Here is a 72,089-nt window from a genome sequence, read left to right as displayed (position 1 = left end):
CTTCCTCATTTGGTAGCGGAGGCGGACAGAGAGAGGGGACAGCTTAGGACATATTCATTATTTCTTTTATGTATTTCTCGGAGAGATCAAAGACTTTAATACTTTCACTAATTCTGCTACTGCTATCTAGAAGGTGGAGCCAGGTGTACAGGGCGGAACATGAAAGTGGACCAGGAGCGTGACCGCTGAAGCACAGCATCACAGGGAGAGGTTTAGGCCGCTGGATGGCTGTGGGCGGGCCTGACTCATGTCAGGCCTTCCACAAGAAGTGGTGGAGGAGAGTCTTCCCCAACTCTCCCAGGGAAACGGAGACTCCCTTTCCTGGTCTGCTAAGTAACCGGTGCCTTCCCAGGCACTGGCGTTACCGCTAGACCAAGGAGCCCTCTAGTGGCCATGTCTGGGCATAACTGAGGGCTCACACTCGTCTGGTCACTTCTCACTGTGTCCCTTCAGCTCCTATCTCTGTATGGCCTGGTTTTTCCTAGGTTATAATTGTAGAACGGACATTATTATAATATTGGAATAAAGAGTAACGCTAAAAACTAATAATTAATAATATTCATACATAATCATATCTATATTCTATTTCTAGTATGACTATTCTTATTCTATATATTTTCTTTATTATACTGGAACAGCTTGTGCCTTCTATCACTTGCCTCGGCACCTGGGTGGCTTGCCGCCCACAAGAATAGCCCATCCTAATTTTTTGTTTTACATCTACTATAAATCAAATAGATTTTGTTCCATATTTTATCGTGGACTTTAAGATGAAACCCACATTGTTAAGTATGTGAGACTGATTATAAGCTCATCAAGGAGGTTTTTACTCGGTGAGGGAATTCAGAGAACATAAAGTTGCAGAGTAGCAAATGTTTGGATGAATTTTGAGAGACAATACTAACAGGAGTGCTTCCCACTTTTATGACTCATATGACTCATATGATCTTTCTGTAGGAAAAACTGCCTCTAATTGTAGACACTGGTTCATAGCAGATGCTAAATGAACCAGCACTGAGTTTATATCCAGGAGAACTGCTCAAGAGGATTTTGTCTCCTGGCTGATGACATGATACTGTGTTTCATAGGCTACTCCAAATATTCTATGATGAAGGTAGAGTTCAGTGAAGTGGAGCCCCAGGCCTGCCATCCCCATGCTCCTGGCAAGCAAGAGCATCTCTCCTCAGCACAGTGACATAGGGCATGCTGTTGTCACCCACCTTGCTGCTGTTTACCTCCACATACTAAGTTGCTGTGCACTTTGCAGTGGAACTCCACCTTGCTGGGTCTGGTTGGCCAGAAGCCCTGTGGGTAGAAACGGATGGTCAGGAGAGCACATTGAGAGAATGAATGAGGCCTCAGAGGCTGCCCACCTTCCTGCCCCCTGCCCGTGAGTCACAGCCCTCACCCAGATGCCCAGCATGCATGTCTACTGAGGGCTGCTGAATTTGTTCTCCATCACAGAGGTGAGTGACAGCAGTCTGAGGGTGCCACACTTCATGACCAGGCTCTATTGCTGGTGCCACAGCTCCAGGTGGAAGGGTGGATAAATGGAAGACAGGTCCCACCTTCCACATAAAGGCCACACTCTCACCAACTTCCAGGGCCACCTTGATGTCCTGATGTGATGCTCTCCTTAGAACTGTTGTGGTTCTTCAGCCAGGAGATGGAGAGAGTGGGGTTGCCAGTAGCCAGGCAGTGAAAGTTGGTTAGGGTGGCCAGCATGGTTGGCAGTTTCCTGTCCATCCACTGGGGCCAAGTCCAGTTAGGGGCCTCTGCTGGTGGAAGTGCATGTGAAGGCCATAGCTGAGGTGAGGAGCAGAGGCCCTTCTGACCAGACCCCCAATTCAAGGCCGCCCCAGCCCACCCCAAGCTTCAGTTTTCCCTCCTGTATAGAGAGAGTGTTGGCCTTTCAAGGGCCTCTTCCTGGGCTGCATGAGGCTCCCAGGAACTTCAACATGATGTCCCTGCCCAGTCATGCTCAGAGCTGGGCCATGTGTCCCCTCCCATTTCCTCTGCTTCCCCCAAGTGGCCGCTCTTGCTGAGAGGTCGGGGTGCTTCATCCTGGCCTGATAGCCTCAGGGAATAATGGAGTCTCCTGGGGAGTCCTCACCTGCCCAGGGTGGCATATTCAGAAGGCTCACCAGGGAAGAGGCCAAGCAGGTAGCCCAGCTAAGTGAATGAGCCTGGACAGGCATTGGGAGCGGTTTACCAGGAGGGAAATCCAGCCCATTGCAGGACTGGGAGCCTCAGAAGCAGCTGAGAAGCATTGGCCCACAAGCCTCTGTGCCCCTATGCCACCCCCGCAGAGCTTCAGGGCCTGGCGTGCACAGGTGAGAACGGCCTCCTGGAGGCATCAGCTCTTTTTTGCCCTAGTGTCCAGGGCTGTCACCGTTCCCTCCCTTACACCTCAATGAGTTTTCTTCTTTCTGGGGGCTGGGGTTGGGCTGCCTTCCTGCCTGGACTCATGGGTAGGCTGGATTGCCTTACCCCCAAGGAGAGAGGCACCAGGGGCCCAGGAAGGAGAAAGGAGGGAGCCCCTTTCCCACAGTGACCTCCTCACCATTCATGTGCAGCAATAGGCCTACTTCTTGGAGAAGGATGCTTAGGCACAGGCACGAGCAGTGTAGAGAGATACTGGGAAGAGGCATCCCTCACAGCTCTGAGCTGCCCTCCAGGCCTCCAGGGGTGGTGAAAGGAAGCCCCTGGGTTATGAAGACAGCTCATCGGGCTGTGGCAGAGGCTGTTCCCATGACTAGGAGATGACTGACAACGCTTCCCACTTCTAGACTGTGCCTTCTGAAAGTGGCCCTTCAGTTACCCCCACAGCTCAAGCCCACACTTACCTGGAATGGCCAGGCAGGCAGAGGCAAGCAGAGACCCAGGGTGAGGGTCCTCGGGTATGTGGGCAAAGGCAGAGGCCAATGGGGCAGGTGAGCGGAAATTTTCATCCTCTTCCTGGGTCTGCTCCTCTCCTGGGGTCTACTTTCCTCTGCCTCTGTCTCACTGGCTGATTCTTCCTCACTTTCTTGCCTACTCACCCCAGAGGTCCCAAGGGCTCAGCCCACCACCGTTGGTCCCCAGTTTGTAGCTGCCCCTTCCATGACCATCCCATGAGGACCCTCATCTGTATGAGCACATCTCTGGGCTCCTCTGAAACCAGAAGCCCCACCTCCCTGACAGACCCCTCCACCCTCCACTGTCCCAAGTCAGAATGTCTGGGCATTGTCCCCCTGACTGCTCTCTCACACCCACATCTCATTCCCCAAAAATGCTGTTGGCACACCTTTTACAGCCCCCGGAGCCACCTTCCTCTCTTGCTGGGCTGTAGCTTTCAACTCCTGATGCCTTAACACCTCTGTCCATCTGTCCTACAGTAGCCACCTGAATCCCTGCCAACTGCTGTGCTCACACCTGCAGTAGCCACCTCACCCAGAGCCAACATGAAAGTCCCCACAGGCCAGTCCTGACCTCCTCACTGCTCCTTGAACCCCAGTAGCCTGTGCCTTAATCTCCCCCTCTGCAGCATGGGTGTCTCCTCCCACCCTCAGCTGGCCACCCAGAGCCTAGGACAAAGCATCCAGGGCCATCTGGATGGCCCAGCCACACCTCCATCCTGAGGGGATGCCAACCATTGAGTGACCCCAGTGAGGTCATCCCCAGGCCTCAGTCCCTCCCCTGCCACTCGAGGACAGGGCTAGTTGGGAGAGAAGCAGGTCCCACTCCTGGTCAATCAGTGTGCCTGGAATCTGCTCTTGCCAGTGTCTTAGCTTGGTCCTCCCATCTTCCTTACCTCCTGAAGATGGAGCATCTGCAGTGCAGGAGAGGGTGAGAGTGGGCAGTGGCCCCGGGACGGCCCACATCCAGATGCCTGCTGCTTCTCAGCTGGGGGCAGCGGGTTTCTGTCTGGAACTCAGTCTTTGATCTGCCCCAGGAGAACCCCAGGTGCCCCTCCCAGGTGGGGCTGGAATCCCTTTTTCAGGCATTATGTCTTGGGGTGATCTCCTATTTACCAATGATCAGGGAGACCCTCAGAGGAGGGGTGCTGGAGACACAGCTCCTGAGAACCCCAGCAGCTCCTGGCTATGCACCCACTCAGGGAACTCAGTGTCCCTGGTCCCTTCCATCCAGCCTCATGCAGCCCCAAGGCACTCACGGCCAGGCACGTGGCTCACACCTGCAATCTCAGCACTTTGGGAAGATGAAGCGGTGGCTTGCTTTAGCCCAAGAGTTCAAGACCAGCCTGGGTAACATGACAAAACCCTATCTCTGCAAAAAATTTATTAAAAATTAGCTGGCCATGGCCAGGCGTGGTGGCTCATGCCTGTAATCCAGCACTTTGGGAGGCCAAGGAAGGCAGATCACAAGATCAGGAGATTGAGACCATCCTGGCTAACACAGTGAAACCCCATCTCTATTAAAAATACAAAAAAATCAGCCGGGCATGGTGGTGGGCACCTGTAGTTCCAGCTACTCAGGAGGCTGAGGCAGGAGAATGGCGTGAACTGGGGAGGCGGAGCTTGCAGAGATCCGAGATCATACCACTGCACTCCAGCCAGGGCGACAGAGTGAGACTCCGTCACAAAAAAAAAAAAAAAAAAAAAAAAAAAATTAGCTGTCCATGGTGGTATAAGCCTGTAGTCCCAGCTAGAAGGCTGAGGTGGAAGGATCACTTGAGCCCAGTAGGTCAAGGCTGCAGTGAGCCATGACTTTGCCACTGCACTCCAGCCTGAGTGAGAGTGAGACTATGTCTCAAAAGAAAAAAAAGCACTCATCTGTCACATAGACAATGAAAGGGCACTGCATGCATGGGGTGAGCCCTGACAGCTATAGGCTCCAGTGTCCTGCTCGGAGGCATCCAGGACTCACAGCTGCTGGGGCTCCACAAAGATGTGATCCAGGAAACCAGTCCTGTGCCATTGTTGAACAAGAGAGTGGCTTCATCAAACCAAGTGCTGAAGATGACCAACTGCTCTTGCTGGTTGGACTCAGGCCTGCACTTCTGCAAGTCAGATGGGTGACTGGGAGGCAGGTACCCCAAAACCTAGCACAATGAAGCTCAAAACCCCCATGGGAGGCAAAGTGACATTCCTGCTTTACTGACACACCAGCATGCATCTGACACTTAGTAGGTGCTCAATAAACAGTAGTAGATGAATGAATGGTCATTAGTTTGGGCAGTACAGTTTTGTCTATGGTACTCCAAGAGAACACTGATACGGTAGTCCCCCACTATCTGCTGTTTTGCTTTCTGTGGTCTCAGTTACCTGCCGTCTGAAAATACTATAGAACTTTCAAGAAGTAAACAACTCAAATTTTAAATTGCTCATCAATTCTGAGTAGCTTGATGAAGGCTCCCACCCTCCCAGGATGTGAATCATCTCTTTGTCCAGTATTTTCACACTGTACCCACTACCTGCTGATTAGTCACTTTAGTAGCTGTCTCAGTTATCAGATTGACTGCTGTGTTATCATAGTGCATGGGTTCAATGAATGCTTATTTTGCTTCATGATGATTCCAAAGCACAGAGTAATTCAGATATGCCAGAGAAAAGCTGTAAAGTGCTTTTATTAAAATGAAAACCCAAAACTTCTCAACTTAATGAGTAAAGAAAAACAATCTTGTAGGTTGAGGTTGGTATCATAGTGCATGGGTTCAATGAATGCTTATTTTGCTTCATGATGATTCCAAAGCACAGAGTAATTCAGATATGCCAGAGAAAAGCTGTAAAGTGCTTTTATTAAAATGAAAACCCAAAACTTCTCAACTTAATGAGTAAAGAAAAACAATCTTGTAGGTTGAGGTTGGTAACATCTATTGTAAGAACAAATCTTGTAAGAACAAGATTGTAAGAACAAAATATTGTAAGAACAAATCATGAAATTATGAAGAAGCAAAAAGAAATTTGTCCATAGTATATGTAAGGTGTGGTACTATCCTTGGTTTCAGCCATTCGGAGGGGTCTTGGAACATACATAGTCCCCGCAGACAGGAGGGAATACTGTACTGGACTTTCTTAGTTTCATCTGTTGTCAACAGTAGAAAAATACAGCTATGGACAAAATGTTTATTGTCTCACTTGGAAGCAAAGTTTATGAGACTGAGTGGGCTTCTATTTGTTGAGCAAGCAAAAAGAAGCAGCCTTGCATGTGGGGGACAACCTGCTTGTGCCACTGTCTCCGTGGGTCTACAGCTGCCACCTCCTCCCTGCCGCTCATCCTGTCAAGGGCCTGGGGTTGACAGAACACAACCCACACACTGCTCAGAGCCTTTGCGACATACCTAGAGCCACTAGTTTAACATAAAAACCCAATAAGGCTGAAGTCAGAGTCAGTTAGCTACTAAATTGGAGAAATGTATGGAAGAGTGAAGACTGTCTCAGGGCCTTTGTATATCTCTGAAGGTTTTGTTGGAGTGGCTCAACTGATGTCCCATCAGTATTGAGGATATTAATAATAACACCAAAGATATTAATAATAATGCCAATAGTAATTCATGCCAGCTACCCAGCGTGTGCCAGGACTTGCATTCATTTCACGAGTGTGACTCTGTAGAATCATCAAGACAGATCTGTGAGGTGGGTGCCCTTATCCCCACTGCACTGAGGACTGACCTCACCCAGACCAGATGCAGCAGGTTTCCATCTAGGTCACACAGGTGCTATGCTCCAAAGCCCTACCAACCTCATCACCACACTTGCATTTCTACAGCATCATGCCTCTTCCCATTTGGGAATTTCCGCACCCTAGGTCTTGGTGTCAGTGCTAAAATGACCCAGTTGGAGGAGTGTGTCAGTACTTCTGAGAATGGCCAGGCACCACCAAGTTTCCTGACCCATGCTCTTAGGAAAATGCTAGATCACTTGAATGTTCTCTGAAAGCCTGTTCTCCAACTCTTTTCTATCTCAGTAAGGAGCCCCACCTTATCTCTGGAAATTCTCCTGACTTGAGTAACTTGTAGCAGTAGTCTTGAAGACCCTTTTCCCTTTCATGCAACAAATCAACAGGTTCTATAGTCTCATGCTCAAACATATCCCCAATCCACCTGCTTCATTCTGATTCCACACCACCCAGTCTAAGCCACCATCACTTTCACCTGACCTGTGACAAAAGCCTTCTTGTTTTCATATTTGTCCTCTTTAGAATGCATTCTCCACGAAGCAACTGAAAAAAACTTTTGAACATCTGAATCTGATCATGTCTCTTGCTTAAAACCCTCCAATGACTTCTCACCACATAGGGAATAAAATCACAGTCAGGTTTACATGTCTCACCAAGACTCTGTGAGTTCGGCTCCTCCCCTTGCTTTCTGCGCCCTCTCCCCCATGCCACTGGTCTGTGGTTTCTCAAACTCAAACTGTTGACTCCCATTTCAGAACCCTTGCTCAATAGAATTCTCTGCCTGGAATTTTATTCCCAGAATCTTTGTCATTTTTATTCCCAGAATCTTTGTCATTCCCTCTGTTGCTAGGTTACCAAAATCTCAATGTGAATGTTACGTCATGACAGAGGCTTCTGTGAGAGCTGAATTGTGTGCTTTCCGAAATTTGTATGTTGACACTGTCACCCCAGTACCAAAGAATGTGACTACATTAGGAGATAGCTTCATCAAAGAGGTAATTACATTAAAATGAGGTCTTTGGGGGTGGAGTTGAGGTGGTGGGGATATGGTCACATTATACAAAATTTCAGTTAGACAAGAGGAATAAATGCAACAGATTTATTGCATTTGGTGACTACATTTAATGTACTCTGTTCTTGAACATTGATAAGACAGTAGATTTTGAGTGTTCTCACAGCAAAAAAATGATAGGTATGTGAGGTAACGCATACGCCAATTAGCTTGGGTTAACGATTCCACGGTGTGTGCATGTTTCAAAACAGTACCATAAATGTAGACAATTTTTATCAGTTACAATAAAAAAGTTTTAAAATGAAGGCCTTAGGGTGGGCCCGAATCCAATGTAACTGATGTCTCCATGAAAGAGGATATAAGGATACAAATGTGTACACACAGAGAAACGGCCACGTGAAGACACAAAGAGAAGGTGGCCACTTACAAGCCCAGGAGAGAGGCCTCGGGGAAACTCTCCCTGCTCTTGTTTTGACCTTTGACATCATTCTCCAGATAAAGTCCTTCATCCTTCTTCATCAGATGGTAGCTTCTGATCCTGAATACTCTCCAAATGCTGGAAGGTATGAATGTGAGGGGACAGCACAGACCTCAGGGTGAAAAGTTTAAAAGAATAACATCTTCCCATTGCCCTGTCCTCTCCCCAACACACACCTGTGCCAGCCTTTATTGGTCTTTTGTATTCCCCTGTCCTGGGGATAGTGTAACTTGCTAATCTGTGTTTATGTAGAGGATAACATAAAACAAAGGTAAACAATAAAATAAAACAAAGAGCAAAACCCAACAAATAGTGTTTGGGAAGGGTGACAGTAAAAGCAGGCAGATCACATAACAATGGAGGTGGAGCTCTTGGAGCTCAGTCAATGTCCTGTTGTGTTTCTACATCAGAATCTGTAGTAGCAATTTTCAGGTTTGATGTTTTTGTCCTTGCCTGCCCCATAAGTGCCAGAGGGGATTATTCTAAACTGGGTGAGGAACAGGTAGAAAAGTGTAAGTGAGACAATTTTCCCTGCCATTTGCCACAGTAGCAGGGCAGAATTTATCATGAGTGCCTTTACTCTCTGATGTCCAAAATGTTGAACTCTCTAGGTGAGGTTCTGTTGGCTGCCAATTTAGAAGCATCTGCCTTCATGCTCCTGTCTAGAATGGTAACATCTCTCTGCCAGTAGCTGATAAAATCCCCAACATCCCATAGTCATGTTTTCCAGTTAAAATTCACTGGAATTTTGTGGGCAGATTTACATAGCTCAGTTCTTTCAGCAGCCAAGGAATCTTTGATATTTTTTTCATTTGAAGCCTCTGAGAGAGGGAGTCAGCCTCCACTTAGAGGTGGCCCTTAGAGTTTTTGACACATAACCTCTCTGACTCTACTACTTATACTTATTTGAAAGTCAATGACAAGCTTGCTCCAAAGCTCCTGTCAAATTCAGTCCTGACAGATGAAGGGCTTGGTGCTTCCCAGCTCGATATGCCAATTTTGAAGTGAGTAAATTTGAGTTCTATGAGACATCAAAAGGTCACTTAGAATATAACATATTCTAAAAGAAAATTGGAATACCACAGGAACATTAGCTGTAAAAGAAAAATTATGTTCTTTGGTGAAAATTTTATGCCCCTTGATATGGTTTGGCTGTGTCCCCACCCAAATCTCATATTGAATTTTAGCTCCCATAATTCCCAAGTGTGGTAGGAGGGACCTGGTAGGAGATAATTGAATCATGTGGGCAATTTTTTCCATACTGTCCTTGTGGTAATGAATAAGTCTCAAGAGATCTGATGGTTTTATAAGGAGAAACCCCTTTCACTTTACTTTCATTCTCTCTTCTCTTGTCTGCTGCCATGTGAGACATGCCTTTCACCTTTTGCCACAATTGTGAGGCCTCCCTAGCCGTGTGGAACTGTGAGTCCATTAAACCTCTTTCTTTTGTAAATTGCCTAGTCCTAGGTATATCTTTTTCAGCAGGGTGAAAACAAACTAATACACTACCCTCCACTGTTTGAAGCAAAACTGCTGGCTCTATGGGGTCTTCAATTCAGTAAATATTTCCTAAATGCCTGGCTTATTTCACTGACAAGTCAAGGAAGTTGCCACCTTTTGGTGCTCACTGGGCTGCTGTGGATGTCTAACCTCATTGCCAGCCACACAGAACCTGAAGCAGGGATCGTTGCATCACTTAATGGTAAGAACTCAGGGTTTTGGGGTTATTGCCAATGTTCTAACTGTTCGGTCTTTCACATTGAAACTAAAGGCTATTTGATTGAAGACATCCTTTTTTTGGCTTCAAATCAGAATGAATTTCAGCTGCTGATCTCTCAGGTCATTCATTTAGGAGTTCACAGTAAGGATCTGTTCTCTGAAAATACTAACCACAATTAAGCCAAAAACCAAGTCTGAATCCATGTGTAATGCAGAGGTCATCACTGCATGCCAGATTTCTGCTTCTTGGTGAAAGTTGACCTATTTGTCTCGTGGTTTAGAAGGCCCCAGACCATTCCTGGCATGAAAATTGCATTGGCCTTTGGCCCACTTCCTGAGGTATGGATCATGTCTCACCACTATTGACATCTTTAGCATAATAGTCAGCTGACTCTTGCCACACGATGTGTCCCTTGAAGCTCATTCCTGTAACTTTTTAGGCTTTTGAGACCACTTCCATTTTAATCACATTGTAGTTTTTATCACTAATTTTATTAACATGGCCAAACTGTTAGATTTTACTTTCCTTTTTTATCTGGGTCCACAAATGTTGGCTAGGTAATTTGTTGATTGAGTATGACTTTCCCCTCAGAACCCAAAAATCTCTTCTTGACTGACTCCAAGATGAAGAGAACATCATTGAGGTCTATAGGCAACCGTTTTCAAACTTTGAGATTTCTCATTGACCATTCATGGAAAGGATGTGTCTTTCTTTTCCTTAACTGCAACCCCAGACAAATTCGGTTTGCACATTCTCTGAATGGCAGTCTAGCCCAAAGAGGGGTTGTGTTACTGAACTCAGTTATGTTGAACTTTTATATAGAAGTTCTTGTGTACATATCATCTGGCTCCACTAGAAAAAAAATTACTAGAAGACAGTATGGGTGACTAGTCTAGAAAAATGACTGCTGAAATTTATAGGTACTGGAATAGCACACAAATTTTGTGGATGTAGAGGGAGGACAAATATCCAAAACCTAAAAATGAACGAATTAGACCTCCAAAACTACAGAAATGGAGGGACATTGATAACATTTTATCTTTCTGAACTATCCCTAGTGAGACACAGAGAAGAGTTGGGGAATCCTGTTGGACCAGGAGGAGGAATAATATTAGTTGGACCAAATGGTAGAACAGGACCTGTGTGCGCAACCTTTCTTAGGAATTCCATTCCTCTTTGATGTGGGCATGGAATCCCAGTGAAAATCCTGCACTCTCAGTGTCCAGCTGTCTGAGGCAACAGTTGTTTCTGATGATAGAGAACAATTGCTTTTTTTTTTTTCTGAGAAGACTTCCATGGCTGAGGTAAGCTGGATTCTATAGAACATTGATTCCATTTTCTCCTTCCTCTGTGAACTGAGGTTGCTTCTTTGATTTTTCATCTAGAGATAAAATTACATTTGTCAATATTTGTGTAAAATAGAGATATAAATCTGGCAAGTAGACCCTTAGATGCAGCCCTCAGCAGAAATTTTTGCCTGTTTCTATTCTCAGTTTTATTAAATTATTGGCACAGAAATTTACCCTGACATGTGGTCCCTCAGGGGTAATTAGATTATTGTACTTCTAGAGAAGCTGATGGGACAGGCCAGGGCTTAGAGTGAGGATCGAAGCTTCTGTCCAAATCTCCTAGTCTATCTGTGTGTGGTAGGTGGACTCTGGATCAATGAGAAGTCCTGTATCTGACAGAACATGGTGTTTCTCTGAGTGTGAGATTCAGTGCCCTTCCTCAGCAGAGCACCACTGAGTGAATAATTGTTTTAGCATCAAGCATATGGAGGCCAATTTTATTTTGAATTTCTCAAAGACAGATTTTTTTCCACACTGAAATTGATTAAGAGTGTCAGAAACTTCAATAAAAATGTCACAGGAGGAAACTCTGGGGTCTTATGAACCCCAGAAACCACAAAAATCCTGATATAAGCTGTGAGAATTTCCCTTGTAAAAACTTGATTTTTTCACAGTACAGATTTATCTTTCATTTGACATTTATTTTATTTCAGGTTATAATTGGTACTTTTTTTTTTACCTTTATGAGAGAAACATCAGATTCCTAAACCCAAAGCCTTAATGATGCCTACCCAACTGTAGTTTTTATTTCCAATTGACTTTCTGCTATGGTCTGAATTTATGTCTCCTTCTAAAATCACATTTGTAAAAATTTAATCCCTAAAGTGATAGTTTTAAAACATGGAGCCTTTAGGGAAGTGAATAACTCAGGAGGGATTCATCCTCATAAATGTAATTAATACCCTGTAACAGAGGTTGAAGGGAGCACCCTTGTCCCTTCTGTCATGGAGGACACAGCAAGAAGGCACCATGCATGAGAAACAGGACCCTCCCCAGACACTGAATTTGCTGGTGCTTTTATCTTGAGTTTTCCAGCTTCCAGAACTGTGGCCAATACATTTCTGTTATTTATACATGACCCAGTCTAATGTATTTTGTTTTAGCATCCTGAACAAAGACACTTTCTCATGCATTGTGGTTTACTTTGAATTTATACTTCAACTGAGCTATCCATATATTCATAAATCAACATGTCTCATAGGGTTGGATAACCACTCTGGTTATGTTTTCAGAGTTTTCTCAGCTGTTCTTATTTATGTTTTCATCTATAGGAACTTTGTAATAAAATGCCTGCTTCCAATACCAGATGGCATCACTATTAGACAAAATTAAATTTATGAATTACTTCTAATAAAATAATGATTGAGTAATATTGTGTTTTTCTACCTTAGAACATGATGTGATTTTCCATTCTTTTATGCTGATTTTCCTATATTTCAAGGACTTTTTATCATACTTCTCATATGCTTTACAAGTTTTTGTTAGATTTATGTATGGCTATTTTATTTTATTTTGTCCTGTTAAAAAGTAAACTGTAGCACAACACAAATTTTATAAGTTTTCTTGGCTGGGAATGGTGGCTCATATCTGTGATTCCAGCACTTTGAGATGCCAAGGTGAGAGGATTACTTGAGGCCAGGAGTTTGAGGCCATACTGGGAAACATAGTAAGACCCTGTCTCTACAAAATATAAGAAATTAGCCAGGTGTGGTGCATACCTGTAGTTGCAGCTACTCATGGGGCTAAGGTGGGAGGATGGCTTGAGCTCAGGATGTAAGACTGCAGAGAGCTTCAATTCTCCATGACCTCCAGCATGGGCAACAGAGCAGGAACCTGCTTCAAAAAACATTTTCTTGAGTAAAAAGCAACTAATGAATTGTGGAACATGAGACCACAAGAGGTTTAGCATTTAAATGGCAAAGTGTCAGAGGTAAGAGGGTATTGAAATAATGCAGGAACAAAATATTAAAATTATTTGATTGGCTGCAGTTATAAAATTGTCTTTTTTGGTTTACCTTATAGACCTATATTACTATAAGCGTCTTGGATACTTCTGATAACTAAAGCTTAAGTTCTGTTGTTGTTGTTGTTTTTCAATACAAGCATTCACAAAAAATACCTCACATTATGTTTTGCTTGTTTGCAAATCAACAAGATGAGGTCACTGAGGAGGTCTGATTCTGTCTCCTCAGGAATGTTCTGGGCTTTGTCCCCCTTTAAATTTACTTTATAAATCATTTTGTAATTCTTATCTCTCACCCATTCTGTAACTTGTTAATTACTTTTATACCTATGTAAATATCTTTTATGTATGATTTCTGAGTATATCACTAGTGAAGAGTTTGTTACACAGGCATGCCATGTCTTATTGCACTTTATTGTGCTTCATAGATATTGAATTTCTTACAAATTGAAGGTTTTTTGCAACCCTACATTGAGCGACTCTATTAACACTATTTTTCCAACATCATGTGACCTTTGTGTGTGTGTATATCTGTGTCAGCATTTTTAACAGTAAAGTACATTTTTCATCAAGGCATATACATTGTTATTATAAACATAGGCTGTTTCAGTCTTATTCTACAGTATAGTGTAAACATCACTTTTATATGTACTGGGAAACAAGAAAAGCTGTGTGACTCACATTATTGTGATATTTGTTTCATCGCCCTGCTCTAGAGCAAAAGCCAGATATCTCCAAGATATATCTGTATATTTTCATTGAATTGGCTTTATTTACTGTAATGATAAGTCACTATTCTTTGACTGAAAACAAGAGCTGCAGAGTGTGGAGAGGTCAGCATAAAAATATAGAAAAACTGAAGATAAAAAGTCCTCTAAGTCACACATGGAGTAATACAAATTCAGTATGGATGAAATGTAAAATTATTTAAAATTGAGAATTCTCAGAAACATTAATGTTTATATCATTATATATATATAAATTATGAGGCAAAGAGTAAAACAAAAATACATTTAGATGAAAGATTTCATAATCTCATTGTAAAATGCAAGAAGAAAAACTATAAAATATAGCAATATGTAAAATAAATGATAATATATATTACATTTAATATTCTGATCAACAGAATATAAATATGAATATATATATTACATTTAATATTATGATCAACAGAAATGTGTAAAATGGAAGTCTAAATTTAGAAAATTTAAAATGAGGCAAATATGAGTCAGGTGAAGAATAAGTAAGTATGATCAATTACATTTAACATATCTTGACTTCACTTTTATGTAAAAATACATATTAATAGTGAACACTTGTGTAGCAATTTCACCATAATTTTATTGCACTGTAAAAATATATTTACATTTTTCCGTAGGGAGTACTGTTAAAGGTTTGTGGATATTAGACCTCCATGGGTTCATCGTGGTGGAGGGAGAGGCTACAACCTCTTCAGAATTAAAAGAGAAGCATATAATTTCATATTTATTTTGCTACAATTTAAAATACACAAAGGCATATGAATGATTACCTTCTAATATTTGTTTGATTATATAGAAATGCGTGACAGTTATCAGACATCTAAAATACATCAAATATCTAACAAGAAATATAAAATTTGTTTAGAATCTTAGCCCTCTACAAAATTCAGGTTCACCATTTTGAGTATACTGTTCAAGTTTCTTTCCTACGACTGCTTCAGTTTCTGTTATTTACTAACACAGTACATCTAAAATTGTCACTGCTGGTCATCTGGAAGAACCTGAGAAGTAGCAGGTTCTTGGTCTCATTCCAAGAGCTGCATTCTCTGCTAAATATGGTGAGAGTGCAGCCAGCTCAAGCCTCATCTGATCTACTAACAGGCTCAGTTAACTCCTGCTCGTGCAAGAGGTGGGGTTCTTTCTACAGGGCTGGATCCACAGGGCCAGGCAGTGTGGCTGAAACAAGCTAGTTCTTAGCAGGGAAGACATAACCCGCTTGGGTGGCCATAATATGGAACGTCTGCACCTGGGCACACAGAGGTCCCCAGAGCTGGCCAAGCTGAGTGACCTACTCCCAGGTCAGTGGAGAATAAGCCTGCTGCACCAACACCTGGGATAGGTCTAGATAAATGGCCTTTGACACAGCTTGCAAGGCCACCAAGCTTTCTCTAGTGATGACTATTGAACTCCTGGGTCCCGAGACCTATGTCACTTGCCACACTCAGTGTGAGCCATGAAAGGCCCTCTGTTGTGGGCGTCACAGGTCTCCTGGATTTCACTGCTGTGCACAGCAGTGGAGGATTTTAGTTTCTTTTTTTCAACATCAAGCTGCGCTCCTCTCCTCGACATGCCCCTGCAGAGGAAGAATGTGAGTGAGAGACTCACCAGAACAGTGCCCACAGACCCTCATTTCCACAACCTCCCATGCACTTTCAGGTGAACCTCGTTTGTCTCTTCTTCTCCATCCTCACCATCTCAGCACTTTATTGAAGTGAAGCTTAACCCCATTTGAGTCCCCACATATCCTCTGAGTGCCAGGATCTCAAAAACTTTCCAAGTCACTAAAAAGCTCCCCTGCTGATCAAACTGTGTATAAAATTTTCCTATTTGTTTGCCCTTTGGGGCAAAAAAAAAAAAAAAAAAAAAAGCAAGATTCTACCTGCTCTGTCTTGGCAGCTGTCCTTGGAACTGATTTTCCTTTTCTTGGAGTTTCCCTCAGTGAGCTTGATTCTGGCTCTGTTGATAAAATGAGTGTTTGAGTTAAGTGCCTCCAACCAAACACCCTAGAAGCTTTAGTACATCCTGGACTGAAGTACATCCAGTACAACACTGGAGCTGAAGTTGCCACCAAAACCCAGCTCACCTCTGTTCTGCAGCATCCAGGATCTGCAAGGCCCTAGCTGCCAAACAGCTCCCAGTTTTCTTCCCAGGGAAGACTGTGTTGCTACTCTGTCTCTTTTTACCTTGAAAGAGTCAAATCTTACCCTAACAGTGCTGTTTCTTTGAGCTTGGTTTCCTCAGAATTCCTCTCATTTAGATTGGGCTCTGATCATAGTGCAACATGGAGTTTAAGTGACTCACCTCTCCCAGGCACAGAGTCCCATAGTCTATCACTGACAAATATTTGTGGATCAGTCTTTCAAATGAAGCTCTTCTGCCAGCGTCATGAGTGAACACATTTCTCAATCTCTCCTCAGGGCTCTAAGCCATTTCCCATCCCCAATCTCAAAATAAAATCCTACCAAAGACGCATAGCTCAGTATACCTGATTCCAACACTCCTTCCAGCCTCCATGGTAACAGCCCAAGGCTTTATCTTGCCTTTGCATGTGATTCTCACTGGAATGGAAGGAAGGGGTCTTGCCTTTTTCTTTGAATGGCTTCTTCTCATCTGAGCCCTTTTCTGTAAAGGAGATCTGTTGGAAAGGAGGCTGGTCAGTGGGGCATTGAAAGGAAGAGCAGTGGGGTCTTCATTTCCTTTTCCCATGTTCAAGCTCAAGTGAAAGGTGCCCTTATATGTCCAGATTCAGAGTGTGATTCTGGTGGACCTGCCTTTTGTAAGTCCCTTGGCTGGGAGTGGCTTACTCTTACTGGTGGAACAGTTTTCTTTTTTCTGCCACTCATTAGGGCCTCAATAAGAAAAGTTTCTTGCTGTCGTTTTACTAGGGACCTAAACACAGTTAAGGGGAGACATTTACTGAGTCTTGACATAGCGTCAAAAATAAAAAGAAGAATAAATAAAGCCGGGGGCACAGGAATCATAAGATAGGGGAATCATTTTTTTCTAATTTCTCTCCCAATTCCTACATGAAAGTATTTATTGATACTGCTTATCTTTCAAGATTCAGAATTAAACATACCTATATTGAAATGTGTCTACATTTTGCAAAGAAAGATAATTATATATAGTGGTAAAATCATGTACATAAATACTGTGATTTCTCAAATGCTTGGAAATGTCAAATTAAAATTATGGTCCGTTGTATTAGATACATACATATATGATAAAATAAAAATGTGGAGAGAAAGTAAAAACCAAATAAAAAGGCCCTTTCTACCTTAACAATGGAGACGATAATTAGATCAAACACAAATGAATTGAATTGACTAGGTTAGAGCTGGTGGTAACTTAATCAGCCTGTGATTCCTTAACTAGCAAAAACTCTAGGTAGAGAGAGAAACTTCCACCATTTCTCATGCTCCGTCAGTCATCCTGGGAATTCTACCTTGTTCTGTAGAATTTATTTGGCTCCCTAGTAAAAAAGGACTTGGTCCTACACAGGTAACCCAACTGACCACAAGAAAAACAGCCTGGATCCTGAGCATTCAGCTTCTGTCTTTATACAACAGACACCGCCTGAATCCCATGAAAGCCTGTGTTGTTTCCCGAAATCCACCATCAAGATAAATTCCAGAGCAGCCTCTCAAAATTGCCTAAACGAGATGAGACAAGGTATGGTGGAGCTCCATGTTTAGGACAGCTGCCTTATCCATTCCTACTGAGAAGTCTGTATCTGCTGGTTAGAGCCCTCAAACTGTAGAAGGCTTAGTGTATGTCCCAGCTAGTGTCCCCTAAAAACACCTTCTTGTTTCCCCGCCTTCTGAGAAAAGCATGCAGGAATGAGACCTTTTGTGTTAGGGAGTACTTGGTCTCTACTCTCAAATGACTTGGTTGACTGAGGAAGTGATGCCCTGAGGAGGAGAAAGATTCAGGGAAGAGCCTGTGTTGGGTGAGTCTGTGTTTTCCCAGGTGTGCTGGCTGTGCAAATAGTGGAACCCCCAAAAATATAGGGTGGTAGACAGACACTGCCTAATAAAATTGTGTGAATTTAAATAGGATTTAAATGTAACTTATAATATCATTATATATTGATAACATAATATCACATAAAATTTATTTGACATATAAACAAATTTTGACATGTTTGTAAGAATTAAAGAGGAAAGAGACACAAAAGTTGGCTTGCCAGTCAAGATAGGTTTATTTTAGAGAAAACAGACTTGAGAGCAGCATCTGGCAGAGTTAGGTCAGAGGCACACTTTCCTACAGACAGAGTCTTTAAGGATTCAGAATGGGAGAGTTTATCAGAGCCTTGGACTGCTTCCATGTTTCTTTATTGTGCATTATGTGGGAGAGCGAGTTGTGTGTCTTTTCCCATGCATCTTTTTGCAGCTGCAGACATACCTCCCGAGTCTGCTTTTAGCTTCCCTATCTTAGTGCACCTGAAGGGACAGAAATGTGCTTATTAAGGCCCACTGTTTTCCTGGGGCCCATTGTGTGAGGCTGAAGTTTGGCAGTTACCCGAAAGACTTTTCCCCCACCTCCCTCTGTGCCTAAGCTGTCTTATCTGTGTTTTACTCTTTGCTCTTTCTGGCTGCTTGTAGTTAGAAAAGAAGTGATTTTTTTGAAATGTATGAGGCTGGAAAGGGAGCTGGAACTTAAAGTGGCAGTGTTTGTCCGAGGTGACGGTGCATCTGCTCTGTCAATGTTATAATATTATAAAGCAGTCGTTTATACAAAAGCAGGCAATATTCTTAGGTTTTATTAAGTTTATAGATCAATGTTGTTACAAAATTTAAATCAATTTTCTTATAAAATTACCTAACAAAATTTTATATGTTATTATGATATAATTACATGAATTATAATATATTGTGATGTCATAGTAATCATATGAATTATGATATCATAATATATTGTGATATCATAATGTACATTATGATATCATAACATATTGTGATATAATAAACATCATATGAGTTATGATGTCATAATATATTATGCTGTCAAAATACATGTCAATTATGATGTCATACTACATGGTGATGTCATCATACATGTGAATTATATCATGATAAATTGTGATGTCATAATACAAATGATGTAATATATTGTAATGTCATAATATATTTATTTATCATATTTATGAAACACATAACATTTTGTCAGGTAATTTATAAGGAAGTTAAGTTAAATTTGTAGCAACATTAACATCTAAAGAAGCTTACAATGATAGTGAAATATTAAAGAGAAGCAGGCGTCTCCCATGGTACAAGCGGGAACAAGAAAAATGGGGGAGGGATATGCCTCACATGTAAACCACCAGATCTTGTGAGTACTCGCCATGACAAGAACAGCACAGAACCATGAGGAATCCATCCCCATGATTCAACCACTTCCCACCAGGCCCCACCTGTAACATTAGGGATTGCAATTTAATATGTGATTTGGTGGGGACTTTTAAACTCCATCATATGACTATTAGAAAAACAGATGAAACATTCATGGTTTCTACTGTTCAGATACTTTCATTCCCAAGCAAATGGTTAAATGATTTAATTCAACATTCTGTGGTCAGAAGAGAGAAGGGTGGTGTATAGGGGACTTTGACTGCATTTATTCCACTTCCCTTATGCTGTTGTTGTGAGTTCTGATGTCACCACCTGAAGAGCTATTCATGACAGAAGAATTATTGCTATTGTTGTGATTATTCCTATTTCTTTTATCTCCGTAAAAATAAATTTTTTTAGCTTCTCATATAATTTTCTTAAAAAACTCTAAGAGTTTTTATTAAATTCCTTGTTATTGTGTGTCATAAAAATTGACAGGGAAATGGCTAAAATAGATTAAAAGTACACAGACTCTAAGAGTCAAGTTTCTACTGGGCAGGCTTAGGAAAGACAGAACTGGAAATACTCCACCAGCATAGACATCAGCCACTTTCTGTCTCAGCCCTGCCCAGATCCACCCTCTTCTAAGGCCTCACCCTGGTCTGGCCTCACCCTAGAATCTCCTTTCACAGAACTAATTAAAAGAGACCATAAATTTGAGAGGTGGCTCCTGCTGTCTCTCCTGAGCTGGTGCCCACAATTACCTGAAAATAAAAAACAGATAAATGGGAGCAAATAATTATCTATTTGTGGGCCACAATTGCTTTTTCACTGAAGCCAGTGCATCTAGAGACATCTCACCTAGCAACCTGTTTTTTATTTCTGCAGATCCAGTAGTTGCTCTACAAGGCACAAGAAAGTCGATATAAATACCAAAAAAAAAAAAACCTCTGAACAGTTCACTCTTTATTTCTGTATTCCTGTCATCTGTCTACACAGATTTTATTCTTCACATTTTCTTTATAGGTAAATAAGTTTTAAAATGTAAGAAAAAATAGAAATGTTGGGCTCTTCACTTAAGTCCTGAGAGTTACAGACACCTAACACCCAACTCCCAGTGAGCGACAGGGACTAAATCACATCATGTGATGTTTCCAGCACAGTGCTGTGTAACAGACTTCTGAACACATAGTACATGCTCAATAAACATTGTATTAACTCATGTGTACATGTTTTTCAAATGCAGACTTACTTTAACATTGAAGCCTTCTCTAGCCTCTGTAAACTTTAAAGAGCCAGCTGACATTAACATGTTTCTGAATGGTATTGGTGGTTTCCACTTTGGGCCAAAAATATTTATGTTGTGGTAAGAGTGTTGGGTGTCAGAAACTCTGTGTGCTGTGCCTCCTTTCTCTAGCTGAATGATACTACAGTGGATGTACTGGGAGAAAGATCAGCATTAAGAGAAAACTTTTTAAATAAGCCAATTCATGGACCCCCTTCCCAACTTGCAGAATCACATTACTAAGAGAGAGGCCTGAAATCATAAATGATTTATATGTACCTTGAAACTTGAGGGGCAATGCTTAGCTAAGTGTTTCTCAGCCTAGGCTTCCAACCATAATCACATGACCATGTTAGAGAAATACCATCATCTGTGCCCTCCCACAAATTCTGTCTGTTGATCTTGGTGGGAGCATCCATATGGTTTAAATTTGGAAGTCAAATTGTTCGTCTTTGATGATTACATAATATTATACCTAAAAAAATCTAAAGACCACCAAAAAAACTTTTAGATTTGATAAATGAATTTAATAATGTTTCAGGATACAAAACTCAATGTTCAAAAATTAGCATTTTTATATACTAATAACAATCAACCTGAGTGCTGAATTAAAATGTCAATTCCTTTTACAATAGCTACAAAAAAGGTATTATACCTAGAAATATAATTAATCAAACTGGTGAAACATCTCTACGAGGAAAACTACAGACCATTGAGGAAATAAATTGTACATAACACAAACAAATGAGAAAAACATCCCATGCTTATGGATTGAAAGAATTATTATCATTAAAATCACCATACTACCCCAAACAATCTACATGTTAAATGCAATTCCTACCAAAATGCCAATGTTATTTTTCATAGAATTAGAAATTTTTAAAAAATTCATATGGAACCATAGAAAAGCCTGAACAGCCAAAGCAAATTTAAACAAAAAGAACAAAGTTGGAGATATTACTATTACATTACCTGATTTAAAAATTGTACTACAAAGCTTTAATAACCAAAACAGTATGGTACTGATATAAATAGATGCATAGATCAATGGAACAGAATAGAGAACCTAGAAATAAAGCCACATACCGACAGACAACTGATCTTTTACAAAGTGAAAACAAATATACACTGGGGAAATGACATTGTATTCAACATATTATGCTGGAAAAATTATATTGCCATATGCAGAAGTATGAAATGGTACCCCTAACTCTCACCATACACAAAAATTAACTCAATATAGATTAAAATACTAAAATGTAAGATGTGAAATGATGAAAGTTCTAGAAGAAACCCTATGATAAACTCTTTTGGTTATTTGTCTAGGCAAGGATTTCTTAACTAAGATCATTTCAAAAGTAGATACGACAATAACAAAAATAGGCAAATGGAACTTAATTAAACTGAAAAGCTCCTGAAAAAAAGCTTTTAATTGACAGGTGAGCAGACAACCTATGGAATAAGAAAAATGTTTGTGAACTATGCATGTGACAAAGAACATATGTCCAGAATATACAAGGAAATCAAACATCAACAGGAATAAAATAAGTAACCTCATTAAAAAGCAGGCACATAACAGGAACAGATATTTTTCAAAAAGAAGACAATGATGGCCAACAAGCATGTAAAAAATGCTCAACATTGCCAATGGTCAGAGAAATGCCAATTAAAATCCACAGTGAAATACCATTTTACACCATTCCTAATGGCTAATTATTAAAAAGCAGAAAAATGACAGATATTGGCAAGGATACAGGGAAAAGAGAATACTCATACATTGTGGAAACGTAAATTTCTACAATCTCTACGAAAAACAGTATAGAGATTTCTCGAAAAACTAAAAATAGAACTTCCATTTGATCCAGCACTCCCACTACTGGGTATCTACTGAAATGAAAATAATTCATTACATAAAGAAGATACCCACACTTATATGTTTATTGCAGCACTATTCACAATGGCAGATATAGAGTCAATTTAAATTTAGCAATTAATGATTGAAAAAAGAAAATTTGCAGCACATTTATACCATGAAATATTGCTCAGCAATAAAGAAGAATAAAATAATGTCTTTTGCAGCAACATGAATGGAACTGGAGTGCATTATTGTAAGTAAAATAACTCAGAAATAGAAAATAAAATATTACACTTTCTCACTTTGTAAGTGGGAGCTCAAAAACGCACACACTTGGATACAGACTGGAAAAATAGACATTGGAGGCTCAGAAAGATGGGAGGTTGGTAGAGGGGTTAGAAATGAGAAAATATCTAATTGGGACAATAAGCACCATTCAGATGATGGTTACACCAAAAGTTCATACTTAATCACTATGTGACATGTCCCTGTAATGAAAGTGCATTTGCATCCTCTAGCATATTAATAAAGAGGACAAAAACTGACCTTTATCAAGAGTGTAGACTGAATAGACCTCATAATTTTCATAAATATTTAGAATAGGCAGAAAAATAACTTTAATAAAAATAAATATAAAATAACATTGTATTTTAAGAATGGTATAAAAAGATAATTTGATGAATTAGAATAGTTAGTACTTAGCACAGACAATATGCAAGGCAAGATTCTAAGCCATTAGACATTTGTAGACAGAATATCCCACATCGTAAAATAACACAAAGATTCATTGGCAATCACAAATTGACATATTTTCAAGCATATTACGTGCTATTAAAACCATTATCAAATTTAACATTTTGTTTCATAATAAAAGATCATAACGTTAAATAACTTCATTAAAAAGTTTGACTAATTAGGCATATAGATAAATGGGCATTATGTTGACCAGTAAACGGAGCATGCACATTATTTTCAAAGACCAGATGAAATTTTCTTAATCAATTTTTATTTATTTATTTTTGGTTGGGGGAGCAGCTTTATTAGCTGGGGGTATAGTGGGGTTTTCTCCCTGGGAGGTGGGGTCTTCCACTGGTCACCTCCGGCAGTGGTCCAGGAGGCACCCTGCAATTCAGCGCTGGGCTCAGCTGGGGGCCGGGCCTTGGAGAAGGTGAACTGTGCAGGGAAGCAGTAGCTGTGGGGTCCTCACCGTCCGCTCGGCCTTGCTTCACGGGGTCGCTGGTGCTCCTCAGGGTCCCGCAGAGCCTGCGTCTCTATAGGGCAGTGACCATCCAGCCTGGAACCTTATCCTCGGAGCCCAGTTTGATGCAGGCCAGGCATTTCTGCTTACTCCCCTTGGGTTGGACTTTGCACTCGGGTTTCTTCCAGTTCTTCTCCCAGCACGTTGTTTTCAAGAGTTTAAATTCCAGCCTTACAAATGTTCCAGCTGGGAAGGGCGTCTCTACGGCGCAATCCACACTGGTCTCCTGGAAGGCCCACTGCAAGTGTGAGTGGATTCCTCCAGGGCCACCTGCAGGTCCCAGCTCTGGGCCACAAGTGCTCGGCCCCGCCCCCGACCCGGCCCCGTCCACCCACGGGGCCAGCGGGATCCACAGTTATCTCTTGTTTCTGCTGTCACCCTGGCCCTGCGAAACGACTGTGCTCCCCTCAGCTCTCCGAGCACCGCGGGAACCGCCTCCCTGGGGGGCCATGTCCGCAGAACGCTGGGCCGAGGTGAAGGAACCAGGAAATGTCTCTCTCCACGTTGAACTTGGGGTCCACCTGGTCCTCTCCACTCCCTCCCACCCTGCCTGCACTGTTCCCTGGGGCCTGCAGTTTTAGCAAACTTCCCTGCCATCTGCCCGGGTCAGGAAGCAGTCCTGTTGCCCGCTCCCACGCTTCACCCCTTTTCTGGCCCGTTCTCTCTTCCCACTGGGTCTCCAACACGACCCCCTCTCCTCCCTACTGTCCCCGGAGACCCTCTCTGGTTCCCCCGCACAACTTCTCCTTCCCCATCCTGAATTTTCTGGCTCCCATGAGGTGACCCTCATTCACGGGCCCAGGCAAAACTGACAAAATTATTTTATATGGGAACATTTGAATTTCACTGAATTTATAACAGCAGAAACTCATCTGGTCATATTTTAAAGAACTATGAAATGATAATAGCAACTATCAATTTGAAGTGTAACTAGGGTTAAGAATACCTGCCATTTTACTGACAGCAACAACAAAAACACTACCCTGTTGAAGCTAAGAAAGTAATTCAGTAAAGTTGCAGGATGTGATATTAACATGAAAATCAGTTGCAGTTTTTTTACAGTAACAAAAAAGTCCGAAAAAGGAATAAAGAAAACAATTCCATTTACAATATTATCAAATGGAATGAAATAATTCATTAAATAGAATGAGTTTAACCAAGAATATGAAAGATATGCCTACTGAAAGCTATGAAATGTTGAGGAAAGAAATTGAAGAATACAAAATGTGAAATATACTCTGTTTTAATGGATTCTAAAAATCAATATTGTTAAAATATACTACAAAAAGTAATTTACAGAGCTAAATAAATTTCTATCAAAATTTTAATGCCATTAAAAAATGTAGAACAAACATTTGTAAAATTAGTAAGGAGCCACCAAAGACACCTAATAGATAAATACTTAGAACAAAAAGTCTGAAAGCCAGAAACCTCCTGATTTCAAACTATATTTCAAAAGTATGGTCATCAAAATAGTATATTGCCTACATAAAAATCAATGGAACAGAATAGAGGACCCAGAAATAAACACACATATATAGTCAACTGATCCCACAGAATTAGGAAAAGATAGACACATCAAAAAATGGTGTAGAAAAAAACTAGATATGCACACAGAAAAAGTGAACATTTGTCTTATATCCTCCCAAAAGTGAGTTTAAAATAAAGACTTAAACATTATTATTTTTTTAATTTCACTTTAAGTTCTGGGGTACATGTGCTGAATGTGCAGATTTGTTATATACATGTGCCGTGGTGGTTTGCTGCACCTATCAACCTATCATCTAGGTTTTAAGCCCTGCATGCATTTGGTATTTGCCCTAATGCTCTCCCTTCCCTTGCCCCCTACCCCCCCCACCAACAGGCCCTAGTTTGTGATGGTCCCCTCCCTGTGTCCATGTGTCCTCATTGTTCGACTCCCACTTGTGAGTGAGAACAGGAAACGTTTGGTTTTCTGTTCCTGTGTTAATTTGCTGAGGATGATGGTTTACAGCTTCATCCAAGTCCCTGTAAAGGAAACGAACTCATTCTTTTTTATAGCTGCATAGTATTCCATGGTGTCTGTGTGCCACATTTTCTTTATCCATTCTATCATTGATGGACATTTGGATTTGGGTTGGTTCCAAGTCTTTGCTATTGTAAATAGTGCTGCAATAAACATACATGTGTATGTCTCTTTATAGTAGAATGATTTATAATCCTTCGGGTATATACCCAGTAATGGTATTGCTGGGTCAAATGGTATTTCTGGTTCTAGATTCTTGAGGAATCACCACACTGTCTTCTACAATGGTTGAACTAATTTACACTCCCATCAACAGTGTAAAAGCATTCCTATTTATCTGCATCCTTGCTAGCATCTGTTGTTTCCAGGCTTTTTAATGATTGCCATTCTAACTGGCATGAAATGGTATTTCATTGTGGTTTTGATTTGCAGTTCTCTAATGGTCAGTGATGATAAGCTTTTTTTCATGTTTCCTGGCTGCATAAATGTCCTCTTTTGAGAAGTGTCTGTTCATATCCTTTGCCCAATTTTTGATTTTTTTTTGTAAATTTGTTTAAGTTCCTTTTAGATTCTGGATATTAGACCTTTGTCAGATGGAGACATTGCAAAAATGTTCTCCCATTCTGTAGGTTGTCTGTTCACTCTGATGACAGTTTCTTTTGCTGAGCAGAAGCTCTTCAGTTTAATTAGATCCCATTTGTCAAGTTTGGCTTTTGTTGCAATTGCTTTTGCAGTTTTAGTCATGAAGTCTTTGCCCATGCCTATGTCCTGAATGGTATTGCCTAGGTTTTCTTCTAGGGTTTTTATGGTTTTAGGTTTTACATTTAAATCTTTAATTCATTTTGAGTTAATTTTTGTATAAGGTGTAAGAAAGGGGTCCAGTTTCTGTTTTCTGCATATGGCTAGCCAGTTTTCCCAGCACCATTTGTTTAATAGGGAATTCATTCCCCATTGTTTGTTTTTGTCAAGTTTGTCTAAAATCAGATGGCTGTAGATATGTGGTGTTATTTTGGAGGTGTCTGTCCTGTTCCATTGGTCTATATATCTGTTTTGGCACCAGTACAATGCTGTTTTGATTACTGTAGCCTTGTAGTATAGTTTGAAGTCAGATAGCGTGATGCCCCCAGCTTTGTTCTTTTTGCTTAGGATTGTCTTGGCTCTTTTCTGTTCCATATGAAATTTAAAGTAGTTTCTTCTAGTTCTTTGAAGAAAGTCAGTGGTGTCCTCTCTTATTTCCTTGAGCAGTGGTTTGTAGTTCTCATTAAAGAGGTCTTTAACAGAATACAAGTCTGTTGGGGAAATGGAATTCAAATATAATTCCAAGGAAGAAACGGAATTATATCAAAATTACTTATTTTAAAATACTGTTTTTAGTCTGATGGGCTTCCCTTTGTGGGTAACCCGACCTTTCTCTCTGGCTGCCCTTAACATTTTTTCCTTCATTTCAACTTTGGTGAATCTGACAATTATGTGTCTTGGAGTTGCTCTTCTCGAGGAGTATCTTTGTGGCATTCTCTGTATTTCCTGAATCTGAATGTTGGCCTGCCTTGCTAGCTTGGGGAAGTTCTCCTGGATAATAAGACTAACAGCGGATCTCTTGGCAGAAACTCTACAAGCCAGAAGAGAGTGGGGGCCAATTCAACATTCAACATTCTTAAAGAAAAGGATTTTCAACCCAGAAGTTCATATCCAGCCAAACTAAGCTTCATAAGTGAAGGAGAAATAGGATACTTTACAGAGAAGCAAATGCTGAGAGATTTTGTCACCACCAGGCCTACCCTAAAAGAGCTCCTGAAGGAAGCACTAAACATGGAAAGGAACAACTGGTACCAGCCGCTGCAAAATCATGCCAAAATGTAAAGACCATCGAGACTAGGAAGAAACTGCATCAACTAATGAGCAAAATAACCAGCTAACATCATAATGAGAAGATCAAATTCACACATAACAATATTAACTTTAAATGTAAATGGACTAAATGCTCCAATTAAAAGACACAGACTGGCAAATTGGATAAAGAGTCAAGACCCATCAGTGTGCTGTATTCAGGAAACCCATCTCACGTGCAGAGACACACATAGGCTCAAAATAAAGGGATGGAGGAAGATCTACCAAGCAAATGGAAAACATAAAAAGGCAGGGGTTGCAATCCTAGTCTCTGATAAAACAGACTTTAAACCAACAAAGATCAGAAGAGACAAAGAAGACCATTACATAATGGTAAAGGGATCAATTCAACAAGAAGAGCTAACCATCCTAAATATATATGCACCCAATACAGGAGCACCCAGATTCATAAAGCAAGTCCTAAGTGACCTACAAAGAGACTTAGACTCCCACACATTAATAATGGGAGACTTTAACACCCCACTGTCAACATTAGACAGATCAACGAGACGGAAAGTTAACAAGGATACCCAGGAATTGAACTCAGCTCTGCACCAAGCAGACCTAATAGACATCTACAGAACTCTCCACCCCAAATCAACAGAATATACATTTTTTTCAGCACCACACCACACCTATTCCAAAATTGACCACATACTTGGAAGTAAAGCTCTCCTCAGCAAATGTAAAAGAACAGAAATTATAACAAACTATCTCTCAGATCACAGTGCAATCAAGCTACAACTCAGGATTAAGAATCTCACTCAAAACCACTCAACTACATGGAAACTGAACAACCTGCTCCTGAATGACTACTGGGTACATAACGAAATGAAGGCAGAAATAAAGATGTTCTTTGAAACCAATGAGAACCAAGACACAACATACCAGAATCTCTGGGACACATTCAAAGCAGTGTGTAGAGGGAAATTTATAGCACTAAATGCCCACAAGAGAAAGCAGGAAAGATCCAAAATTGACACTCTAACATCACAATTAAAAGAACTAGAAAACCAAGAGCAAACACATTCAAAAGCTAGCAGAAGGCAAGAAATAACTAACATCAGAGCAGAACTGAAGGAAATAGAGACACAAAAAACCCTTCAAAAAGTTAATGAATCCAGGAGCTGGTTTTTTGAAAGGATCGACAAAATTTATAGACCACTAGCAAGACTAATAAAGAAAAAAAGAGAGAAGAATCAAATAGACACAATAAAAAATGATAAAGGGGATATCACCACTGATCCCACAGAAATACAAACTACTGTCAGAGAATACTACAAACACCTCTACAGAAATAAACTAGAAAATCTAGAAGAAATGGATAAATTCCTTGACACATACACTCTCCCAAGACTAAACCAAGAAGAAGTTGAATCTCTGAATAGACCAATAACAGGATCTGAAATTGTGGCACTAATCCATAGCTTACCAACCAAAAAGAGTCCAGGACCAGATGGATTCACAGCCGAATTCTACCAGAGGTACAAGGAGGAACTGGTACCATTTCTTCTGAAACGATTCCAATCAATAGAAAAAGAGGGAATCCTCCCTAACTCATTTTATGAGGCCAACATCATCCTGATACCAAAGCCTGGCAGAGACACAACAAAAAAAGAGAATTTTAGACCAATATCCTTGATGAACATTGATGCAAAAATCCTCAATAAAATACTGCCAAACCAAATCCAGCAGCACATCAAAAAGCTTATCCACCATGATCAAGTGGGCTTCATCCCTGGGATGCAAGTCTGGTTCAATATATGCAAATCAATAAATGTAATCCAGCATATAAACAGAACCAAAGACAAAAACCACATGATTATCTCAATAGATGCAGAAAAGGCCTTTGACAAAATTCAACAACCCTTCATGCTAAAAACTCTCAATAAATTAGGTATTGATGGGACGTATCTCAAAATAATAAGAGCTATCTATGACAAACCCACAGCCAATATCATACTGAATGAGCAAAAACTGGAAGCATTCCCTTTGAAAACTGTCACAAGACAGGGATGCCCTCTCTCACCACTCCTATTCAACATAGTGTTGGAAGTTCAGGCCAGGGCAATTAGGCAGGAGAAGGAAATAAAAGGTATTCAATTAGGAAAAGAGGAAGTCAAATTGTCCCTGTTTGCAGACGACATGATTGTATATCTAGAAAACCCCATTGTCTCAGCCCAAAACCTCCTTAAGCTGATAAGCAACTTCAGCAAAGTCTCAGGATACAAAATCAATGTACAAAAATCACAAGCATTCTTATACACCAACAACAGACAAACAGAGAGCCAAATCATGAGTGAACTCCTTTTAACAATTGCTTCAAAGAGAATACCTAGGAATCCAACTTACGAGGGATGTGAAGGACCTCTTCAAGGAGAACTACAAACCACTGCTCAAGGAAATAAAAAAGGATACAAACCAATGGAAGAACATTCCATGCTCATGGGTAGGAAGAATCAATATCGTGAAAATGGCCATACTGCCGAAGGTAATTTACAGATTCAATGCCATCCCCATCAAGCTACCAATGACTTTCTTCACAGAATTGGAAAAAAATACTTTAAAGTTCATATGGAACCAAAAAAGAGCCCGCATTGCCAAGTCATCCTAAGCCAAAAGAACAAAGCTGGAGGCATCACGCTACCTGACCTCAGACTATACTACAAGGCTACAGTAACCAAAACAGCATGCTACTGGTACCAAAACAGAGATATAGATCAATGGAACAGAACAGAGCCCTCAGAAATAACGCTGCATATCTACAACTATCTGATCTTTGACAAACCTGAGAAAAACAAGCAATGGGGAAAGGATTCCCTGAGAAAAACAAGCAATGGGGAAAGGATTCCCTACTTAATAAATGGTGCTGGGAAAACTGGCTAGCCATATGTAGAAAGCTGAAACTGGATCCCTTCGTTACACCTTATACAAAAATCAATTCAAGATGGATTAAAGACTTAAACGTTAGACCTAAAACCATAAAAACTCTAGAAGAAAACCTAGGCATTACCATTCAGGACATAGGCATGGGCAAGGACTTCATGTCTAGCACACCAAAAGTAATGGCAAGAAAAGGCAAAATTGACAAATGGCATCTAATTAAACTCAAGAGCTTCTGCACAGCAAAAGAAACTACCATCAGAGTGAACAGGCAACCTACAAAATGGGAGAAAATTTTCGCAACCGACTCATCTGACAAAGGGCTAATATCCAGAATCTACAATGAACTCCAACAAATTTACAAGAAACAAACAAACAACCCCATCAAAAAGTGGGCGAAGGACATGAACAGACACTTCTCAAAAGAAGACATTTATGCAGCCAAAAAACACATGAAAAAATGCTCACCATCACTGGCCATCAGAGAAATGCAAATCAAAACCACAGTGAGATACCATCTCACACCAGTTAGAATGGCAATCATTAAAAAGTCAGGAAACAACAGGTGCTGGAGAGGATGTGGAGAAATAGGAAAACTTTTACACTGTTGGTGGGACTGTAAACTAGTTCAACCATTGTGGAAGTCAGTGTGGGGATTCCTCAGGGATCTAGAACTAGAAATACCGTTTGACCCACCCATCCCATTACTGGGTATATACCCAAAGGACTATAAATCATGCTGCTATAAAGACACATGCACATGTATGTTTATTGTGGCACTATTCACAATAGCAAAGACTTGGAACCAAACCAAATGTCCAACAATGATAGACTGGATTAAGAAAATGTGGCACATATACACCATGGAATACTATGCAGCCATAAAAAATGATGAGTTCATGTCTTTGTAGGGACATGGATGAAATTGGAAATCATCATTCTCAGTAAACTATCGCAAGAACAAAAAACCAAACACCGCATATTCTCACTCATAGGTGGGAATTGAACAACGAGAACACATGGACACAGGAAGGGGAACATCACACTCTGGGGACTGTTGTGGGGTGGGGGGAGGGGGGAGGGATAGCATTGGGAGATATACCTAATGCTGGATGAGGAGTTGGTGGGTGCAGCGCACCAGCATGGCACATGTATACATATGTAACTAGCTTGCATATTGTGCACATGTACCCTAGAACTTAAAGTATAATAATAATAAAAATAAAACACAAAGCCCAGAAGACGCATATTCTATATACAGAATGCTTTTCTTCAGTGATTAAACTTCTATTAATAGACATGTTAATTCTGTGAAGTACTGTATTTCTACACAGTTACAATGTACTAGTGGAGAAAATAAAAAGGGATCATGAAGTGCTGTTAATTCCTGTAGTAAGTCGGGTCCTGATCAGCTGTCTATTCAAATATTATTTCATTTACATTTCTATAGACTTATGGACATGTGAACAGGAAATTAATTTTAGAAGTAGGTTCAGCTGGGTTTTAAGTTCAGCAAATGAGATCACCATATCTTGGCTCATAGTCTGACTGTCCCCTTAACAGGAGAACATCAAGCATTTGTTGACTTAGCCAGTGGGTAAAATATTAAAGCTTTCAAACCAAGAAACCAAATACATTGTTCAGATACTGATCATTTTTAAGCAATTAACTCATTACAGAGGTTACTCTGAAAGCACCCAGATTTACCCTGTGTACCTATTAATTTAGCCTTGGTGAGGATGGCTGGATGACCTTGTGGCAGAGGATGGGTCCCAGCCCTTTCCTTTCCCACTGCATTCAACTCCCCCACATCCTGTTCTGGCCAGGGGTGACAGATACTGAGCACTTCAGGGTTGCATTCCCAACTCAGGAGCAACACTGCATGTATAAGGCCAGGGCCCTACTAGAAATCACATCATAAAATGGGTTTAGTCTAGCCAAAATGTCTCTCCTTGATTTTTCTGCCTTTCAAACTTTAAAGAATATCCTTGCCCTGTCATAGTGGCAGTTTCAACTCTTCATAATACTAAGGTGAGCAGAAACTTGCTTTATGCCCCCTTGACATAGCCTTGTGGGCTGGAGCATAGGGAAGCGGATTCTTTTTGCCATGGAATGTAGCTTGCTTATGTATTTATTTGGGATGAATCCTTCTTGTAGCCTTAGAGTTTTTCCTCCTCTGAGATAATAGGATGGCTCTCCATGGGTCCATTTGTTGCCTTGGTGATGTGCCCAGTCCTCCTGTTGGTGCTTCTCTACTTCAGTAAGCCCCTTCCTGTTATTGTCCTGGTAAAAATGTCTGGAGATTCTTCTGAGCTAATAAATGGCACCCAACATTCTTGTCATGTGATTGCTATTGCGGGGCTCGTGAGTGAGCATGGAGTCTGAGTTGTGCAGCTGCCCTAAGGGAACTCTCAAGAATGAGCCCTGAGTCCGCAGCAGGAGTGCAGAAGAGGCTACCACCTTTCCCTCATCCCAAACTTGGGGTGCTGGGATGCAGAAGAGACCCAAAGCAACTGTGTCTTTCTTGGACATCAGTGTAGGAACCCGACCAGGCAGCCTTTATTTGTTTCAAAACAGAATTTAGAGCATCCTAGCAGCTCAGAATGATATTTTTTAAGTTAACCCACTTGCCTAGAACTGTCCTATTATTGGTTTAATTGTGTTTCTTCTACCCCAGGAGCAAGATGGAGAAGTGTTTCTTGGAGCTACTTGAGTTTAATATTCATGTGTCTGCCAGTGTTTATGCAAAATATTACTTTGACCTGCATCATTTGATCTTGGCAAATGACCATGGTGTGTATTTTCTGTTTCATCTTCTTCACAAAGATAAAGCACAGAAACTGAAGGTAAGTATGTGAAGTCACTTAGTGGAGTTTTCCATTGGCCACAGAAGCCAGCATCTGTGACAAAATCATGTTAAGTAGTGATTAGGAAAATGAAAGCCTTAAAATTAACAGACCAAAAAACTTCTATTTCTTTGGCAACATATTTCTTTTCTTGTATGGTTTATACAAGGATCCATAGTCATTTATTTATTTATTTATTTATTTATTTATTTATTTATTTATGAGACAGAGATTCACTCTTGTTGCCCAAGCTGGAGTGCAATGGTGCAATCTCAGCTCACTGCAACCTCTGCCTCCCGGGTTCAAGCGATTCTCCTGCCTCAGCCTCCTGAGTAGCTGGGATTACAGGCATGTGCCACCACTGGCTAATTTTGTATTTTCAGTAGAGACAGGGTTTCTCCATGTTGGTCAGGCTGGTCTCTAACTCCTGACCTCAGGTGATCCACCCGCCTCAGTCTCCCAACGTGCTGGGATTACAGGCGTGAGCTACCGTGCCCAGTCAAGGATCCATATTCTTAAAAATGTATTGATATCCTTTCTGCTGTGACCATAATTCAGAATGTTGTTAATTAAATTTAGTCTGTTCTTAATGGGTTTTATTTTTAACCTCTACCCATTCACATAACAATACACATTATATCTACATTATATCTACATTCACATAATGATACGTGAATAAATGCAATAGTATTCCTAATTATATCTACATACACAGTACACTTACTGCTCTTAACTGTCTTTTACTTATGCAGTTTGCAAATTCGTGTTATCATCTACTGTATATATCATGGTGCAGTCCCATGAGTTTATTAGACAAAGCAGTAGTAGCTGAAAGACTTGTACTTAGACTGTATAAGGTGCCAGTGTTTCAAGTACTGGGTAGGAAGGACATGGGTTTTTAATGAAAATGGTAACTTTCCTGGGGTAACGTATGATTTATGGCGTATGACTCTTGGTGAGTATACAGGAAAATTACCACTGAAATACAGATGTTTAAAATTGCCACTTTCTCTGGTATCTTGGTGGTACTTTAGAATAATACATTTTTCTACCACAATGTGCATGTAAAGTAGCACCTTTTGGTGTTTCAGTCATGAGACTTCTTGGGTGTTCCAAGACAGTCCAGCACACACCTGCCTCATTAAAATTTGCTTTGAGTATATAGTAACTAACAAGGATTGGGGAGAATTTGAATCGCTGAGTAAACTGATTTTTTGGCACAAGTGTATGTTTATTATGTTGAAGGAACATATACACAGGTAAGATGTGCACAGGTAACAAATGATATTTTTCTTATGTGCTTGTCACAATACTCTTGAAATCTTTAGGAGTCCTATTTTATTTTTTATGTGACAGTATCATCAAGCAACGAGCCCAATTTTAAAATAACTTAATAAAATAAATTCCTCTTGGCTCTGGCAATCTATTCATAGCCCTTAAAGGAGATCACCTTAGTGAATGGGCAGGGAGTAGCATCCTCAGAACCTGACCCTGTAAACCTCAGCCAAAGCAGGTGCAAAGGAACCATCTAAAGGAATCTGTATGTGTGGCTTCTCATCAGCGATGCCTTTTAAAAAATGTTGGAGCCCTTTTTAAAATTGTACTTGTTTTCTCTTTGATTGAATTTTCTAGGCTATGTCATGGCCGTGTGAATACAAAGACTTGCATCAAGATGCCGCTGCTACGAAAAGGGCTATCAGCATGAATTTCATTGGTATTCGGTGCACTAATGCCATCTTATCTTAAAGAGAGAAATTAGCCTTATAAGATCCTGAACTTCTCAACAATAAAGAAAAGAAAATATCACTTGTCCTGCTGAAAAAAAAAATTAGGATTTTCTTTTTTTCTTTTCTTTTCTTTTTTTTTTTTTTGTTGTTGTTGTTAGTGTTTAGGATTTTCATCAAGAGGAAACATCTTCCAGTTAGCCACATTGTGGAACTGGGTGATGGTGATATGAACAGTGGGTGCCAGGTGCTTCCTGCCCTTCCTCTTCCACTGGGTCCAGATGGCATTCCTAGGGCGCCACCTTCTTGAACGACTCTTGGGGAGAAGGAGTGTCACATGGACACTGCACATCCCAGTTCAGAGTCCAGTCACCCACAGTGTCAAACAAGGGCCAGTGGTGTCCAGAGTCACCCACAGTCTTAAGCAGGTGCCAGTGGTCTGAGCTGAGCTGGAGCTCAAAAAACTTTAGAATCAGCTCCAGATTTGTGAGGGCACCTGGGTCTGGTTCTCTGTCCACTGAGGCACTGAATACATGATGGCCCAAAATTCAACAATGGTGGGAAGAGAGAGTGGCATCGGGGCAAGGCTGTCATTACTGCAAGCACCAGGGTGGCTCAGTCCTGCTCTCTAGTTTTTGGAGGAAATCTGTGCATGTGAAATGAGGCCCCTACATCAGGATTATAAAGGAAGAGATGAAATCAGCTCATCTTCCCCCAGGTCACCTAGAGGGAAGCAGTAGGAATGCCACTTAGGGAAGCAGTAGAAGACCTGGCCTTGGGATTGTTAGGGGAGCTACAGAAGTGAAAACTGAATTTACCCAGTTCCGGGAAAACAACAAAGGAGGAACATCTGGGTTCAAAACATTATCAGAAGATCATTTTCCCAGCTAATCTTGCCCTGGTGCATTGTGTGGTCTCAGCACTTGTCAACAAAACAAAAGCCTCTCAATAATTCTAACACAGGGACACACCACAACTCACATTTTCCAGTGCACCTCAGTGGTTCAAGAGATTACTGGTGCTGCCTGCATCTGTCAGTCTGTTCACATATGGAGAGGAGCAGCGGTTCTCACGGAAGCAGCCTCTGCATCCTGAGGAAGTTTGTCCAGACATTGGTTGCAATAACTGGTTGCACCCACTGACGTGCAGTCAACAACGGGAATCCTATGGTGCACAGGACTGCCCCCCTTCTCAATCAAGAAGGAATTTTCTGGCTTCCAAAATAGAAAGTGCTGAGGATCAACTGCCCCAGAGTCTACAAGGGAAACACTTTCTGAGACTATTTTTTTTTTTTTCTAACAAGAACACCAGATCCCCACCAATGTGAGATGTTAGATCAAGTTTTTGTGCAAGGGTGGATGTTGGGGGTAGAAATCTAAGATACCCCATGATCCCTGCTGTCTTTTGTTACACCTTGAATCCTCATCTTTCTTTGGGTACGGCCAGACCTGTGCCTTTTTCTAGACATTTGAATATAGCAAAGTGAGGCAGTGGCTTTCTGGGAGTTACCTTTCCTTTCCTTTTATCAGGAACAATAGGAATCCCTATTTTCTTTCTTGAGTTTACTTTCCCAGTGCAGTGGTTTGGAATATCCCACTGTCGGTTTGCAATTTCCTCCTCCAACCATAATCTGTGGGCCTTTATAAGTAATTGAATATTTTCATGTATTGATATTTTGTGTCTGAAGATGAAATATTAGACTAAACCTGTGAAAACATTTCATGGAAAGCCTTCAGTGGTCGTAGAGTCTACTCTTTGTGAATACACAAATTGATCTGTTAAAAATTGTATTAGATGAGATAATGATATTTTCTTTTTTATCTTCACTTGTTAGATATACTTACTTAAATTCTTCCAAAATTAATGATATTGTATTTTCTATTTGGTTTAAAATACTACTAGGATATTTAGAGTTGACAGTTGAAAATAAATGGCAAAATAAGAATTGCTGAAACCTAGCTATAATGCACTTAGGATGGGTTTATTATCTATCATCCCTATCATTAAATGTTTAAACTTCCATGCAAACCTATACATAAGAACTTAAAATTTTCTATAAAACCCTTCTTGCCCTGCACTTTAGCTCCATTGCATAACGAATAAAAGGAAAATGGATTCTCCTGCGGGAAGTTTGGCTGGACTCTCCCTTTCTTTTCCCTGCAATGTAGGGAGAGCGTTTTGAGGTCACCATGGGGTGAGGTGGCCATGAGTGGGGGCCCTGGAGATGCTGGACTGGAGGAGTGCATGTGTGGACATGGGTTTTGTGGCCACGATTCTCCCTTGGGTCTTTCTGATTGTGGGTGGTGGCTTTGAGGATGGTATCTGAGGATCCTCTCCAGGGGAGTTCTCCACTTGTGCAGTCTCCCTCTGGAGAGGGCACGAGGATGTCTGGGGAGAGATTCATAGGGTCGGCCCTGTGTGACACAGGCGCCCTGTGCGTGGTCTCCGGGAAAGCATCCTTTTAGGGGTGGTGGGGGGAAGCCATCGCCTGAGTGGAGGGTGGGGCCTGGTCTCCCCTGTAGGGTGGGCGGGATGTCGGAGGGAGTGCTGGAGGGTCGCCCTGTGTGTCGGGGTCGCTGTGTGGGGGTCTCAGTACAGCCCTCGACCTGGGGAAGTCATTGTGGAGACTCCGAGGTGGTTGGGGCGGGGAAGGGGCAGCCTGGGCGGTCGCCGCGGTATGTCAGCGTCGCTGTTGCTAGGATACAGGTTTGGGAGGAGTCTTTGGAGGGGAATAATTGTGGAGTCCCCACGTTCTGGGTGGGGAAAACTCGAGGGTGCTCTAAGGCCGGAGGCCAATGCGGGGTACGCAGGAATAACCTAGTGAGGCTCGCAAGGGAATAATGGGTCCCCCAGGGAGTAAAGGGTGGAAGGAAGGGGCCTCAGCAGGTCAGGTCTTGCAGGGCACTTCTGTAGGGCTTCTGGGAGATAGATCCTTGGAGCTCCTGAGGTCGCCTCTACCCGGGGCGGGGTATTTTCCCGGCGTCAGACCTTCCTGGGTACTGGAGGAAGGAAGAGAAACCGGCTTCGCGGTCTCCACCACCAGGCTGGATGCGGCCAAGAGGGCGGCGCTCCCGTCTGCCCCACCTGGCGCTTGGCAAACGCAGTTTGGGGGAGTTGCGGGGCTCCTGGGCAGGGAAGCTCCTCGAGCCTTGGGGATAGCGGGGCCACCCTTTTAGGGCCGGCAGCAGGAAGGGCTGGAGCTAGTCGAGCACCTCTGCATCCTTTTATTTCGGAATTGGAATTGGGTTTTCTTGGCTGACGGTGCAGAGCGGAGGGTGGGGCGGGCGTCCCTCTGCTCCTTCTCTACCAGGCGCAGTTTCCAGCGCAGATGCGAGCCCCTGCGACGCGGCCACGGGCTCCTGGGACTGTCAGGGGCCATCTGCGCACTGCGAGAGCCAGATCCCCAACAGCTCCTGCGCTGGCCAACGGGGGCGCCCTGTGCGGCACGTGGACCAGCAGCCCAAGCTCCCGAGGTGGACAATTTTGCTCCAGAACCAGCTGGGCCAGGCAGGGCTACAAACAGAGGGAATGGAGAGAGCTGGTCAAAAAATGAAGAAAAAAAAGGTAAATTATTGAATGCGGTAGTCATGAAATGTGGGGTTTCGTGTTGGATTTGAGTGTTACACTGGGTTTCTAATGAATGACTGCAATGCAGTTTTAGGACTGGCGTAGACAACTGCAAAACTCCAGGCAACTGCGGACAGGAGAGTCGTTGGTAACCTTTCTATGAGATGGCTCTTTTAAGCTGAGTCTGATAAGAAATATGCCCAACCCTACGAGTACGGCTTTCACATTCCTAAAAATCTGAGTCACCCTGAGTCAGACTAGTCTTCAATAAATTACGATCATTTCCTTTGCTTTTCTGACCTGGTTAAACGAATCACATGGTTCCTGCCCATTAATACCCCTGCATCAGTGAACAAACCTTTGCGTGTTAGCTTGCCGCCTCCCTTTTCTTTATTATGCTTTGCAATGGACAAGACATAGATTTCATTTTTACAATCTGTGCCTTGGGTTTCTGAAAGTCTAAAACAACCTTAGTGTATGTTGACTTTAAAACGCTTTACTGATGTATATTTTAAAACGCTTTACTGAGGTATATTTTATATAATATAATCACATATTTTAAGTACAACTCCAAGCTATTTAGAATACTTATAGAGCCATGCGAGCTTAATTACCACTTAAGTTTAGAATATTTGTATCTTTTAAGAGGAAAATGCATCCTATTTACATTCGTCTTTGCCATGTCAGATCTAGACAACAATCAATTTTATGTCTCTATAGATGAGCCTATTATCAGAGTTCTAATAGCCAGGATCATGAATTATGTGGTGTTTTGGGACTGGTTTCTTTCACTTAGCCTAATGTTTTTGGGTTTCATTTCTGTTATAGCTCGCATCATTACATCATTCCTCTTGGATGGCACGTAGCGTTCTATTGCATGGACATTACCACATGTTATGAGCATTCATTTAAGAGTCTTTGTATGACTACAGGAATGTCATTCCTTTTGCATACTAACTTTGGGTTGGAACGTTTGTGTCCTATAGTCATTTTATGTGCAACATTTTGAGGGATAGCCACAATTTTATTTCGTATTGTTTTGTTTTCAAGGTGGCGCAATATTTTACATTCCTATTTGCAGCATATGTGAGTTCCATATTCTCCACTTCTTTTCTAACATTTCTCATTGTATCTTTGGTATAGCCATTCTAGTGAGTGTCAATTAATATTAATTGTAGTTTGACTTGCATTCTCTTAGCAACTAATGAAATTGAACAAATTGGCAAATTGTATATCTTCTATGGAAAACGTCTATTCAAATCTTTTGTCCATTTTTAATTGGTCAATAGTTGTTTTATTATTGACTGATAAGAGTTTTTTAATATATTCTATATACACTAGCTTCTCTGAGTTTGGTTTTTAAGATTCCATATATACATGAGATTTTATATACATATAAAATATTCTTTATAAACTCTAATATACCCAAATCTTGTATACAATTTAAAATATTTTCTCCCATTAAGCAGCATAATTTTTCATATTCTTTTTGATGTTCTAAGAACAAAACTTTCCGATTCAATAAAGTATAATTCATCTTTTTTAAAAAATTGTGCCTTTGGTGTCATATCTTAGACATATTTATGTAATCCAAGAATACAAATATTAACTCTAAGATTTCTCCAAAGAATTTTGTGTTTTACCTCTTACATTTTGATATATTATCCTTTTTGAGTGTTTTTGGGCATCTGCAGTTTGAGTTAGGGGTCCATCTTATCCTTTTGCAAAGTGGATATTTAGTTTTCCCAGCAAAATTTTTTGAAACTACATTTACTTTCCTATTACAATTTCTTGGCGTCTTTGACACAATCAATTTACTTTAAATTAATGTGTTTATTAGTTGCCCTTCTATTCTATTCTATTGGGCTACATGAATCTATACTTAAGTTAGTACCAGACTATAACACTGCAATAAAAATCGATATTGGGTGTGTGGGCATGGTGGCTGACACTTGTAATCCAAGCATTTTGCGAGGCTGAGGCAGGATAATTGCTTGATCCAAGGAGTTTGAGACTAGCCTGGGCAACACACCAAGACCCCATCTCTACAAGAAAAAACAACGTTAGCAGGATGGGTGGCATGCACTTGTAGTCCCAGCTACTCCTGAGGCTGAGGTGAGAAGATCACTTGAGCCAGGAATTCCAGGATGCAGTGAGCTGTGATTGTGCCAATGAACTCCAGCCAAGGTGACAGAGCAAGACCCTGTCGCTGAAAAACAAAAACAAAAAGATATTGGCAATGTAGGTCATTATATTTTGTTATTTTTTTTAAATTGCATTTATTTTATTTTGGTTGCATATCCACGTGCATGTTAGGAAGAGCTTTAAAATTTCTATTGAAAACACTAAGGAATTTGCATTGAATCTATAGAACCAGCTTTTAGTATTTTGATGTTAATATTAAGTACTGTTATTCTTGAATATTGATGTCACTCAACATATTCAGTTCTTTGATTACTTTTAGCATTTTAGAATAATTTTTCACCATAAAGTCATTGCATTTATTTTGTTACATTTATTTCTGAATATTTCTTCCTTTTTGATGCTTTTACCAATGGAAATTTTGTCTTCATTTAATTTTTAGTATAACTGATTTTATGCAGTAGTACAATTTAATTTTGTGTGTTGATCTTGTATCTGATTGTATCTAATTAACTTATTAATTCATACAGGTTTTCAATAAATTTCTTACACATATTTATAAAAAATTATGACATGTGAAATGACCTATTTCTTTTTCAATCTGAGGAAGGGGTAGGAGAGGGGTTCTGCCTAGGCCTGGCCCCTCTTCCCATCTGGTCATTGTGTGAGGCCTAGAACCCTTGGTGGGGGCTATGGAGAGGCACAGGCTCAGCCTGGGTCCCTGGGCCTGGAGGGGCAGGGATGGAGGGAATGCCTGCCTTCCACTTAACCTGGTTAGGATGGATGCCAGAGTCATCCTGATGGGGCCCTGGCAGCACAGCAGAGGTGCAGGTGAGGCGCCCTGGTGAGCTGGGCATTCTCCCTCTCCCCAGCTGAGCTGCCCTTAGCCTCTTGCTGCCAGCTCTATTCCCTCTGGGAGAGACTTGGTTCCCTCCTGGCAGGGAAGGGGCTGTGAGGATGGGAAGGTGGAGCCGCCAGCTTCTCAGCTGGAGCTCAGAGGCCTGGGGCACCAGTGCAGTTGTCCTCTGGGAGACAGGGTTGGGGGGTTCCATCCCCTCCCTCTCACCAGCACCAGTGACTCTCAGGAAGGAGGTGACTGTCAGGACACCTGCAGGAGGCAGCAGGAACCAAAGGCCTCAGCCAGCCACTAGGCCCATAAGGCAGAGGAGATGCTCAGTGTCTGTGACTGGCAGACTGGGGTAGCCCCTCAGGGCCTGGGCCCCGGTCTGCATCAGCTGTTGCCAAAGCAGTTCTGCCCGACCCTCTGGAGTGGAAGCTGTGCGGAGGACCCCACTACTGGGACCTGCCCCTGTCAGTCAGTCTCCTAGGCCCTCAATCTTGAGGGGCCCGGGTACCCCAAATGCTGGGTTCTCCTGTCCCCCAGTGGCCTTGCCAGCAGTGGCCCCATTCTGGCGGTGTAGGGAGGTGGGCCGAAGTGCAGATAGCTGTGCTTCCTGGTATCTTGGAGCCACTGGGGCCTCCTGGCCCACAGCCATCCTTCTGGCCAACCTAGAGCCAGATGCAAGGCAAGGGGAGTGCACCCTTCCTGGGGCTGCCCCGGCAGGTGTGCTCCCACTGAAGCCCAAAGCCAGCTTGAGCTTCAGCCCAGGACCCACCAGCTGTATTAGGGCAAGGGTAGCAGCAGAGACAGGAGTGGAGGACACAGGTGGTACCAGTCCTGGGCCAGAGAGCTGGCTACTTTGCTACCATGGCCATCCTGAGACCCCAGGGCCCAGGAGAGGGTGGCACCAGGGCAGCAGTGGAGGCTCATGAACAAGTTGGCTACTCTCTCACTGAGGAGGTCCGCAGGTCTTTACGCAGAGATGAGGAGACCTTCAGGGTTCTCCAGAGGAAGGAGGATGGGCAGGACAGACCCCAATGGGCAAAATGAGGCCTCTGTGGAACCAGCCACATTGCTTTGAAATCTGATCAGGGGATAGATGCCCTCTGCAGGTAGTGGCCTCCCAGGGCTGGGGAGGGAGGATAGGGCCTGTGGCCACCTGGCCTTCTCTTCCCTCCCCTCCTCCGTGCCTCCCATTTCAGACATGCCAAGGAGCACAGGCTGCTCATCTAGGTCCAGGTCTCTGCCTACCTACTTCTAGGATCTCAGAGCTCAAAACTGCTGCTGCACAATGGGTAGGGGCCCTTCCTGCTTCTCCCTTTGTTTCAAGGGCGTGACACTCAGCACAGCCTTTCTCGGGGACCTGGTAGGGGAAGTTCCTCCTCCCATCTGCCCTTCCTCTTGCTGCTTCTTGAAAGCCAACCGATCTCTGCCCCTCCTACTCCTGTCTGCTCAGTCATTAGAGTCAGGCAGTTTTTCACTGTGGGGCAGGGCTGCTCACTTACCAAGAGCTTGGGGTTACCCTGCCTGGGGCTGTTGGGTCACCAGAAGGGAGAAGAAGTCCTTGTGCATCCTCGTGGTGCTTGGGGGTTTCATGGAGGGGTGACAGCAGACACAGTTATTGAAGGCCTGCAGTGGCCAGGGTTTCGGGCAGTGCAGCAGTGTGGGGCTGTGACTGTGGAAGGGAATCTGGGGTTTCTTCTGACCACTGACCTTGGGCCAGGCTCTGAACCTTTCTGGGCCTCAAACACCCTTTTGTGGGGTGAGGAGGAGGGGAGGGGACCATATCTGAGCTCCTGGAGGTGCTATTTCTTCTATGTCCTGGGATACAGGGGAGGGAGAGTGGCTTCTCTCCATGTCCCTGGTGTGCCTTTCTGTAGTAGTGAATCCCTTGTCCAAGGCTCCTGCTCCATGCTTCCAGTGGGTCTGGTTTGGGCCCACACAGTTCTGGGAAATGCACTTTAACTCCACTGCTGAGAGCTGGATAGGGAAGAGGAGGTGGAGCTGGCTGGGATAGGTGGAGCGAGGTGAGCTGTTCTATCTGGAAGGAAGCCCAGACCCTGCTCAGAGCTGGGACCTTTAAGCTCCCAGCCAAGCCAAGCAAAGCAGGCCTCCCTGGCTGATGGGCAAACCCTGGGGGCCCAGGTCCCCATTTTCCCAGTGGGCATTCAGGCAGGCCTGTGTTTGCTGGAGGGTTTCTGAGAGGAGGTCCCAGCTCCCAAGGGCATGGAGGGATTGCCATTGTTCCCCTGGTGCCTAGGTAAGAATGGAAGGTTTTGTCACCTACTCCCCGCTCTCCTCACAGCCTGTAAGCTGGGGGATGGGGCATAATTCTGCCATCAGTGGTCATATGGGTGGACTTTTGAGAAGAGGGCTTATTTCACTAGGCCTAGAAGGATGAGTGTCTGTGCCTGAAAGAATGAGACATAAAGGGCAGCATGGACAAAGTACAGAGGTGGGAGGGCAGGTGCGGGGTCCTCAGGCTTCTGTGCTTTGGTGCATCTAGACCTAGGTGGGAAGCAGTAAGGAACTGAGGCTGGCTTTAGGTTGGTGCCTGAGAATGCTGGCTTAAGAAGCTCGACCTAGAGAGCAGTGGGCTTATTAGAGAGGTTCCAAGTGGCACTCTTAAAATAGGCGAAATGCCCATCACAGGACTGTGGCCACAGAGGTTGGGGTCCATGGGTCATTTGGGAGATTTAGGGTGGGTGATTCGATAGGGGAGGGGGACTTTCACAGAGCGGCAGCCAGTTTGTGGAGGAAGGTAAATTCCATCCCCACAGGATGAGTCTTCAGTGATGCGTAAGGGCCAGCCACATGTGATGCCTGGGAGGCAGCTGTCTCCTTCTTCTGAAAAGCCTGATCAGAGCCAGAATTGGCCATGAGAGCTTCAAGGTGGGAGGATATTAGAAGCCATGGAGAGGGTGAGGTGAGAATGAGGCGAGGCTGGGCCCAGGCACATCCCCAGCTCAGGACTGGTGTAAGGAGATGGAACTGGAGAGGGAGGCACAGGGGTGTTGCATTGCTCAGGGAAGAGGAGGAGGGAGTGTGCAATGGCGTGGGGTGCTGCTGAGAAGTCACACACATCAGGACTGGAGAAAATCCTTGGGCTGGGCCCTAACAGTGGCATTGGTGACCCTGGGGAGAGTGCTTTGGGCAGTGTGCTGAGGTGGCAGCCATGCTGTGGTGGGCCAAGGAGAAGTAGATGGGAAGGGAGGGCTCAGGATGTGGGAGGGAGGAGGTGGTAGACTGCAGGGGTGCCAAGGTTGGGTGGGACTCTGGGGCAGAGACTCAGGAGGGCATGCAGACACTATTCCATAAGGCACATGCCCCCCGAGGTGGAGTGAGGTGGACTGCCCTCCCTCACCAACTAAGCCCATCTTACTCAGCTCTATTCTTGTCAACCCCAGAGCCACCATCAGTCATGCTCTTGAACAGGGACTGCCCAGAGAACTCAAAGAAGGAGGTTGGGGCAGCCAAGTCCCCCAGAAAAGGTGGGCTGGATGAGGTTGAGTTGGGAGAAAAGACCCCAGGACAGGAAGTCATTGTCATTCAGAACATGGGGAGATCCTGGCCTCCAGGATAGAGCCTTTCTCTCACAGGTGAGGTGGAGGAAGGGATGCTGGAGACCAGGCCTGAGTCTGCTGGGGAGGATGAGGCTAAAATACCAAGTCTTTCCCATGCTCCTTCTGACCCCATGTCATAGGCAGGAAGCCGAGAGTCCATGCCTTGCCCAGGGTCATTCAGCCAGTGTGCTGGACATGGGAATGGGGTCCAGACTTCGGTCACTGCCCCACTGCTAGAGCACAGCTACCAGCTGAACTGCCAGGCCTGTTTGGGGAGAGGAGTGGGAGTGGCTTGCTGGTGGCATAGGGGTCCCAGTACTCCCCAGACTCTTGCTCTGTGCCCTCAGGCAAGTCACCTCTCTCTGGGCCATGACTTCACCATCTGCCAGAGGGGAGGTGGTGTTGAGTGGTCTCCAAGAGCAGAGCCAGCCCAGAGGTCTTGCATGCTTTTAACTCATTAGGGGACCAGGCAAAGCCCTCTCATGTCCTCTGTGTTCCCAGGGTTGGGCCTTGGAGAACCCCTAATTGGAAAGTGAAAGCCATTTTTCCTGGGGCCATTAGTACCGGTCTAGGGAGGAGACAAGGCTGTTCTTTTCCCTCCCCTTGCTCTTCCATGTCCCCCAACTCTGCTCAGGGGCTACACTTGGCCTCAGGAATAGCCAGCAGGGCTGGGCTCCATCCAGCATGCACACATGAGCAGATGAGCATGGTGTGTACAGCCAGGGCCTGGAATGTAAGCCAAAAAGTGGAAACTGAGTATGTTGGGCATTTATTCTTGGAACCTGGGTATTTTGGGCTGGGGACAGGGGAGCATGTCCTTTCTCCCTGCCATATGGCCTCTTCCCCAAGTTACTGGGGGCCTTATCACTGGCAGAAGTCTTCCCCCAGGAGATGAAGCCAGAGATCCACCAGACACTCATGGACCACAGAGTCCCATGACATTACACCTGCTTCTTGCTGCACCCAGAAGACGGCACACTGGAGCACTTCTCAGTTCTGCACAGCATCCAGGGGCTGCAAGAGGGCTCAGTGCTGTGCAAGGTGGAGGTTGGTCTGAAGTTGGGTAGCCTTCTCAGGCAAGGGCTCCTGGAGGCCCCTGCCCTGCTGGGGTCTCTGTGTCACAGTATCACATGGGGGCAGGATTGGAGCACAGCTCTGCCTCTCAGGCCATCACACCTGCTCCCTCCAAATTCATGGCCCACGTGTTAATAAACAGTTATGATGCTAAAAATATCAGGGAGTACCAAGCCAGGCGGGAAATCAGCCTGATGGAATTCTGTAAGGATAAATAACAAGTCACCTAAGAAAACCAAAAAGTCCCACAGCTCCGGAGTGGGGAAGTCAGCCTGATCCAGCACCGTCAGCGGGTGTGGTGAGAGTGGCTTGGTTGTAAACTCTGCTTTCATGGACTCAGGTTCTTTGGGAAGAAGCTGCTCAGGATCCTAGGGTCTCTCTGCTTGTTAAGAGCAATTGTGGAAAAGGTCTGTAGTTCAATGACACACACAATTGATCATAGATCCTCTCTCCTCCCCCTAAATAATTGCCATTCCAAATCCCATGAAACACATGAAGGGGCAGTGTTCAAGTTGGGGACCCTGGGAAGTCTTCAGGCCACCACTGCATGGGGGCTGCCCCAGGAGAGCAGGGAGAGGTTGTGGAGGCCCCGAAGCTCTGATGGCCCTGCCCACCTAGGACTCGGGCCCACACAGAGGAGGTGGCCTTGTGGGCTCCCCAAGGCCTGGGTGTCCTCTGAAAGCATTTGAGAGAAGGTTCTTTGCAAACAAGAATCCCTGCCCACCCGCAGGCGGGTGTGTGTGTGTGTGTATGTGTGTGTAAAGCAGAATTTCAGCGTTCATAGTGGAATTTGAAAATAAAAGCCTAAAGCTGAAAATTAAACCACACGTGATAACACACCTGAAAACTCTGCTCTGTGCTAGGGGTGGTATTCCAGAGTGCAGGGCCCTGGGAACCCCTGACTTCCTGACAGAGCCCTATACTGTGTGCGATGTGCACCAGGGTGGAGACCTGCACAAGAGCACAGACATGAACCCATATGATGCCTCCAATAGGGCTAAGGGTAGTTTTTTGTCCTTCCTGAGCATTTTCACTGGGGATGACTATCAGGGGAACCAGCCCCCAATATTTCAACGTAGGTTCTTTTCTATTTTCCCTAAGTATCAGCCAGTCTGAGAAATAAAGAGAAAGTGTACAAAGAGAGAAATTTTACAGCTGGGCCTCCAGGGGTGCTGTCACATATCAGTAGGACTGTGATGGTGACCTCGAGCCACAAAACCAGCAAGTTTTTATTACGGATTTTGAAAGGGGAGGGAGTGTACAAACAGGGAGTAAGTCACAAAGATCACATGCTTCAAAAGGCAATAAAGATCACAAGGCAAGGCAAAATTAGAATTACTGATGAAGGTCCCTGTCCCGCTGTGCATGCATTGTCTTGATAAACATCTTAACAGGAAACAGGGTTCGAGAGCAGACAACTGGTCTGACTAGGATTCACCAGGCTGGAATTTCCCAATCCTAGTAAGCCTGAGGGTACTGCAGGAGAGAGACCAGGGCGTATTTCAGTCCTTATCTCAACTGCATAAGACAGACACTCCCAGAGCGGCCGTTTATAGACCTCTCCCCAGGAATGCATTCCTTCCCCAGGGTATCAATTATTAATATTCCTTTCTGGGAAAAGAATTCAGCCATATTTCTCATACTCACACATCCATCTATAGGCTTTCTGTGAGAAGAAAAATATGGCTCTATTCTGCCCGACCCCACAGGCAGTCAGACCTTATGGTTATCTTTCTTTGTTCCCTGAAAATCACTGTTATTCTGTTCTTTTTCAGGGTGCGCTGATATCATAATGTTCAAACACACATGTTTTACAAACAATTTGTACAATTAATCATCACGGGGTCCTGAGGTGACATACATCCTCAGCTTGGGAAGATGACGGGATTAAGAGATTAAAGACAGGCATAAGAAATTATAAGAGTATTGATTGGGAAAGTGATAAATGTCCATGAAATCTTCACAATTTATGTTCGGAGATTGCAGTAAAGACAGGCATAAGAAATTATACAAGTATTAATTTTAGGAACTAATAAATGTCCATGAAATATTCACAATTTATGTTCTTCTGCCTTGGTTTCAACAGGTCCCTCCATTTGAGGCCCCTGACTTCCTGCAACAGGTGACTTGGGAGGTGCATGAGGCACTGGGGCTGGGAATTGGGCAGAAGAGCAGGGAACATAGGGGCCAGGGACTGATGATGGGGCTGAGGACCAGGCCTTCCCACTGGAGTGGTCTGGGGAGGCACCCAGACCAGGACCACATTTGGGAATAAAGACAGCTGGCCCTGGATGTCCTTACCTTGTGCTGACCAGTGGCCATGGGGCCCTCAGAAAGGCTTGAAGATGGAGCCCCTCGGTGGCACACCACCTGAGTACATCCATCCAGAGAGCCAAGAGCAGCCATGGTGTCTCCTGCAGTCCCAGAACTGTGACTGGAGTGTGGGACTGCCACAGGGAGCAAGAAAGAGGCTCTTGGGTGGAGTGGAGGGCTAAACTCCAGGACTCCCGGTGCATTCATGCTGGGCCATTCCTATATCCCTTGCAGTGCTTGAAAGTGCTCACCCTAAGCAGCAAAAACCCATCTTCTGAAGTCTGCAGTATGCACAGGAACCTTACCTGCTTGTTTGTGATCACGGCTGAGGACCTGCAAGTCCGCATCACCGCATACACATGGGGCTTTCACCTGAATCAGTGAGTCCTTGCCAGCCAGCCATGATGCCCTGACATGTTATCGGTTCTGAGTCTGTGGGCAGACACCCAGCCATCTGCTCAGTGACCACCCTTTCCTTGTAGATCCATGGCCTCTCACCGCAACCCCAAACCTACCAGCACCGCTTCTGAAGCCCTTCCCTAGCCGAGCTGCTTAACCGTATCAGCAGGGCCTGCAGAAACTACTTTGCAGGAATGCAGAAGAAAAGATGGTGCCTGTGTCATTTCTGCCCTGCCTTGTCTCATGCACATGGAGGAATGGGATGAACCGGCCAGCCTGAACTCCAGGGCATCCACCCAAAGAAACTGTCCCCAGCCACTGGTGCCTGAGTCCCCTTCTAGGGAGTTGTCAGCCAGCGTGGGGAGGGCAGCCCTGGGAGAGGAGCTAGTTTGCTTCTGTCTGAGTTCAGGGCAGTGTCTCAGGGTGCAGAGAACCCAGAGCAGGGAGGCCTCGGGGCAGAAGGGGCCCATGGCAGGACACTGAGCTTTGTGGGCTGCCCCATCTCCCCATCACCTGCCTGCCCCAGTGTCCAGAGTAATGGCCACTTTGTTCTAGATGTGCAGCTGGATGACCACCAGGGAGAACACACCATGGACTGCCTGTGCACACAGGACACCTCCACCTCGAGGCTGGGCTGTAAGGAGCACATTTCTGGACAGGGGCCTGGGACCTGGCCCTGTGCTTGCCAGGCACCCCCTTCCCTCCTGGGTGCCAGACGGTTCTGTTCACTCTCCTGTAGGCTCCATGCTGGACTCTTCGTTAGGGCATCTGGGCCTGTTCACAGGGAGGTGGAAGAAGGGACATTGCAGAGGTGGTCTCAGCTACAGGTGAGCCCATGTCTCCCTCCCTGGCTCCTCTGCAGACCTGGACCTGGAGTGAGAAGTTCCAGATGATGAGAAAGCTGCTCCCCAAGGATCTGCTTGAGCCACTGCTTAAAAAAAGGGCCATATTGAAGGCACCCACAGCCTCTGGTGTGTGACTGGCAGCCTCAGACCCACTTGCCACCTGCTGCCAGGTTCTCCTATGGAGAGGGGTAAAATGAGGGAAGCTGGCACAGGCCCAGCCCTGTCAGGTGCCCTGAAGGCTGGTCAGGGTCCCCTGCAAGGCCTTCTAGCCTTCTGCTTCCTGGAAGGCCACCTCAGTGCCTTTTTCTGGCCCCTCTGAGTCTCTGGGAGGAGAAGGCCCAATTTCCCACTGGGCTGAGTGCGCAGGGCCATCCAGCCTCCTGCCCTCCATTGACACCATGGGGCCCACACCTGGGCCCATGCTGTCCAGCCATGGTCCTTTAAGGGAAGGATTTCCTTTGCATAGGACATTTGGCTTGCTGGTGTTTAAAAGTGACTAGTGATGTTGCTAAGAGAAATGAGGAAAAATTGTTGCTCAGTAAAACTCTCATAATCTTACTTCCTAGAGATGATGATGGAAGAAGTAGGAGCTGGAATTTCTTGGGTTCTAACTTTACCAGGGATGATGCAGCTGCTTTCTACACATAATATTCTATAATCTTTTGGACACCTTGTAAATGTCAATACTTTTATTGTTATTGTTTTTCTTGTTACTCAGGGATGAGGAAACTGAGTCTGAGAGGTTCCTGCCCAAGCCCACCGGGCACACAGCTGCTGCACCCCAAACCTGCTCCAGCCCTCACACTCCACATTCATTACTAAGCACTGCTGTCTCCTTGTGTTCAGTTTTTTCAAAAAATGTTTTTCTTGCCCTTTTCTATGAAGAGACTGAGGCTAAGGTTCCTGGGCTCCCAAGGCAGACCTGGTTGCCTCCACCATCTAGGTGAGCTTGGCCAGGTAGATACAGCCTGAGGCTCCTGTGAGTGGGGCCTGTCCCCTTCCAACCTTGGTCCTCCCAGGTACACAGCAACTTCATAGCAGCAGCCACACAGGGGCCATGATGGTCATCACCAGCAGCGTGACAGCCATCAGCCCAGTGAGGAGACCAAGATGCAGATGGTCATCGGGAAAGGCATGTTCTTCAGCCTGGGCTTTGACCAAAGTTCAGTGCTACTACAAGGATTTTGGAAAGGTGGTGGCCTCCGTAGCACCCACCACCAACCTGAATGGCGAGCACTAATACAAGGCAGTGGACATGGAGGGGCAGTGCACACTGGTCAGGGTGATGGTGGATGACCGTGGTTACCGGCTAATGGCCCAGTCCATTATCCCTGTCACCCCAGCCTGGGAGCAGGAGCAGAACTTTGTAGTTCGGCTCCACTGAATTTGGCAAGATAGTGGTATCACAGTCATGGTACCTGGAGCTGCTGGAGAGCTCAAGTTGGTGCTCAAGATACTGAGGCACTGGGTGCTCAATGACCACAATGAGGAGGTGGAGCTCTGCTCCCTGGTGGGTGCAAGGACATCATTGGCAAGACAGGCACCACCACAGCCTCCACCTGCTCTGTGTCTTCCCCCAGCCACAGCTTCCTGCCTGGGCCAGGGTGGAGCTTCCACGTCGGCTTCCTCCATGGCCATTGGCACAAACTCTTCTCCTTGTGTCAGGAGCTGGTGGATGCCTTCGTGGACAACAGGGAGGAACAGCCCTGGGAGTCTATAGCAGGGGACGGCTGCATCCAGAAAGCATGGGCACCCTGGGTTGTTCTGGGACTGGGTCCTTGAATAGACAAGTTCTGGAAAGTGAAGAAGCCACGCTCAATAGAGTCCCCTTCCCATCTCTCATCCACCCTGTGGTCAGTCTCCCAAATGCAGAGGTCAGGGGCTCGGCATTGATTGCAGACTAGAGAGCAGCCAAACCACTGACACAGCAGGGGCAGAGCTGATCTATTAAGGAGCATGTGGAAATCTGCTGGGTGGCTGTGAATGTCACAATGCTGGGGTGGGCAGGTGGGGCACAGGGTGTTGGTGCTGCTGGTGTTTTGTGCTTAGGAGTTGGCCTCATCAAATATACCAAAGCATGAAGAACTCTCTTTCTCAAAATGCCAGTGGCATTCCTGTCACTATTGAGAGCTCAGGCCTGAATGGGGAGCCCCTTTCTGAACCCCTCATTCTATAGCTCTCTTCCTGCTTTGGGAGATGGTGGTTTTGCTGTGACCCGCTGCTGTTGGGTGTGTGCAGGCACACATTGACACTTGAACACTGGACAAGATATGACCCCATGCCTGCAGGCTGTGCAGCCCCAACTTTCCTCAACCACAGCCAGCCACGAAGCTGCCAGGCCAGCAAAGCTTTCGAATACCCCATCCCATTTCCTGCTCCACCGTGTCTGCTGTGATCCAGGTACCCCACTTCATGAAGCTGACTGCCCTGCAGCAGATACAGCAGAAAGCCAGCAAGCTGGAGGACCCCACCTCCCTGGAAAATAGAAGTCCTCTCCCCATAGAGTATTAGTTTGAAGACCCTCTGGGACCCAAGGCAGAAAATGAGGAGAAGGGCAGCAACACTGGCAGCTTGGCCAAGGGGAAGGGGCTGTCCGAGACCATTGCTACAAAGGACAGCCCAAGGGAGATTGCCATGGATGCCACGGGAGAGCCCCCAGCCTGTCCTGACAGCTTGTCCTTGACAGGCATAGCTCATGACCCAGCCTCTGAGACAGGCAGGCAGACTTCTCCACAAGGAGATGTCAGGCGAGGCTCCAACAGTGTACCCCACCAATGGTGGTGGGAGGCCACCTCCCATCAGGCCCTGTCTCCACAGCAGACTCTTGGCACCAGGAGGTGATCCTCAACATGTACGAGGGAGTCAGCTTTATCAGCATCATGGCCTTCCACATTCCCTCAACCCCACATCTTCTCACCAGGCAAGGTGGTGGCTGGTCAGCACAGGAGCCCTGGAGGACAGGGCAGAGCCTCTTGGGGTTAGGGGGAGGAACTGGGGCCCTCTGTGCTGATGGGCCTGTCCAGCCATCTGAGCCCTGCTCCTGCCAGCCCCAGGTAGCCTCTGTCTTGCCACCCCTTTCTCCCTTCTGCCTGGCTCCAAGCTTCTCTGCTCCTCCTCCAGGGGTTCGCTTCCCCAAGTCCAGATGAAGTTCAGAACCAGGAGCAGCTGCTGAAAGATGTAGCTGCCTTCTAATGCTCTCCTGCCAGATCCCTGCTTGGAGAGGGAGGGGCCACAGGGGTAGGTGTGGGGCTTTCAGGCTTTATCACCCCAGTTGAAAGGCTTTTCCCTCTAGCTAGTGTAAGATGAATTTGGAAAGATGGGCTTCTTGCACTGTTGTTGGTGGGAACCAAGGGTGGCCTAGGGAATGTGTAGGGGCCACAGCTCCTGGGTGCTCTTCTGGAAAGATGTGGTTTCTGGAACTTTGCTAGAGTGACACAAAACAACCATGGTCAGTGAAACGTCAGTTCTTGGAGTCAGCTTGTGATTTTAATCCCCCTTCCTCCCCAGCAGTGTATTGGGCAGGGTGCTTCCTGCTCTAAGAAGCAGAGCCAGGCTCTGCAAAGCACCAGGGAGGCCTCTAGCCCACAGGCTCAGCTGCTCCTGACTTCCTCAGCTTCAAGGACTCATCTCTCGATCTCTCTCTCTCTCTCTCTTTCTCTCTCTCCATCTTCCCCCACTCCCTTCCAGCTGGCTCTGCCCTGTGGCTGCAGGGCTTGCGGGATGAACTCAAGGATAATTCTGGGGTGCACCCTGCCACCTTTACAGCCCACACTGCACAGGCTCATTATCCCTATGGCCAGTTAGAGTACAGGGATCTCCTGGTGATCCGAGAATGCCATGCTGAGAGCACAGGCACACTCAAGGCCTGGCTCAAGGGGCACCCCAAGAACCCCTGTCCCACCTCACTCCAGTCCCCACCAGCTTTGCCAATGTGCACCAATGCCTCCAGAACAAGGTGATTTTCTCCTGTGGGGCGTGCACAGCAAGGACCAGGAGAATGGAGGACAGAGCCAGCCTTGGTAGTGACACTGAGGGCGACCCTGAGAAGGCAGAGGATGGACGATGAGGAGATCCACCTGGAGAGCATCCAGCTCAAGACCAATAAGCATGATGGCCACCAGAGCAAGGAGGGTGATGAGGATAGGGCTAAGGTGCTACAGATGCTCTGCCATCCTCACCTGGGACAGGGGCTCCCCCCTAGCCACCACCAAGGCACTCCAACCCCAAGCCTCGCCCTAGGGCCTGGCCCTCCAGATTGCCAGCCTGGGTTACTTCATCCCAGAGCCATTCAGACAAATTCCGTCTCCCAAGGAATGAGCGAATTTCACAAAGAGCAAAGAGCCGAGACTCGGGTGGTAGTCTGTTTTTCATCCACATCTTTCACAGATGACATATCCCCACATTGCTTGTTTTGGGGGTGGTAAGGAAGGCAGGAGGACTGAATTCAGTTTGACAGTTTAATCTGAGGAAGCTTTGAGACACCTGGTGAAGTTGTTCTAGGAGTTAAAGCAAGGATAGAGTTGGGAGGCTTTAGCATAACTACAATAACTGAAGTCATGTGAGAGACTGACATTGACTAGGCACAAATAAGTGAGCCAGACAAGAGAAGAAGGTGAAGGCCAGAACACTAATATGAAAGGGGTAGGCAGAATATTAAAAGCTCACAGAGAGGAGTGGTAGCCTGAGAGGCAGGAGAAAAACCTGGAAAGCATGATGAACACTGGATGGTATTTTTCTTCTTTTTCCTTATGTGAATTTTCTCCACTTCTTTATTTAATAAACTCTGTTCTTCCCTCCCTCCATCCATCCCTTTCTTTCTCCCTCCCTCCCTCTTTTCCTCCCTCCCTCTGGTGAATTCCATCTCCAAAAACATGAGCAAATTCCCCAAAGAGCAAAGAGCTGAGACTCAGGTGGTAGTCCCTTTTCCATCCACATGGTTCACAGATGACATATCTCCACATTCAGCCCTGCAAAACAACGCGAGCCAGACAGTTTCACCCACACAGGAATCACACTCAGGCCAACTGAAGCATGATTTTGGATTCCACGTTCCTTTGCCCTCTGCAAGGGTGCCTGCTGTTGACGTCTCTCTGGCCCCTGAAAGCACGATCATGTTGACTGTTTGTTTCCCGAGCTCTGTGTGGACAAAGAAACTTCCAGGGAAGTGCGAAAAACCAGCATCATGTCGGTGATCTCCTTTCCAGTTTCCAAACCGGCCATATTAAAGACTCCCCATGTTGCAGGAAACAGGAATCCATCCTCAGGCCCTCGTGAACGGGATGTTTCTTTTCTCTGTGGTTTTGCCAAGAGAGAGAATTCCAGTTTCCGTAGAATTCCTGGAGAACCCCAGAGAGCCAGCCCTGAGGCCCCCCCTTCCGCGGCTTCTCTGGCCTCACCCCAACCCACCCCACAAGGCCCTGGTCCCTGTGGTTTTCAGCTTCATAGGGCGGGCTACACTGGCCCCTTGGGCCCCGAAGCTCATGCATATTCACAAAAAGGTGGAGCCTGCAGGGGTTTACAAGAGCCTCTGGCAAGGCCGGCCTCCTGGCTGGATGTGTGCGCAGTGCAGAGGCCTACCGAGGCATAGGGGAGCCCGCTGGCCTTACTCTGCCCGTGTCTGTCTGTGAAATTCCGGCCAGGTCTCCAGCCATGGCTCTTCCCACACGTTCCAACAGCCCTCTAGCGCAGAAAGCCCGAGGATGAGGACAACAAAGGAGGCTCCTTTGGACCCCGCGCAATACTGATTCCTTGCGAGCATACTTTGAACGAACCTGTACCCTGGCATGCCACCAGAGTACAGCTGGCCCACGCGATCGGCATTCAGGAGTCCAGGGTCCAGATTTGGTTTCAGAATGAGAGATCGCACCAGCTGAGGCAGCACCGGCGGGAACCTCGGCTCTGGCCCGGGAAACGCAGTCCACAAGAAGGCAGGCGAAAGCTACGACCATCAACTGATCTCAGACCACCGTGTTACTCCTAGTCTTTGAGTAACATCGCTCTCCAGGCATTGCCACCAGGGAGGAACTGGCCAGAGAGACGGGCCTCCCAGAGTCCAGGATTCAGATTTGGTTTCAGAATCAAAGGGCCAAGCATCCAGGCCAGGGTGGGGTGCAACACAGGTGGCTGGTGCAACGCGCCCCTGGGCAGATGCCACTCTCCCCACACCAGGGCGTGGGAAAGGTCGCTTCCCGCACCCCACATGCACAGCCCGCCTTGGGTTCTCCCACAGAGAGCTTTCGTGAGCCAGGCAGCAAGGGCCTTCACTCTGCTCCAACCCAGCCAGGCTGCGCAGGCATAAGGAAACTCCCACCCGCCTTGACACTCAGGGTTTTGGGGTTCGATGTCCTGGCCCCTAGGGAAGTGACTGTCTCCCACCGTCAGACTCCTCGGTGGCCTCCGCAACTGAACAGATGCCAGGAGGACCAGGACCCACAGCACGGCGGCCTGCTGGGGGCATGCTCAGTGGGACATCTTGGGCCTGGTCAAGCTGAGTCACAGAGGCAAGGTGTACTTGCGCCCCACCCGTCCCACCTGAGTCCACGGTGGGACTGCGGCCAGGGGCCCCAGGTCACCAGGGCGGCATGGGAACCCGAAGCCAAGGTGCCTCCACCTCCACAGCTCGCGCCCGCATAGGCCTCCGCGTGGCAGGGGCAGATGCAAACCATCCAGGCACCCTCCCAACTGCTCCAACAGCCGGAGAGCTCATCTGCACTCACCACCTGTTAGATGAGCTCCTGTCGACCCCAGAGTTTCAGCAAAAGGCAGAATTTCTTCTAGATCCAGAGCCACTGGGGAAACTAAAGGATGTGGAAAAGCCCACTCCGCTGGAACCACTTCTAAGCGAGGAAGAATACTGGGTCCTGCCCCAGGAGCTTTAGGACGCACGATTGGGGCAGGGTGAGGGCAGGGTGGTGGACTCTTTTTGGCGGTGAACATTAGGCTCGGTATGGAGAGGCATCTCTTCTCTTTCACCTGACCTGTGTAGAATCTTTGAGTTCCAGGTCCTGTGAGGGACTACACATAGAGGAGAGTTGTCATCCTTTCCTGAGCATCCCGGGGATCCCAGAGCCCTCCCAAATACACGAAGGTGGGCCGTCTACTGTGCATGCACAGGACCGCAGGCAGCTGGCTAGTCTTTGGGATCAGCCCAGGCAGAGGTCTCATCCCTTTTTCGTCCCGCGTTCTTCAGTGGGGTGGGGGGAGAACTCGGTCCTGCGAAACACTGGGGCCGGGCAGCAGACAGGTCTGCTCTCTTTTCCGCCGCTCGCCTCCGCTGCCTCCCCGCTCCAACGTCACTCACCCACCCCTGCCCCGCCAGCCTCCTCGCTATCACTCATGAGCGCCTGGTAGCTCAATGTAGAGCCAAAACCCGGCGCAAAGGAGGAAGGCAAAGGAGACTTATTTGGACCCCGACCCAAAGGGATGACCTGCGAGCGTGCTGTGAGCGGAACTCGTACCCTGGCATCACCACCAGAGAACAGTTGGCCCAAGCGATCGGCATTCAGGAGCCCAGTGTCCAGATTTGGTTTCAGAATGAGAAATCACGCCAGCTGAGGCAGCACCGGCGGGAACCTCGGCCCTGGCCTGGAAAATGCAGCCCTCAAGAAGGCAGGAGAAAGCAAACCGCTGTCACCTGATCCCAGACCAACTTGCTCCTCTGAGCATTTGAGAAAGATCACTTTCCAGGTATCAGCAACAGGGAGGAACAGGCTGGGTACCCTTGAAAAGGCAACTCTCTGCATGGTCTCTGACTTTTGGAGGAAAGACAAATGCTTTTGAGTATATTTTCCTCTTATTTTTTTGAGGCCGGTTGGTGGGTGGGGTAAGGCCAAGACTGGAGTTGAATTTTGAAGGTTCAGGGCTGGTGTCCATATGTCCCACTGGGTGAGCTAACCTGTGGCCTCACACAGTGATCCTGGGCCTTTTATGCCTGCTGTCCTTCAGAACTGTTTTTACTATTTAATGGAATGATGTGTGTGCTTCAGCTTGTTTAGCAAAACCACTCTCAAATCAGTTAACTTTTGAGATTAAAAAACACAAAACCATAGCACAGCTGTCTTTATTTATTTTTTTATTTTTTATTCATTTATTTTTTTTGACAGAGTCTCACTCTGTCACCCAGGCTAGAGTGCAATGGCAAGGTCTCAGCTCACTGCAACCTCCGCCTCCTGGGTTCAAATGATTCTCCTGCCACGGCCTCCTGAGTAACTGGGACTACAGGTGCATGCCACCACACCTAGCTATGGTTTTTGTATTTTTAGTATAGACAGGGTTTCACTATGTTGGCCAGGCAGGTCTCGAACTCCTGACCTCATGATTCACCCACCTCGGCCTCCCAAAGTGCTGGAATTACAGGTATGAGCCACTGCGCTCAACCCGCACAGCTGTCTTTAGGCAAGCAAGATCACATCTACTCCAGCGCAATCTGTCATCTGAAGACTTGAAAACAAAAACAAAGTTTTTATAGTCACTGGGTAAGCAGAGTCTGAATGCAAACTAATTAACACAAACCTTTGAAAGGTTACACTCAGTACAGAACTTTTAAACCTTGCTTTGTATGAAATGTACTTTTTGAACATAAGCTGCACTTTATTTTCTAATCCGAAGCATGAATAAGTTAAATACATGCTTTGAGGATGCTAGTAGTTGCGAGTGACATCTGATTGTGATTTTGCTTTGCAATTTCCTAATGAATAACATATTGAGCATCTTTTCATGAGCTCATTGGCCACTCGGATCATTTAGTCCTATACTGACTTGTTGTCATCACTAATCATCAAAATGTCATCTGATAGAATATGTTTTCTAAGTTAATTTACTTTTGAGAAATTTACAAGGGTATAAAATAATGTGCTCAGTGAATGTAGTCATCTCATTTAATCTTCGATGTTTTAGATGACAATAGTTTTTGATTTTTTGAGACAGAGTCTCATTCTATCGCCCAGGCTGGAGTGCAGGAGGGAGAACACAGCTCACTGCAGCCTCGACTTCCCAGGCTCAAGGGGTCCTCCAACCTCAGTTTCTGGAGTAGCTGTGGCTACATGAATGCACCACCATATCCAGCTTTTTGTAAATTTTGTAGAGATGGGGTTTTGCTATCTTGCCCAGGCTGGTCTCAAACTCCTGAGCTCCAAAAATCTGCCCAACTCAGCCTCCCAAAGTGCTGAGATTACAGGCATCAGCCATCAAACCTGGCTAAGATGGCTTGGTTTTCTTATTGGCATATTCTATATTCACCAAATGAAGTATCTACAGTCTCAGTCCTGGTAGGGTAAGCAAAAATAAATAATCTACAGTAATTTTGCATGCTTACATACAAATTTTATATCCAAATCCATAACTTATATTGGCCTAATTTTAAAGTTTTTTAAACAATATATATAATGGCCATCTAAATCTTTCATGGCCTTTTAAAATTAAAAGAGATTTGAAAGAATATCTAAATCTGAAAAATGTTTAAAGAGACATTTAAAACAATGAGAAATTTTGGTTATGTTTCAAAAAAATTTTAAATGTGTTCCTTTTTTTTACTTCCTAAATATTCTTATCTTAGTGTTTGTAGCCTGTATATTTTAAAAATTACTTATTCTTCTTAGTTTTTTAACTTATTACCAACGTTTTTATATTAATCTCCATAGTTGCAAAACTCTATCAATAGTTTTAATACTGCTTATTCTTAATAATATTTACATGTGTCTTTCACATTTTTTGTATCCTTTTCGTTTTATTAATGAATCAGAACATAGGCAATAAAAATTCAAAGCCAATGTCTCTTCTTCCGTTTGTCAAACCAACAATCTGTGAACACGGGATTACAATAAAAGAGAAAATGACTGTCTTGAACATCAGCGGATTCTCTTCCCTGTTCTCATTCATGCTGGCAGACTCCAGCTTGTGAGGAAGTGAGCCCAGCTGGGACCAACAGGCAGAAGATGCTGCACACACGTCCAGCTTAGGAGCAAAATGCAGCTCCTAACATTTCAAGCCATCTTGAAGAGGTTCTGAGGAAAGCCTCTGCACTGGGCGAAGGCTGTGGAGACTAGAACTCTGCGGCTCCTCTAAGGACAAACTGCGAGGCAGCCTCTGCCCCCACCTTTTTCTTTAGACTAAGGAGTGGTGATTGCCATAAAAGAATACCAGAAACGCAGAAATCCAAGCTCTGCTGTTCTGGCTCCCGATATTGGCAGTGGCTGCTGCCATCACGCCGGCTGCAGCAGGGAGGCGCGGCGGGGGCTGTACACTCCATGGAGCCCTGGGAGTCCCATCCCTTCTGAGTTGGAGCCTGAACTCCCCGGTGCGCTGCAGCCGCCCAAACCGCAGCTGCAGACCCAGGCCTCCTGCTCTACCGAGCAGCCAGGAGCCCCGCCCTCCCGAACTGCGGCTGTGGGTCCGAGCTTCCCTGTGCTCTTGGGTGAGGGCCGGGAACAGGAAATATCTGCCCTCCCGGGTGCAGCTGCAGCGACTGACCTCGGTTGCAGACCTGGGCCTCCTGTTTCACAGAGCAGGCAGGAGCCAGGCACAAGCGGGAGCCCTGCCCCTTCCGAGTTGGCGGGGCGGGATCTCCCCTGTGCAGCTGCCTCCGCTCGCCAGCTCAGGTGCAGGACCCGGGCGTCTCTGCAGCCTGCAGCCTCGGGGACACCAGGAAGGATCTCTGTCCCTGCAGGCTCAGGGGTATCAGCTACTGCTGCCTGGCCTCCCTCTGCTCCTGTCGCCTGCTCAGATGGCAGAGCAGGGGTTGGGGCCGAGCCTTAGGGGCCATGAATGGCAGCGGGAGGCAGATTGATTACTGGGCAGAAGGGGGAGGGTCCTCAGTAAGGACCCACCTGCAGGCCTGGGAGGGCCTGAAGGCTAGAGGCTGGGCTGCCAGTCCCGTGGACCGGAGTCTGATTGTGTTCTGGAGACAGAAGTTTATTGCAAAGAAGAATAGACAAATTAAAAAATATGAAAAGTCTATGGAGAAAAATAGAGCAAGTTCTCATATATGTTTTAGGAACTTGGAAAGTAAAATTTTTCTGTAATTGACTCATGAATAGTCTGAGATCAATGGAATACAAACTTTGCAAATAGAATAAAACATATGAAAATGTACCATACAATAAAAGCCGTGGTGTAAGAGGAATGCAAGCTTGGTGTGCCTCACTGGAGACTGATGCACACAAACATGTAGCAAAAACCTTGTCTCTCAACATGTTTGCCTCTTACAGATCTGGCATTTCCAGATGTACAGGAAGGTCATTTAATACTCCAGCGAGACTATCTTTGGCTATGGTCTGATGGACCAGCTCTTTCCTGACTCAAAATACATTGTAACCTCTTCTCACGGTTCACAGTGTGTTCCCTGTTGATTTGAGATGTTACTGCTGACAGCAAAAGTTTGCAACCTGTTACGGATCCCCTTGCTGGGTTAGAAAACCTTGAAGACAGTGCCACATAGTTTCATTAATGTTTTCTATTGGTGGCTTTCCTGGTTAAGATGTAGTTGAGGGCCTCCTTCTTGCCCTAGGTACAGAGCTGGTAAGAGTTTGGAAACACTCCAGGGAGGGACCAACACTGTAGGGACTTTGGGATGAGCTATCGCAAAGTGGGATACTCTTACCCTATACCCCATTGTGGCCCAGCGAGAGAATTCAGCACACTGATTTAAAATGTCAACTTACATAAAAAGTTTATACCCCCTTTACATTTATCTAATTTATCTATATAAACAATGTACCTGGATTACTCACAAGAACTGGGATATTAGAAAAAGCTAGTTGCCATTTCAAGTTATTTCTGTTAATTATTCTTTTACCATTTTATTATCTGGTGTTCACCAATGTAAGAAACTTAAGTACATGAGTATTTTGACAATAACTCAGAAGATACACCTGTTTTTACTAAACAAACTATTAAATAAGCCTTAATTATTTAAAAAGTATGTAAACAAAAATTATTCTGTTTCATACTGGGCTGATATTTGTACATAATCCTTCTTGTCAAACACTAGCACCTTAAAACCCTTGTCAGGCACAAATATTAAACTGTTTTACCAGTAAACCCAGACAAAAAGTATGGTGACAATTTAAAAACATGTTCATTTTTATTTACTAATAATTTGTAAAGCAACTCATTTTTTAAAGATTTGCTCAAGTCATTTGACTAAACAGCATCCAGCTTAAATACTATATATTTTCTATGAGGGCTCATTTATCCTTAAGGAATTTCTGGCCAACGACACCAGATTTTTCCATGTAGACACAATATAAAACATAATCCAGACACATATAGATAAACAAATCTACACACATACATAAACAAATCTACACACATATAAACAGAGACCTTAAAGTTTTAATTTTAGGATTTTAGTCATAAAATAGTAATACAAACTCACCAGTTAGACAATTGAATCAAAATTCTGTGCTTTATGACACATGAGATTTGTACACATTGATGGAGGTATGTATGATATTTTGTTACGTGGATAGAATGGGCAGTGAGCAAGTCAGGGCATTTAGGATATTCATCACCATGAGCATTTCCTATTTCTATATGTTGAGATCGTTTCAAGTCCTTATGTCTTGCTGTTTTGAAATGTACAATATATCATTGAAAACAATAGTCACCTTCCTCTACTATCAAACATTAGAATTTATTACTTCTATTTGACTGAGTTTGTACCCATTCTCCAACCTCTCTTCTCCCCCACACATAACCACATCTTTCCCAGCCCCTGGTAAATATTATTGTACTCTAATTGAGACCTGTTCACCTGACTAAACTGTATTTGCCCCAGTAGGTAATCCACTGAAGGCTGTAGACCAAAATTTTGAGTAAAGCAATACATGTGGCAGTTTGGTTTTTCAAAAACCATTTTTACCTTTTCTTACCCTCCCTTTTTTTAAGTTTTAAATGAGTTTAGCATTAAATTTCCAATGTTTATATTTTAATGACGACTGACTGAACTGTATTTTTTTAAAAAACCAAAATCTCCATGTAGCCTCGAATTAGTAACACATATTTTTCTTTGATGCTCTGATTTGCTTGATTAGCAAATGTAGCTTATATTCCCTGCGGTTTTCATTTTGGCCTCTACGTGACAGAAAAAGCAAAAATTTTATGCTGGACAGAATTACCTTATATTACTGCTCTGAGCTCAAGATTTTGACCTGTTTGATCTTCCAATCTAACCCTTTTTTTTTTTTTTCTTTTGAGACGAAGTTTCCCTCTTGTTGCCCAGGCTAGAGTGCAATGGCATGATCTCAGCTCACCGCAACCTCCGCCTCCCGGGTTCAAGCGATTCTCCTGCCTCAGCCTCCCGAGTAGCTGCGATTACAGGCATGTGCCACGATGACTGGCTAATTTTGTATTTTTAGTAGAGACGGCGGTTTCTCCATGTTGGTCAGGCTGGTCTCGAACTCCGACCTCAGGCGATCCGCCTGGCTCGGCCTCCCAAAGTGCTGGGATTACAGGCGTAAGCCACCGCGCCCAGCCCTGCCAGTCTAACTTTTTGAAATATTTCTCTAGTTCTTTTTTGTTTAGGTTATTAATTGTCCAATTAAGTTTTCTATCTGTACAAAATTGTTAGGCAAACCTAAATTTATATTTATAAAAGGTGTCTAGGTTTTCGGTTACCATGGAGCTGTTGTAACTTATAAAGCCATTAGTTTGAAAGCATTTTAGGTCTTCTTTTTTACAAATCTTTGGCTGGGCGAGGTGGGGAGGCCGCCAGAGCTCCCAGACTGCCAGCCCCCCAGCCGCCGCGGCCACCGCAGTCACCCACGCAGCGTCACGGCTTCTGGGCCCGCCCTCCCCTGACCCCTCCCCTCTCTCCGTTTCCCCCTCCTCTCCCCTTCTTCCTCCTCCGACCCAGCAGTGACTTAATTAACCAACAGAGCGTGGTGAAGCCCATTTTTCTCCTTTCTCGCAGCCAAGCCGGGCAGCTCGCGGCGCGCGGCTTCTGCCTTCCGGCCAGAGATGAATGCTGGGGCAGAAGCCGAGTTCAACATCCTCCTGGCTACCGACTCCTACAAGGTTACTCACTATAAACAATATCCACCCAACACAAGCAAAGTTTATTCCTACTTTGAATGCTGTGAAAAGAAGACAGAAAATTCCAAAATTAAAGAAGGTGAAATACGAGGAAACAGTACTTTATGGGTTGCCATACATTCTTAATAAGTACTTAAAAGGTAAAGTAGTAGCCAAAGAGAAAATCCAGGGAGCCAAAGAGGTCTACAAAGAACATTTCCATGATGATGTCTTTAATGAAAAGGGATGGGACTACATTCCTAAGAAATATGATGGGCATCTTCCAATAGAAGTAAAAGCTGTTCCCGCGGGCTCTGTCACTCCCAGAGGAAATGTTCTCTTCACGGTGGAAAACACAGATCCAAAGTGTTACTGGCTTACAAATTGGATTAAGACTATCCTTGTTCAGTCCTGGTATCTAACCACAGTGGCCACAAATTCTAGAGAGCAGAAGAAAATATTGGCCAAATGTTTGTTAGAAACTTCTGGTAACTTAGATGGTCTGGAATACAAGTTACATGATTTTGGCTACAGAGGAGCCTCTTCCCAGGAGACTGCTGGCATAGGAGCATCTGCTCATTTGGTTAACTTCAAAGGAACAGATACAGTAGCAGGAATTGCTCTAATTAAAAAAATATTATGGAACGAAAGATCCTGTTCCAGGCTATTCTGTTCCAGCAGCAGAACACAGTACCATAAGAGCTTGGGGGAAAGACCATGAAAAAGATGCTTTTGAACATATAGTAACACAGTTTTCATCAGTGCCTGTATCTGTGGTCAGCGATAGCTATGACATCTATAATAAGTATGAGAAAATATGGGGTGAAGATCTAAGACATTTAATAGTATCGAGAAGTACAGAGGCACCACTAATCATCAGACCTGATTCTGGAAACCCTCATGACACTGTGTTAAAGGTTTTGGAGATTTTAGTAAGAAGTTTCCTGTTACTGAGAACTCAAAGGGCTACAAGTTGCTGCCACCTTATCTTAGAGTTATTCAAGGGGATGGAGTAGTTATTAATACCTTACAAGAGATTGTAGAAGGCATGAAACAAAAAAAGGTGGAGTATTGAAAATGTTTCCTTCAGTTCTGGTGGAGCTTTGCTACAGAAGTTAACAAGAGATCTCTTGAATTGTTCCTTCAAGTGTGGTTATGTTGTAACCAATGGCCTTGGGATTAACGTCTTCAAGGACCCAGTTGCTGATCCCAACAAAAGTTCCAGAAGGGCCGATTATCTTTACATAGAACGCCAGCAGGGAATTTTGTTACACTGGAGGAAGGAATAGGAGACCTTGAGGAATATGGTCATGATCTTCTCCATACTGTCTTCAAGAATGGCAATGTGACAAAAAGCTGTTCATTTGATGAAGTAAGAAAAAATGCACAGGTGAATATTGAACTGGAAGCAGCACCTCATTAGGCTTTATGACTGGGTGTGTGGTGTGTGTGTGTGTGTGTGTGTGTATGTAATACATGTTTATTGTTACAGATGTCTCGGGTTTCTTTGTGTTTTATGATACGTTACAGCCAAATTATTTGTTGGTTTATGGACATACTGGCCTTTCATTTTTTTTTCCAGTGTTTAGGTGATCTCAAATTAGGAAATGCCCTTAACCATGTAAAAGATTAGTGCTAAAGTAAGCTTTTTAGGGCCCTTTGCCAATAGGTAATCATTCAATCTGGTATTGATCTTTTCCCAAATAACAGAACTGAGAAACTTTTTATATATAACTGATGATCACATAAAACAGATTTGCATAAAATTTTCATGATTGCTTTATGTTTATATTTAACTTGTATTTTTGTACAAACAAGATTGTGTAAGATATATTTAAAGTTTCAGTGATTTGTCTTTCCAACTTTTCATGATTTTTATGAGCACAGACTTTCAAGAAAATACTTGAAAATAAATTACATTGCCTTTTGTCCATTAATCAGCAAATAAAAGATGGCCTCAACAAAGTCGTTTATGTTATTGTACAATTTGAAAATTATGTCAGAACATACCCTATAGAATTACTAACCTCAGTGCCCCTTGTAGAATGTATATTAATCATTCAACATTAAAGAAAATAGTGGTTCTTAATGGAATGTCTAGGCACTTTACAGTTATTATATATCTTGGTCATTGTGCCAGTGAAATGCCAAATTTGAAAGGCCTGTACTGCAATTGTATATGTCAGAGACTGCCTGTGGCTCTAATATGCACCTCAAGATTTTAAGGAGATAGTGTTTCTAGAGAGAATTTCTGCTTCCACTATAGAATATATACATAAATGTAAAATACTGACAAAAGTGGAAGTAGTGTATTTTAAAGTAATTACACGTCTGAATTTATTTTTCATATTCTGTAGTTGGTATGACTTAAATGAATTAGTGGAGTGGGTAGTGTGTGTACTTATTTTAAATATTTTGATTCTATCATATTTTTATTGTTTTTAAAAATTAAATCAGATATTAAATTGTATGGACATCATTTATTAATTTTAAACTGAATCCCCTCAATAAATAATACTGAAGCACATTCTTAAATGAAGATAAATTATCTCCAATGAAAAGCATGAGGTGTTTCAATAGAAGAATCTTAACTAAAAGCAGAAAGTTAGCTAACTTCAAAGTGCTTGACATCAAAATGTTCTAGAGTGATTAGCTACTAGATTCTGAATCAGACATCACATCTGACTAGAGACCAGTTTCTTTCAAATGATTCTTTTATATACGCAGATCTGTTCTTCTGAGGCAGTGGTTGGCCAACCATGGCCCGAAGGCCAAATTTGGTTTTTTTTTTTTTTTTTTTTTTTTGTGAATGCATATTGTCTATGGCTGCTTTCCCACTACACCAGCCAAAGGTAAACAGCTGCAATAGAAGCCAAATGAGATTCACAAAGCCCAGAATGTTTGTTATCTAGCCCTTTACACAAAATCACACAAAAAGTTACCTGATCTCTGTTGTAAGAAAAGGAGTGTGCCTTTCATTTAAAGGGAAATGTTGGTTTCTAGGGAAGAGAGGAGGCTAAATAATTGATAACGGAATTTTCCTCTTTTGTCCTTTTTTTTCTCATTTAAGAATCTGATACTGGAAGATTGATTTAGAAAAGTTTTAACATGACATTAAATGTGAAATTTTAAAAATTGGAAAGCCATAAATCATCTGTTTCAAATAGCTACATGAGAAAATGTTTTATCACTAGAATCATGTAATTAGAAGTGAGTTACCTTCATTAAATGTTTTTTGTAAGTGGTATTAGAAAGAATATGTTTTTCAGATGATTCTCTAAACACTTAGTGAGAACAATAAGAACTATTCACTTTTAGTAATAGTCTTCTGTAATCCATGGTAGAAAATAATTTTAAAATGATTTTTTAATGCATTTGAGTAAAGATGAGTAGTATTTTAAAAAACACACATTTCTTCACAAAATGTGCTAAGGGGTGTGTAAAGAATCAAAAGAAACTATAACCAATAATAGTTTTGATAATCACCCATAATTTTGTATTTAAACCGTTTAAACATTGAAATTACACTATAGACAGCATTCTCTGTGTTCTGTGAAGTTCAGCAGCTTCGGAATAGAGTTTAATTTTGAAACTTGCAGTGAAAAAGGCTATCCATTTGTTCGCAACCATAAATCAGGAGATTGAGATTAATTCTATTGGCTCTTAGTCACTTGGAACTGATTAATTCTGACTTTCTGTCCCTAAGCACTTGGTATTTGGCCATCTCCATTCTGAGCACCAAACGGTTAACATGAATGTCAAATAGAACTCTGCTGTGTGTCACCCTTAAATCAGCCTAACTCTTCCAGACAAAAGCAAATGGCATTTATGAATTTAAGTCATTAGATTTTCAATTGACATTAATCAATCCCCCTTGATTCATTACATCATCAAGTATTTATATTTTAAATAGGAGGTAGGATTTCTGTGTTAAGACTCTTATTTGTACTCTATAATTAAAGTACAATGGTCTTTGTGAGTATCCCTTATTTTCCCTTCTTAAATTGTTATCAAACAATTTTTATAATGAAATCAATCTTGGAAAATTAGAAAGAAAAATGACAAGGTATTTATGTTCTGCTTGCCATAATTTGGAACTCACACTTAAGTAGTTTGTAGTTTTACATTCCTTTTTCACCCATTCAGTGGAGGAGGACAGCTTTTCTCCCAAGTTGTATTTTAAGCCTATTCTAATATGTGCTCAATATCAAGTTATAAACATGTAATAAACATGGAAATAAAGTTTAAAAAAAATCTTGGCTGGAATACCATATGCAATGAGTTTTATCTCCACACCAGTAGAAAAGTAAGCAGATACAGAGTAGGCAGGAAAAAAATAGAGAGACAGAGAACCTAGAGGACTCCATATTTTAACTCTAAAGTTGTGAGTTTTTAAAATAACGACCATTTGAAACCTACATTTTTCTGATGTAATTTTGCCTATTAATTTTAAAATGTGCCAAAGAATGCATCATAATGTGTAATCATCAGGAGTTCAGGAAAACCTAGCATGCCTTAATGATTGAGAATCACATTCTGTTTCTTATTAATAGCTAGAGAGCAAGGAAAATTCTATAAATCTTGAAAGAAAATGCCAGGAGTTTAGAATAGTGTTTTCGATAGTGGCAACTACTTTACTAGTGCCACTTTTTTGAAACAAGCAAGGGGAAAAATTCAAACCAATTCAAAGGAAACCAGGATTAAAATGTTCACAAATATATGTAAATCAAACAAAATATTAAACTAGGTATGCAAACCAGAAAATAAATGCTTCACAGACAGAAGGTAAGTTCGGTACAAAACAAGAGTGCTCTATCTAGAAAGATATTTGTCTTTATAGCAGAAAGTACTTACCAGAATAGACAAAAGGCCTTTTATTATGCTAGGAGGGATAGATGGTCTTTTATTAAAGTAGGCTTATTCAAACCAGATCCCAACAATGTCAAAAATCCTGTATCAAAGTAACAGATTCTTAACCTGAGGGAAGACTCACCAGGGCAGAAAAAGTGACTTATACAAGCAGAGCACTCAGCGGTATAAAGTGAGGACTGCATACGTGTTCTGAGAATCACTAATTCCTTCCCATAGCAAACTTTTCAGTTCCCATTTATGGCACCATATGTGTAAACCTAAACAACAAACACACAAAGACTCTCTAAAGTAAAAGACATTTACTTGGGAATAAATTATAGTAATGAGGATGTAAACGTAACAGTGCACATTAATGCTCAGTGATCTCATAAACTAGTTCCTTAGTCTGTCTAAGAATAGACTGAAATGCAGATGATAAGTAGTCTAGAGGAAAAGAGAGGCTTTATAGATTGGTTTTGGCTATACCTATCACAAGATTTAGATTGGTCAGATGGCTATGTCTGGGTTGGATTCAGAGTGTGTTAGCAGAATGCAGTCATGACCTACCACTGCAAGTTTCTTTGATGCCAGCCTACTACAAGAATGTTGAGTCAGTTTCTGAGAGAGAGGCAATTCTTTGTACACATACTGTTCTCCTTTGTCAGTCTTATTCTGTTAACTTCAGTGATGGGGCATGGCTCTGTGTGCAGCAGCTATTAATAATTGGTAAATGGGTTTGAGGTTTAGAGCTGGAATGATCCTTTTGTGACAGTCTTGGAGAAGGACTATGGCTAGAACTATAGAAATAACATATTTGCTAGAAGAATGTGCTTGAGACATCAGTGGAATTTTTTATTTTTCAGCCTACAACACAGATGAGCAGGAAAAGCTCTTGGATGAAGCCATACAGGCTGTGAAGGTCCAGTCATTCCAAATGAAGGGATGCCTGGTAAGAATGGAAATGTGGGAGGCACAGTTGCAGTTCATGTGTTCCTAAGGAAGCATGTGCAGTGTTTTCTAGATTTAGGTGGCACCACTGTTTCTGGTAAATCTAATCTTCACTGTCTACCAGCATGTATCTTCAGTCTCATCTCCCTCAAGCACTGTGTGGAGCAATTTCAACAAAGAGCCCTGTTTACTCACATGTATATTTATGGTTTGGGATTGTCTGTCTTCCCTACTAGAATACAAGCTCGTAAGAACAAGAGACCCTTCCTTTTATTTACGCATTACTGTATTATTACCACACCAGTGTCTGACTAGAATTACTAGCTTCCTTGGTTCTATAGCTCAGACCTGAGAATCACTTAACATATAATAGGTACTCAGTAAATATTTGTTGAATGAGTGGATTTAAATGCTTTGCATTTGAATTATTCAGCTTTTATTCTAAATATCTTGAAACCTTTAATTTCTTTCCTGAATAGATATATTTATTGTAGAAGCTAACTTAAAAATTGTACTTAACACTTACTTATATATTTTCATATTTTAAAAGATAAAGTAAGAGATAATCTGTGTAGACAGAGTAGATTTTCTGGATTAAAATGTAAGGAATTGAGCCAAATTGATTGGTATTTTAAGCTATAAATTACTGTGATGAAGACAATGCTATATTACCTTTGTAAAATGTCTTACTATGCTTCCTAAAGCATAGTAATATGCTCTTGTATATTTTATTGGTTTCATTCCCAATTCAGAAATGAAAAATAAATGTCTTGGAGTGGAGAAGATGGGTTTGCTGTTGCTTGCTCCTTTCTCTTCCTGTGTATGGATAGTGTTTCCTCTATCTCAAGGAATTGCTTGCATTTCTGAGTTAAGTGGAACATATGGGCATTGCCAGGGTTTGAAGAATGCAAGAGGAAAGCAAACTTACATGGATAGTCACTTCAGACAGCTCTGAAGAGTCTTTAACCCATGACAAAGCCACGTCAGGATAGTATCTTGCTTCACCTGAATCAGTGTGCCAGTCTCTTGATTGCAGGTAAAATGCGATGAATGGAGCTAGTTTCCTAGTTTCTACAGATTGAAAAGATTAGCATTCTATCAAGAAGCTTGCAGTCCTAGCTAAGCAAGTCTTACTAAGAGTCATACATCCTTTTCTTTTTAGTAGAGATGGCAAGGTGAAATGATCTAAAGTTGATTTTTTTTATGTGGTTAAAATAATTTAAGTGCTGTATACTTTTAAAACTATGTAACAAGTCCTTGATGTAAAGAGTTTGTACAACCAAGATAAATGTTTATTTAAATTAAGCATTCTCATCTATTCTCTTGGTATTTCTGTAGGACAAAAACAAGCTTATGGATGCTCTAAAACATGCTTCTAATATGCTGGGTGAACTCTGGACTTCTATGTTATCACCAAAGAGCTACTATGAACTTTGTATCTTTTGAATGTTGAAGACCAAACATTTGGACCATACCTTTTTCTTGATGAGGACAATTTTTGATGAAGTCTTTCTGGAGTTATCTTATTCTTCGTTATCCGAATCACATGGCACTGCTTCTCCATGCAGATGTGCTAAGTGAGAAAAACACTTTGAGAGTACTCCTTTCCTATGTTTAAACATCTTTAAGTGTGTTGTCGTCGGTGCATCTCAATTTTCAGACCCCTCATGTGGCTATTCAGGCTATGATGCAGTTGGTTCTTTAATGCTTAGATTTTGTTATGCAGCAGTCTCAAATGGACAGGAATTAGTCATTTGCCATTTCAAAACCCATTAGCAGTCTGACAGGTAACCATTGTATTTATTGCTTTGCTTCACCACACGTGCTTTAAAACCCTTGTTTTAAAGTACAAAAAGCCCAGCTAAAATTCTTTCTTCACTTGAGCACTCTCTTAAAGGACTAAAACTTAAGATATCTGCCCGGTAGTTAATAATGACTCCAACAAGTTTCAAAGTTTTGCTTAGGTTGTCTTATCTTTATTTTTAGTCCTTAATCATAATTAAAAGATATGGCCATTTCTGATGAACTGCACTACTTGCAGGTCTACCTGACAGATGAGTTTGCTAAAGGAAGGAAAGTGGCAGATCTCTATGAACTTGTACAGTATGCTGGAAGCACTATCCCAAGGCTGTAAGTAATTACAAATCGGAGGATTTTTGTGTCTGTATTTCCCACGTTGTGTCATGTCCTTTATGATTATCAGGTTAAAAAAAAGTTTTAAGGGTAATTTCTTAACAAATTGAGATTAACATTTTGGTAGATACTCTCTTATTTGTTTTAGAGTACCTAGATTTATGTTTTATGTAGATATTTGAGGAATTTTGGAAAGAGAAAAAATGTACATGCTATTTTGTTTAGTGTCTTGACTGTTAGAAAAATTAATATGACTATTATTCTCTTCCTAATATGTTTAAAGGTAATATCTATCTTGTATATATACAGTATATGTCTGTGTGTGCGTGTGTATGTGTGCATATATATATATATAGTTTCTTTAGAGGTCAGTCAGCAGTTATATTTTAAATCAGATATTTTCCTCGTCATGCAGGAGAAAACAAC

At 43.6% G+C, this 72,089-nt stretch overlaps 3 pseudogenes; 2 read left to right on the top strand and 1 right to left on the bottom strand.

Moving 5' to 3' along the window:
* Positions 1-9, bottom strand: part of LOC100456393 (angiogenic factor with G patch and FHA domains 1-like) — a 1,994-nt pseudogene extending 1,985 nt beyond the window's left edge.
* Positions 10-32,596: 32,587 nt separating this feature from the next.
* Positions 32,597-49,142, top strand: LOC100456738 (putative cyclin-Y-like protein 3; annotated as a pseudogene).
* Positions 49,143-63,672: 14,530 nt separating this feature from the next.
* LOC129050765 (nicotinamide phosphoribosyltransferase-like) lies at positions 63,673-65,164 on the top strand (annotated as a pseudogene).
* Positions 65,165-72,089: the final 6,925 nt, after the last annotated feature.

This window comes from Pongo abelii, chromosome 18 (genome assembly GCF_028885655.2).
Source record: "Pongo abelii isolate AG06213 chromosome 18, NHGRI_mPonAbe1-v2.0_pri, whole genome shotgun sequence".
In the NCBI taxonomy this organism is placed as follows: Eukaryota; Metazoa; Chordata; class Mammalia; order Primates; family Hominidae; genus Pongo; species Pongo abelii.
This window is presented reverse-complemented; position numbering and strand designations above follow the sequence as displayed.